The sequence below is a fragment of the Copadichromis virginalis genome, linkage group LG12 (assembly GCF_057382275.1).
Source record: "Copadichromis virginalis isolate Kocher_CV1m ecotype Utaka linkage group LG12, C_Virginalis_male_GT1.1, whole genome shotgun sequence".
In the NCBI taxonomy this organism is placed as follows: domain Eukaryota; kingdom Metazoa; phylum Chordata; class Actinopteri; order Cichliformes; family Cichlidae; genus Copadichromis; species Copadichromis virginalis.
Window position 1 is genome coordinate 30,483,294 of NC_140629.1, and position 72,089 is coordinate 30,555,382.

At 39.6% G+C, this 72,089-nt stretch overlaps 5 protein-coding genes across 12 annotated transcripts in view; 2 read left to right on the forward strand and 3 right to left on the reverse strand.

Moving 5' to 3' along the window:
• snx18a (sorting nexin 18a) overlaps positions 1-6,365 on the forward strand; it is a 12,971-nt gene extending 6,606 nt beyond the window's left edge. The window contains exon 2 of the mRNA XM_085475992.1: positions 4,622-6,365. Within this exon, the coding sequence (XP_085332118.1) occupies positions 4,622-4,875 (254 nt within the window). The 3' untranslated portion in view covers positions 4,876-6,365. The remainder of the gene's footprint in view (positions 1-4,621) is intronic.
• Positions 6,366-27,044: 20,679 nt separating this feature from the next.
• Positions 27,045-54,082, reverse strand: cspg4ba (chondroitin sulfate proteoglycan 4ba). The gene is made up of 10 exons (XM_085475990.1): positions 53,822-54,082; positions 50,110-50,273; positions 42,839-46,408; positions 42,087-42,560; positions 41,421-41,597; positions 35,636-35,834; positions 34,296-34,427; positions 31,649-31,821; positions 31,049-31,232; positions 27,045-30,586 (listed from the first exon to the last, which is right to left on the reverse strand). The coding sequence occupies exons 1-10, from the start codon at positions 53,910-53,912 to the stop codon at positions 28,542-28,544; spliced, it is 7,209 nt and encodes a 2,402-aa protein (XP_085332116.1). The 5' UTR covers positions 53,913-54,082; the 3' UTR covers positions 27,045-28,541.
• Positions 54,083-55,237: 1,155 nt separating this feature from the next.
• Positions 55,238-61,022, reverse strand: LOC146697316 (uncharacterized). Of its 6 annotated transcripts, XM_085475994.1 has the most exons (10): positions 60,909-61,022; positions 59,170-59,478; positions 58,521-58,546; positions 58,268-58,417; positions 58,018-58,138; positions 57,682-57,885; positions 57,365-57,448; positions 56,561-56,702; positions 55,907-56,069; positions 55,238-55,782 (listed from the first exon to the last, which is right to left on the reverse strand). In XM_085475994.1, coding segments are annotated over exons 3-10 (1,101 nt in total). In that variant the 5' UTR covers positions 58,523-58,546; positions 59,170-59,478; positions 60,909-61,022; the 3' UTR covers positions 55,238-55,547. The 6 variants fall into 6 exon arrangements, with proteins under 6 accessions (XP_085332120.1, XP_085332121.1, XP_085332124.1 ...); XM_085475995.1 differs by lacking the exon at positions 59,170-59,478; XM_085475998.1 differs by lacking the exons at positions 58,521-58,546; positions 59,170-59,478 and adding an exon at positions 60,482-60,533.
• Positions 61,023-63,804: 2,782 nt separating this feature from the next.
• Positions 63,805-69,259, forward strand: LOC146697317 (uncharacterized). The gene has a single exon (XM_085476006.1). The coding sequence runs from the start codon at positions 67,590-67,592 to the stop codon at positions 69,150-69,152; it is 1,563 nt and encodes a 520-aa protein (XP_085332132.1). The 5' UTR covers positions 63,805-67,589; the 3' UTR covers positions 69,153-69,259.
• A 2,103-nt stretch (positions 69,260-71,362) lies between these two features.
• Positions 71,363-72,089, reverse strand: part of LOC146697318 (uncharacterized) — a 6,754-nt gene continuing 6,027 nt past the window's right edge. For all 3 annotated transcript variants that reach the window (XM_085476008.1, XM_085476007.1, XM_085476009.1), the window contains one exon: positions 71,363-72,089. This exon is cut by the window's right edge and continues 441 nt beyond it. The gene's annotated coding sequence lies outside the window, so the exon portion shown is untranslated.

Genomic DNA, 72,089 nt, shown 5'->3' on the forward strand with positions numbered 1-72,089 from the left:
AATGAAGAAGAGTGTGCGTGCAGGGTGGAGTGGGTGGAGACGAGTATTAGGGGTGATGCGTGACAGAAGGGTTGCAGCAAGAGGGAAATGGTAGTGAGAGCTACTGTGGTGTATAGTTTGGAGGTGGTAGCACTGATAAACAGGACAGGAGGCCGAGCTGGAGGTGGCCAAGTTTTCATTGGGCGTGATCAGAATAGACAGGATTAGATATGAGTATATCAGAGAGACAGCTCAGGTCGAGTGCGTTGAAGAAAAAGTTAAAGAGGAAAGGTTGAGATTCAACTATAAGAAGCAAATAAGCTTCATAAAAATGTTGATGCGTTGAAAGAAATTCTCAGGTTTTTAATGATTGACTCATTTTACCCGGTGTAACTTATAGCACTTAAATAAGTAGCCAGTGTGTGAGTGCTGGCAATAAAAAGACAGATTAAGAGCAATAATAATGAGTCACATGAAGACTGCTCAAGACTCCTTGAGACATGCATGGCTTTCCATTAATCTGATGGCATTTCAGCATGCCAGCCTCATGTCTGATTGAGAACCTGCTGACTTTTCTGTCTGAGTCGTGCAGCAATCACACTAAGACCTGATTTTTATTTCTGCGGGGAAGCTTTGTAAAGCCTACGATGTAACCTAAGGAAGTGGCCCACGTCGCCGCCAGCATTTATGCTTGTGCTGATACATTAAATGCAGATTGCCTAATGGTCATGTCCCAGTGTTTTATATGGGATGCCAGTCAGAGAAGGAAATGAAATTCCAGGTTTTTTTCCCCCTCCTACATCCGGCTGCATCCACCCAACCTGACCTGACATTTCTAAGTAGGTGGCAGAGTTTACAGGGTAGGGTTTCAGAGGGGTTTTGCACTGAAGCATAGATCCCCATTAAGTTGGACCTGCTTAACATTTTCATATCATTTTTAACACAGTATTAGCCTGAACTGCATACAGTCACATTTATAGACTTGTTGCATGATTGGGTCAAAGTTTATCAAGCCCAAATTTTCCCAGCGTACCAACGTTATTGTAAGACCTATGAAGTTTGCAATGTTGCATCTTCCACACCTGAAAAAAAGCTTCTCTCTGTGATCAGCAGCTCTGTTTGTGCAACAGGTCTGCAAAACTTACTTGCAGCTGTGAAAATCATGTAGCTTTCCATATTACACTCTATTGACACCATATCTCTGTGATCAAACTCTTGTCTTTTTCAAAGTCTCCATGGTAACAGTTATTCTGTCTTAATCCATTAGTGGGCTTTAAAACAAAGGAAGCCGGAGACCTTTAAGGTGCAGGTAAACACCATGTTTCCGCTATCATGCCGTCCATCAGTCAAATGTTCAGTTTACTTATTTAAAATGTTTCAAAATTGAGATCACGACCTGGAATTTTGACCTATAGATTGCAAACATTTTTTTCAGTGGTGGAAACAAGCATCCATACTTTCAACATCTGTGGTTAACTTGATCTGTTTTTTTTTTTTTTCTCATACCCTTTCACCTCTCTTTCTGTCATATTCAGTCCGCTGTACATCACACTAATGTCAAAGATCTGGGTTAAACTTCAGCTGAAGGAACTATAGCCAGAAGGCAAACTGAGCAGATTTTGGTGGGGGGAAGGGCAACGCGTTGTCTTTTTTGAGGGAGGATTTTCAGCATTTTTTTTCTCAGTGTGATCAAGTTTGGTCTTTGGTCTTACAACTCGAGTCTAAGAAAAGAAACTTAATGGAAACACAAAAGGTAGTGACTTAGGTCAGTGTGCCCTTTGTGGTGTCACATTTCAGGAAACAAGTAGGCTGCCTCTGAGTTCTTGCTGAGTGCTGGTGACTCAGCTCATATAATGACAAAAAAAATTCCCATGACACAACAACACAGGACGTTTTGCATGCCTTAAGGCCACAAATCACACCTCCAGACTCTGCTCTGAAGCCAGGATTATAATTGGCCATGCTGTTCACGCTATTTCACCGCTCTTGCTACATCTCTTCAGTGTCAACACTCAGTAACTTCCACATATAGTACGTCTTACACTGGTTTCCCACGTTTTAAAGCATGGGGCAAACCAGTGTTTCAGCAAGGACCAGTGAAACACATGTTTAGAGCACATTATTACTTCAAACTATTCAGGGCTAAGTTACTTTGTGAATAATTTTCTTAAGTGTTTGGTCCATCAAATGCCCGAACAAAAATTCCAAACACAGCATCATATTTTGTCCACTCAACAATCCATAGAAAACACAGGGAACGAGCAAGTCTTCACAATCAGAGACCTGAACCACATTCAGGGATTTTTGACAGCATACTTCAGCTGTAAAGCTGATTTCATGCTGTTTAAAAGTCTAACTGAAACATTGGGGCCAAATTCTAAGAACCAGGAATCAAAAAATGATGTACGCACACATAACTTTCATGTCCGCATCCTCACCAGTGGGTCCATGGTCTGTGGCTTTCCTGTTTGCTACCAGCTGTGATATGTGACCATATTTAAGTAGGGAGTTCAGAGAGAACATCATTTCCCACCACTTTCTCGCGCCGTGCAGCTTAACATCAATTTCTCACGACATTCATTCCTTTCAGCTGGTCAGCAGTTTGATAAGTCATCAGCCACGAGCTCCTGTTGTTGTGACTCTGCTTTCCGCTCTCATTGAACCATCTGTCTGGAAAGCCGGAGGCTAATTTCTTATGTTTTGTCTCTTTTGACTGAAGGCTTGTTTTGTGGCACTGAAAAGGTAGTACTTTCTTGTAAAGGAAGTGTCAGTTAAGCATGAAATGCAGAAATGCAGGGCTGTAAACCATCATTTCTGGTGCTCTAATGCCACAAGACCCCACCACAGCGATGATAGAAAGTAGCTCTTTGTGCATGTGCGACAAACTCGAGCAGGCATTTGTGCAACTTTCAGTATGAGTATGATTCTGTGGATTTGTTGCAGTGGGTTTTCGTTAGGAGTTTAGTAAAGGTGCAATCTTAGTTTTTCACGCTTTACACGAATGCACTGCAAACATCCAACAGTTGATGTCAAACAGTTATTAAAATGAGTGCACTCCTAAATAGCCCTGGTAGTTGAGAGAAACTGCCAGAAAAATCCCTTAAATGGTTCGAGGCTTTGAAATGACTTAATAGATATTTTTAGAGTTGTGCTCCTAAATATAGATACAGAGAGCCTGTCTTGCTCATAAGTGTTCCCACTATTTTTGGTCAGTTTGATAAGTTAAAGGTTAAGCTTGACCAAATAAGATAGGTCATGTTTTGTTTTGTTTTTTTAGGGGGGCTTGTGCTAAAAAAAAAAAGAGTTAGAAAAAAAAGAAACTTGTGGTTTTGTTTTGTCTGGTTGTGTCTGCATGGGTTTTTTTTTTTTTTTTTTAACTTGACTGGAAAACTTATATGTGCAGTGTATGCTAACAAAAATCTGGGACTTTCTGGAGTTTTGTGTAAATAAACAATTTGTACAGCGGTTGAACTCTTATTAGTTCAGAATGGTAGGAAAAATGAAGGTTAACACTGAAACTGAATTTCTTTTATTCCATCTATCTTCTCATTCGATTCAGATGGGGTGGACCCTGGATAGGTAACCCTCCTGTCACAGGGCTAACATAGACCACCATTATCACCAGTTAACTTAACAGACCTCCGTGCTGTGAAGTTTTAAATACATGCTCTCTCTACATTTTATTTCTAGCAACATATTTGCTCACTGAGCAGCATATTACATCAACTACCAATTATTGTTTTTCCATTGAAGAATAAATAACTGCCCAAATATAGCAACAGAGAGCCAGGCTACAGGTGTGGCCAATATCAGGTAGTGACAACAGCAACTTGGAACTTGGTGGAAAACCCATAGACGCTACCATGACATCACCCAGTGATTCATCCTTTCTATTGTGACTATTAAAAGGGACACTAACTATGGGTAGCAAACAACAGGATTGAAATAAAACGGGCCTACCAGAGAAACTGAATAACCAACTCCTTTGAGTGTTTTTTTTGGTTTTTTTTAAGTGTACACTCTGTAGGCACAGTCACCAAGCACAATCATCCCAACTCCACCTCTGGTCTGCACTTGTATTGTACATGAAGTCATTCATATGGTCCTGTCACGTGCTTTAACTGTGATTTTTCACTGAGGTAACAGTCATAGGGGAACCACTGGACTTCCTTCTTGGGTACTTCTAGGGATCGCGCTGCAGGAGTTCCCAGTCCTGTGGTTAAATGTGCCCAGATGTGGCACACAGTGACTCAAAACAGACACACCCCTAACCTTGAATACATTTATTTAAAAAATATTACCCCAAGTGCTGATGTCACAAAGGTGAACATTTGCTATAAATACTGAAACTACTTCCTTGTTCCAGGCTGTAAATATTCAAAGTGGGATATATAGTGGCCAGAAATTTGCATTTTGCAGTTCTGGTTTCCTCATGTTGAAGTCGGTGGGTTTTGAGGTGATTTAGACACTTTCATATTTTGTTCTACAACACAAGTAGGTCAGTTAATGCTCCACTTGTTAATTTTGTACTGCAGGTTTAGTGGTGTGGGTGCTTTTCGTGGACTAGAAAACAGAAAAATATGTATTAGTTTGATTAGAAAAGAAATTCAAAAATTCCTGCTCTTTTTAATCCCCCATACAGGAGCGCTGACAAAGGTGAAAGAGAGCCAAAAGCACGTGGAGGAGGGAAAAATGGATCGGGCACAGGCAGAAGGAATCAACGAGCGCTGCAACATCATCTCCTTCGCTACGCTGGCTGAGATCCAGCATTTCCATCAGATCCGTGTGCGAGACTTCAAGGCGCAGATGCAGCACTACCTACAGCAGCAGATCACCTTCTTCCAAAAGATCACGGGCAAGCTAGAAGAGGCTCTGCAGAAGTACGACAACGCGTAACGGATCGTTCGTCTCGATCCGTCGGTTTAGACCTCGCTGATTAATGGCCAAGCGCTCCCTTTGGCCAGCCTGCGGCATCTTGGCAAACAACAGCCAGTTCCTCACACACACACAAACACACACATACACACAAACACAGACACAATGCTGATGCTGCTTATCCAGCAGGGAGGGATTTTAAAGGAGATTATGGTCCAGTAACAGCAAAATTTCAACCAAATCCAGGTTTCATTGTATGTTGGGCCACATTTTCTTGGGCACTGGATGTCCTTGTTTTAGAGACGATGGGTACTTGGGAGTTGGGTTAATTCATTAAAAAAAACACTCAAATTCTTTTAGATTTCTTGAGAATCAATAAAAATGATGGTGCACCAGTTTGGTATGTGGGTGAATTAAATAACCTTGTATTCACTGCTGCCTAAACATCTGGTGCGAGATTTCCTACATTAAGTGTTTTTAGCCTTAAAACTGAGGTTTGAACTGTTGGAGTGGCTGCCGCGTCAGCAGCAGCGGTGCTGTCGTGGCCAACACACTGCCTTCTGGAAACACTCGAGCCCTTCCTGCTACACTTCTTCTTGGACAAACAGGACAAAATGTTTACAGTCTCCTCACTGTCACCACTGTGTCGCTGTGCCTTCTGATCATGTATCTCTGGTTATTTTTGTTAATAGCTACTTCAAAGCTTTATATACTGATTGTGTAGAAATATATTGTATTTGTTATTATAAAGCTACAAATTTTGCAGTCTTTGTTGGGAAATGATATCAGATGATTATTTGAGGACTTGTTTCTTAACACTTGCAGTGTGACGACATCAGGATCAAAGATTACCTGCTCTGATAATGATCATGCTTTACTTACCTACACAGCAAGCTGATTTTAGGGGAGGATGATGATGGACACTTACTGTAACCATGCCGGATGCCGGTGTTGTGCCAAAAAGTGATTGTCTGCCAAAAACTGATTTCCGGTATTTGCCAAAAACTGATTGCTCGTATTTAAACTGCTATAAGTAACTTGTTGGCATATAATATGTGAAACATATGTCAAATGCATCCCTCATGGATGACACAAAGTCATATTGAGCCACAAACAACATTCGTGTAACAAGGTAGAAGCCGCAATCAGTTTTTGGCAGCGAAAAAACAGATAATCTTTTAATTCTATATATAACCCCTTTGTAAACGCTGTTCACCGAAGTCTATTTACCAACATACGTAAAGATATTACACATAAAAAATACACGGAAACATTGGAAATCACTTTTTGGCAGGCAATCACTTTTTGGCACAACACCGGTTTTCAACCTTAGTTTTTGGGCGTAGTGTTCATAGGCAGGCTGTAAGGGGGTTCGGGGGTTCCTCACCTGTTTTAATAATGCAGTCCTTTTGATAGCACACTGATGTTTTTAACATTTACGATGCTGGCTGCATCGTAAGGAGATAAATGTAGAAGCAGAGAGGCAAAAATAAATTCCTTCTTCACAGAAATATTGTTTGGTTCTTTGCATTTCTCAAGTACTTGACAAAACTCAATCATTTAATCTTACTTGGTTAAAAGCCAGCAGATAATGGTGTATGTGCTGACAGTTAGCTGCCAGCGGTCCTTCGTCGACAGACAGGTCAGACAAGTGTCATGTATCCGGCTTAGCATTTCACAACAGCAAAATAACAAAGGGAGCGAACTGCACGGCTCTGTATGTTTCCTTGGCCGCGTCCCCGGAGGACCGCTGCTGTGTTTGTTTTATGCTAAGCTCATGCTCAGCTCACAGACAGATCTGCTGACAGCACAGGAGCCTGGGTGGCCATATGGGACATCTGGCCACTTTTAAAAGTGTCTGCAGCCGTGCCAGCAGCTGTGTCACTGTGCTCTACTGTAATTGCTCCCTGCGATAACATGTTCACGATGTAATATTTGTTCATCAATATGTTTAGCAGCCAGCGGGTGGCGACTCCTCTGGTTGCAAAAGGGCACGTGCTTTTATAGAAGTCTGTGGAAAAACAGCCCCCGCTTCCCTTTCTCTGTGTCAATTTTCTGATGAGCTGATGGGTTCAGCTGCTAGTTTCAGGTCACACTTGCAAAAACATGAAGTTTAAATTGCAAATTACGGTCTGTGCAAAGGGAACTACCTGCATGTTTGTTTAGCAACCTCATGTTTGATAGTTAAAATCTGGTGATCAAAATCCACTTTGGGGTTGCGGAAGGAGATCATCCGATGTAAAACTTTAGCAAATGAAACCCCTTGTGACACCGGAGCGGCCAAAAGTAGCTGCCTCATTAGAGTTTGAAAGGGGAATTATCCAGGGTGTGACTGCTGGCTAACAACTTTTCAGTTTCTGGTTTCGAGACCTCAAAATGATGGCGCTGAAAATGCTCAACAAATGCGTCACAATTTGACTTTAGTAACCAGTGGGCGACATCCATCTTTTATACTGTTCATGACATAAATGTCTAACTTCTGTCTACAAAGTCTTGAAACATTCTCTCAAAATCTACAGATATACTGGTGCTGTCAGCGTTAATCTCGTTAAAATGATGTTAACGCCATAACCGCATGAACGCGGCGTGGATATTTCTGCCAATTCAGTTCGATATCCCACCCCATTGCATCCATTCTGTACTGCTTATTCTTATCAGGGTCTTAGCTGGTTGTATCCCAGCTACAAGACATTATATAAAAGTTAGATTTATATTTTAAAAAAATGATGTTGATAGATGAAAAATCAGAGGATCGCTGAAGGTTTCATCCTCACATAGTAGAATATCTTATCCAGATTTACAAGAGTCCTTATCAAGATACTGGTCATACTGAAGTAGGAATTAAAACATGACTTCCTCTTCTGAGGTTTTTGTGGTGATGCTTCAAAACAATTGTTGAGACAATTCACTTCAAAGTGAGGGACAAAATGACATGTGGGAGCACTCGCCTTCTCTTTTCCTGTTTTCTTTAGTTTCTGTTGAAATCGCTTTCCTCTCCAGCACAAACTCAACATGATCCGTTCAGCCTTTGGAAAGCTCATCCTTCAGGCGTTCTGTCAGTCTGCCAATGCCTGAGGAAATGGGTGCTCCTGTTTTTACATTTGTGTTCTGGCTGGCCTGAAGCTTTGGGGTTTCTCAGTGTGTAAAACTCACAAATATTAGGCAAAAGAGGTTCGTTGAGTAAGCTTAAGCACTTCTACTCTTTTTACCTGTGATTGTGAAAAGTACAAACTGGCATGATTTCAAATCCTCCGTACACACATTTATCATCACACGATTGTATCGTGTATTTGCAAGAGTGTGTCTTTGTCTAATGTCATCGTAAAGTCTGCAAATGTGATCTGAAGAAAAGGGTTGGTGGCGCTGGTGGGCGGTGACGGTGTTTCACTCACCGCAGTCTAGCCACTGCAGGAAACAAACAGCTCTTAACTGACACTTGGATTGCTTGTGAGACAGAACAGTGTCAGCAGCTGGCCACATTCCACAGAGAAAAAACATCAAGTGTGCAAAACCAACAACAAGCAGAGCAGCGCCGGAAATACCGGCCGGGGGGGTTAAGGGGTTACAGCATAGCACGGTGCAAGCGTAAATGCTGGTGAGTAAAAAACACGGAGCAAGAGTCGCTGCATTTCAACACTAATGAAAAACATCATGTGTCCGAAATAAGTTAGCGCTGCTCCTCTGAGACTTGGCTGTCTTCCTTTTGGATTTGCAGTGGATCTCTGGAATTCTCAGAATGTAACCCCAAATATATTCGGCACCCTTTCCAGCTGCTCTCACACAAGGAAAAAAGAAATACTTAGATAGCATGCTTTCACCTTTTTCATCAGCGAACAGCTGTTTTCACCTTTTTAAATTTATTTTTACTAAAAAAAACCATATTACTCTGTCAGATTTTTAGTAATGCTGACAGGAGGAAGAGTATCAGTTAATTAAAAGGCATTTCTCCTGCATATGAGCCGGCACCGGCGCTGCATTTAACCACATTAATGTCATTAAAACTGAATCAGTGTCTCGAGGTCCTTGCTTGTGTAAATGATATCTTTCAATATTCAGGTCAGATTCTACTGATTCAATTGAGACAAAAAACACTGAAACACAACCCTCTTCAATGAATCCTCCATAACTGGAACTTACCCTAAAAACCTGTGCAACGTTTCACATCTGCTACTCTTAACTCGTACGAACTGAATGGATCACTTCCTTCTTGAGAGCTCTTGCACTCATATGACATAATTTCACCCTGAGTGCCATTGTGAGTTTGACCCTGGCTTCCTCTTATTACTCCAGCTCATTAAAGGCTTCCAAAAGTTACATTATAATACCAGGAAATGCCCTAAGGCAAACCGCAATGATTTCATCCCTTATATTTCCTCTTGTGATATTACAGAATTCAAAGAGGAACAACAAAACCAAACACAGGATTTCTGTTTAAGGAAATGGCTTGTTTCAAATGGCAGTACAATATTTTGAAGCTAAGGTGCGACTTTGAAATAACAGAACATGTTGTTCCTGCTTGCCTGTTGAAACTGCTTTTGTGGCTTCAGTTGTTTCAGTAACGTATGATCTCATCTGTGTAATCCAGGACTGTGCGCTTGTACTTGGCAAAAGGTTTCTGGTATAATTTCATCTTCTGCAAATGTGCACAGAGAACAGGACAACTTGTGAAGATTTTAACACTCCAACTAATGCTTATAGGATAGAAAATAGTTTTTTTCTCTTCATCAGGTGCAGCATATACAGAAAACATTTTAAAAGATTAGTTCAGTTTAACTTGGTTTAAAACTACAAGACCATAAACCCAACCCATCCTTGTGGGTGTCTCATTAACTGCCATGAATGTAGAGTTGTGTGAAAAATGTAGTATAACCTGTGAGTCAGTAGCTTGTAGAACCTGCTTTAGCAGCAATAATTTGAAGCTAATATTTTCTGTATGACTTTATCAGTCTTTCACATCACTGTGGGGTATTTTTGACCCACTCAGCTTTACACTCTTCCTTCAGTTCATTTAGGTTTGTGATCAATTGTTTATGCACAGCTCTCTTAAGGTCCCACCACAGCATTTCAGTCAGGTTGAGGTCTGGATTCTGACTGGGCCATTTCAACACGTTGGCTGAAATGGAAAAGAATCATCCTGCCGGGCATTCCTCGGAGTGTTTGGGAAAATTGTCCTGTTGGACGACCCAATTTCAGCCAAGATTTAGCTGTCGGACAGATGGCCTCACTTTTGACTCGGGAATATTTTGGTATACAGAGTTCATGATCTACTAAATGGCTGCAAAAAACAAGCCTAAATATCACACGTTCACCGCCGTGTTTGACAGTTGGTTTGAGGTGTTTGTGCTGATATGCTGTGTTTGGTTTTAACTAAACATAGCACTGTCCATTATGGTCAAGCATCTAGACTTTGTTTCAGTCTGTCCAAAGGACATTTTTCCAGAGGTCTTGTGCTTTGTCCAGATGCAACTTTGCAAACCCAACAGTTCTGCCACACTCTTTTTAGAGAGGGTTTCTTCTGATAGCCCTTCTAAGCAAGCCATATGCGTTCAGTCTTTTGCTTTGCATGCTTTTACTGTCAAGGTCCTGGGTCATGTGACCCAGTATTCTGAGTTTCTTGATGTTTTTGTTATTCTTTTCAGTCTAGTTTCATTTCAGTTTATCTAGTTACATTCTGTCATGCCTAGGTTACACTTTTAGTTCATGATTTATCAAGCTCCCCATTTGTCTCATCCCTGTGTGAAGCTTTCTGTGTCAGATTGTCATGTTAAGTCTTCGTGTGTCTATCTGTCATGTTTCATGTCCAAGTTTTCTTTGTTTGTCAAGTTCGAGTCATTTCTGGGTCTCGTTATGTTTCCCGTTTTATTTTGAAAGAGCCCTGTGTTTTTTATTTATTTTTTATTTAGTTTCACATCCCCTGTCCTGTCATTATGTTAATTGTTGTCAGCTGTTTTCCCCATGTGATTCCTCTTACCTTGTTCATTCTTATGTGTATTTAGTCTGTGTGTTTCCGCTCAGTCAGTGTCAGATCGTCTGTTATCCTCACCGCAGATTTCATAGGTTTGCCTCATTGTTTCACTGTGTTTCCTAGTTTACTCAGTGTTCATAGTTTTTTCACTGGTTGTCACAGCCCTTTGTTAACACAGTGTTTATAGCAGGGCTGCCCAATCCCAGTCCTCGAGAGCTACTATCCTGCAGCTTTTAGATGCATCCCTACTCCAACACAGCTGAATCAAATGGTTTAATTACCTCTTCAGCATGCCATCATGTTTGGCAAAGGCCTGATAACAAGCCATTCATTTGATTCGGGTGTGTGGGAACAAGGATGCATCTAAAAGCTGCAGGACGGTAGCTCTCGAGGACCGGGATTGGGCACCCCTGGTTTATAGTCTCCTTAGTTTCCCTAGTTTCATGTTTCTTGTGCCATCAGCCACAATAAAGGTTCGCTTTATTTTTAAACTTCGTTTTGTCTCCACCGTGTCTGCATCTGGGTCTACCTCGTTGTCACACCGGCGCACCCTGCCGTGACATTTAGTTGTTGACACAGTTGGATCCTAACTCTTCAAGTTTATCACTACAAACACCTCATCAATAAGCAGTTCTAGCCACTAGCTTATGTGATTTTCCCAAAACGCCAAACTACTTTTCTTAATAGCCAGAGTAGAATTTATGTCATGAAAATGATATAAAAGATATCAATTCTCCAAGTCTGCATAGAGAAAGAAATACACATAGATAAAAAAAGATCACTTCTGCACACTTCAGTGTTTCCTCAGGCTTGACTCTATCAGGTGTACTGCAGTCAATTCTACCTGCTTGAAAATGATGATCTCATTTCAGAAATTTCAGCTCTGTAAATTTTATTGCTTATAAAATCGCGCGTCTGCATCACCCTGCAGCTTCTTTGCCTGCGTAGCTGAACATCTTTCTTTCTTGTAGAGTTCATGCTTTTGGAATGCGATGTGTTTGCTTGTACTCAGCATATTCTAGCTGGAGGTGGGGGGGATTCGAGCTGGATCTGTTTTCAGTTACTGGTCTTTGATCTGACACAGGGGAGAGATCCTGTCCTGACACAGCCGGCAGATTCAGGTGCAAAGGCGATATCGAGCACCGAATCTCGGGGATAAACCGATTCTCTTTCTCCAGGGAAAAACAGACAACCACTCCTCCCAGCACAGGATTCATATCGCAGTCTCAGTGGAAGAATGTCTACATGAAAAAGTGTGAATGAAGATCAAAGAAGCATGTTTCATGTTCGCCTGGGAGTTCTTTTTTCGCTTTTAAACTGAACCCTAAGTGTACAGACTTCAACACCTCTGCTATTTCTCACAAAAATAAAATCAAAACCATCCACATTTGTTATTTTTATTCACTTACTGCATATTCAGTGGCAATGGAAAATTACAATTACATTCTTTGCTGTCAGTGTCTCGTGAGACGTGGTGACATCACTCGGCTGGAAAGGTTGTTAAGTAGGGTTGTTCCCACAGCTTTAAATATCTGAAGGTAGATGGCAGGATGACGTATAACTTGTTCCCTTTCAACAAACACTACATCTGAATACCGTCCTGTTTTGTTAGCTCATCGTGCAACGTGCCTGGAATATTTACACCCTGTCGTATTTTTGAAAGAAAACGAAAGCACCTAATTTTTATGAAAACAGTTTGAGAGTACAGGATGAGCTATTGGTGTGAATGATTAATGAGGTGTTAATTAAGTCTATCAAGCGCTTGTGTTACTCCCAGGAGTCTGATTGTTTAGCCCACAGGAATACTGCTCACATACTTGAACTCAGAGAACATTGGCGGAATAAACCAAAGGAATTTTCTGATTTTAATTAAAGTCTTTATCTTCTCAACTTCTTCCCAATCAAGCTGACAGTAGAAAACTTTTCTCTTCTTTGTTTATCTATTACGGTTAACTCTACAAGTAGATCTGTTTGTGCTTAGAGATTTTCGTGGTTTAATGTTATTTTGCTCAAATCCAATGCAAGCAGTTCTTATTTGTGCAGGAAGTGTGATTAGACAAACATGCCAACAGCTCCCATGAGATCATCCACTGACCTCAGCAACAAGCAGCACCCTGCCCACTGCTAGGGCGAGGCTAGTCCTCCTGGAAAAGGCTCAGATTTGCTACACCCTGCTTATAAAACATTATTGTAGGCTAAAAATCGCATTTGCTGTTTCTAAATCTTTCACTGTTCCTAATCTGATTTGGAATGAACACAGTATAGTTTCTGTAGGTGGCTATGGTCTGAAATAGCACTAGAAGCACAACAAAATATTTCATTTTTGGGTTTGTTTAGTACTGGTATCATGAAATGAACATCCTGCCAGAGGCACACCCACTGGAAAATGTCCAAATACTACGTGCTAAAAAGACTTAAAGAGACCAGCTTGTGGAATTAATTTCTGAGGTGCTCTTTTTCTCTTTCTTAGGACAGAAAAAAGTTAGAAACTCCTGATATTGTTTGAAGAAACATGTTAAGTCACTCATGTAACACACAGCAGGACATGATGCAGTTTAGATCTGTTCTTGCTACTTAAAATACTGTGTTTGGTTTAAGCAATGGAGGCGCCTGTATAGTGCACGGAGGAGGCAGGAAGAAACCGAGCACCTCTTTGTAAGCCATTGGACAAAAACCTGCACTATCTTCATATGTGGACATCACTCAGATTTGTACTAGAGAGCTTGCAGGGTCGGAACTGTTATCCAAAAACGTTTAGAGCTGCCTTTCATCAGTCAGCAGCTTAATACAGAATCGCATTTTAAATTTCACCCCCATTTTGGCGACCCCTCTGACCTGTCCTCTATTGCTACCATCAGCCCACACAAATACTTGGGGACCTGATGATGAACATTTCCTATTTTGCTTCCTCATAGTTTACCTCTTGCATGAAAGCTTGAGTAAAACCGACACGAAAGACAACGCGTTTTCTGATGGGCTTGTTTAAACCACATGTAGCGCCACAAAAACAGAAAAAGAATCATTTTCTTCTCTGCTGTGTGCAACATTTTCTTATTGCAGTCTCTAATGACTGTGACAACCTTCATGGACCACCAGCCGAGAGTTTAAGTTAAGCCCTGGATAAAAATATGTAGGGTTTTTTGTTTTTCCTTAGGGGTATACATGTGCGTGTATCCATACAAATGCAACATGGGAATTGTTTTATTTCTCAGCTGATACAAGGGAAGAGTGGAGGACATGCTGTATGTCCTGTACCTGGCAGAAGGTTCAGGAATGTGGGAGCACTCTGCATTCTTTAGCCCCGGTTTTGTTTTTATAGCCCTCACACAGGAAGCTCACTGCAGCAGGGCCTCATTCATGTTGTCTGAAAAACGCTGACTGCCATCCCACCCCCACCTCTCTGGCCGCTCTCCAAGACACACACACACACACACACACACACACACACACACACGCATGCATGCGCACACACACACCAGACAACACACAACATGCATTTTTGTAGTTGTGGGCCACAGTGGATTCTCCCCTCCCCCACCCCCATCAGAGAGTTTCATTTATAGCTCTAATTACAATAAACAAGCAAGAAGAACTGGGGAAGAGGCAGCTTAAACAACGATTTTCTCAGTGATAGCAGTTAATCAAATACTAGCTCACAAGTTTTAATATGCATTTTTAATATTTCTTGTCTGCTCTGAATTAGGCGGGGTTTTTTCGGTTATGTTTCCTGTAGCAAACATAGGTTTTCAAGTTGCATTTGCCAGTTTTTACACAAGCTGGATTATAAAAACTAAAAACAAATTACATTTCCCTGCATACTTTTTGATAACGTCACAGGATTCAGGGCGGGGCGTGTCTGTCTTCACTGAGTTTGCACATTTCAAAAACTTCAAATGTAACTTTGAAGTAAAAACTGGAAAATCGTAGGTTATTTTTTTCCTTTCCACCCTCTTACTCTCACACAACAACCCCATCAGTTTGACCATCTTTGTCCACTGCTACCCACAGACCTCAGTTGACAGGAAACTGGCCTACCGAGTGACTACTGGTGGTCTGACTTAGCTTAAATTCAGCACGTACACTCCTCCCATTGTACGTGTTCACTGCTCAGAAATTAACTGATTGACAGTTGACCAAGATCAGCGCCTAAGCATACGTGTTAATGGGAGGAAAAAGTGAATGTGTGTGACCAGTGAATCAGTTTCAAGATGACTACAGATTTATCACATCCTCTCCATACTGTTCAAAAATGATTTAATGTCGAGAACATGCTCCTCGGGGTATTACAGAGAGAGAGAGCATTTGAGGCCAAACATCTGTTGCATGACATGTGATAATATCCCACTGTGGCTGAATCTACTGACAAGATTTGACAGGGAGTTGTCCTGTCAGTGGACAGTCGGACTCGTGGGAATTGTCCGCATGAGCGTGTGTTTGCATAGAGATACTGTTGTTGTTGTTGTTGGAATCCCAAAAAGTTTTAAAAGCTGATGATCCAAATCAGGTCATACTCGCAGGACCAAATCACTAAAATGTAGCCTTAAATTTGACACAGAAAAAAAATGTTATTTAGATCATATTAAAAACAAAATGTCCTGCAGCTTAATCATCAACAATTCAAGCAGTTTTTGGTTAAATCTAATAAGTTAAAATCGGTGCTGGCTTATTTGGCAAAGAATGCAGCCATTCAATGACAAGTAAAAAGGAACGAAAATACACACATGCCCCAAAGTGCTCTCATATGCTATTTATTAAGCATAAGTGTTGACAAATTTATAGAAGAGCAACGCATGTATGTCCAAGAAAAATCACTACACATGCAGAGCCATCCTTACAGACACTCAGAGAAAAAAGAAACTTTTAACAGGATTTTATGAGGTGCTATGAAAAAAAGCAGCACACCCCATGAGTCAGTAGACTGCAGAATCACCTTTAGCTGCAATAACTTGTATGGTAGTAATCATTTCCTGAATGATTTATCAGTTGCTGAAAATTTTCTGGATGACCTCTGCAGGTGTTTGTTAATAGACAGCTCTCTTAAGTTCCTGCCACCGCATTTCAATCAGATGAGGCACTCTGACAGGGTCATTGCAACACTTTGATTCTTTCTTTTTTAGCCATTCTGTTATGTTTGCTGTTCAGCTTGCTGGTGAGCTTGTTGCATGACCCAGTTTTAGCCAGGCTTTATCTGTTGGACCGATAGCCTCACATTTGACTTCAGAATACTTTGGTATGCAGAAGAGTTCATCGATGACTCAGTGACTGCATGGTGCCCAAGTCACAGCCCAAATCATCATCCCCCCACCACCATGCTTAACGGTTGGCTTGAGGTGTTTGTGCTGATATGATGTTTGGTTTTCATGAAAGGTGGCCAAACATATCCATTTTTGTCTCATGCGTCCAAAGGCCATTGTGCTGCCATGTTCTTTTAAGAGAGAAGTGGTTTTCTCCTGGCAGCTGTTTTCTAAACTTTAAAATTTAACATGCTAACTGAGGCCTGAATATGTTGGGGCATTACAAGCCCATTATCATCAATGGAGCTCCAGTGGAGAGGGTGCAGTCCTTCAAGTATCTTGGTGTCCACATCTCCTCAGACCTGACATGGGCTGCCCACATTCAGGTCCAGACCAAAAAGGCTAGGCAGCGCCTGTATCACCTACGACAACTGAGGAAGTTCAGGGTCTCTCCAAAGATCCTCAGGATTTTCTATACAGGCGCTGTGGAGAGCATCCTCACACAGAACATGACATCGTGGTTCGGGAACAGCTGTGTGAAGGACCAAAAAGCTCTCCAGAGAGTGATCCGTACAGCAGAACGCTGCTGCAGGATTGCTCTCCCCCCGCTTCAGGACACCTACACCAGGAGATGCCGGACTAGAGCAGCGCAGATACTGAAGGACCCGTCCCATCCTGGCAACAAACTGTTCCAACTTCTGCAATCTGGTAGAAGGTTCCGCATCTTCCGGGCAAGGACAGAGAGACTCAAGAGGAGCTTCTATCCCCAAGCCATCCGTGCCCTAAACACACACACCCGCCCTCTCACATCATCTATAATTGACTGAGACAGGACTCTCTTCCAGACACTAAACCAAGGCACAATGTACATTTCAATTCCTTTAATTTTAAATATGTTTATATTGTCTATCCTGTAAAATAGTCAGATGTCTATTCATATTAATGTACAGAATTCACCTGCTTGCTGCTACTACTGCACATTCACCCAGTGTATATACTATATATATATTAGGGGTGCAACGATACACAAAATTCACGGTTCGGTTCGGTTCGATACTTTGGTGTCACGGTTCGATATTTTTTCGATACAAAAAAATGTTCATGCCTTTTTAATTTGTCATTTATTAAAATTATAAATATATATTTTAACTCAAAAGTACAGTTTTTAAATTTAACCCTAACCCTTGTGCGCGTTTTTTATTTTGACAGCGAATGCGCACCTGCGGACCACTTATGTGCAGCCCTGGTTATTTAGCTCGTCATATTGCAGCCACAGAAATTCTTTTGTCCATGAAACCATGAAGCTGCACTTTCTTTTTGCCTTATAGTCTGATTTGTCATAACTTCTCCGTTTTGTGGTAAGCTTTTCTTTGGCTGTCACTTCTTCACCCTGACCTGTCTTATTTGGCTCAGAAGAAATTAAATATATATCCTCCTGCTTTTACACACGCACTCACATAAGCTCAGCGATTCTCTGCGCGATCAACCTCTCACATGTTTAAGCTTGCTGCGGGAGATTTCACTTGTCATGTTTGCATAGTGAGCTAATGATTAATAAGACGATGTCAGAGGAATTGGTGCACAAATTATCATCACTCACAGATCAGTGCTGTCGCTCTCTATACACAGTTCGCGCGATTGCAAAGTGAAAGCAAAAAAACAAGCGCAAATTCAAACGCGATTTCAATATGTCACATATTGACAGTGGCTCACCGATGCCAATGACATAATTACCCAGCTACATTTCTGAAAGAATGCAAAAGCATTGACATATATTTTTCTTCCTACAATAGCCCGACGGGCAGGGAAGAGATAGATTTTGGTAGCCCGACTGAAAAAAATCGCTAGCCCCAGGACGTCGGGCTAGCGATATTGCAAGCCCTGTATCTGATTGAGGAATCACTCATCTTTGGAAAAGAGAGTTTATTACAGAGAAATGTCTCTTTCCAAAATAAAAGCTATACTATCCGCTTCTTCCGGGCTATATTCTCAGCAGCATAAGGAGAATCCTGTGCTAACAGCTGTCTAAATGACTCGGCTAAAGTTAGTAGCATGCTTGTTGTTTTTGTCTTTGCACTAGGATGATGTCGGCGTAAATGTGCAGTCATATTCGTTGTGTTCCCACTAGTGATTTCAGGTTAATCTCGTTGAAATGACCTTAACGCCACAACACGGCAAATCTCCGTTAACGAGCTACCGCCGATCGCCCCGTGCATGGGGCTAGACGGCCAACACGTTAACGAGCTAACTGCGCTAACACACTAGCTCCCACCCATGTAATTGAGCATTGCACGGCACATCCAACATACTGTTTTACTTTAGTCCATGACTCGCTTACCTTCAGGGTCATACGTCACATGAAAACCAAAATAATTCCAAACGCCAGAACTGGAGAGCTTAACTTCTGTCTTGCTAGCTTGCCCTGCGCTCTTCCTTCTGACGATGCTGTCTGTGTTGAGCACTCAGTGGATCTGCGCTCGACAGTGCAGCCTAGGCGGAGTAGTCGAACGCAGATTCACTGAGCGCTCAACACAGACAGCATCGTCAGAAGGAAAGTTGATAAAATAAATTACAAATGTTGTATTGTTCGATACATATGCGTATATATATATATATATATATATATATATATATATATATATATATATATATATATATATATATATACACACACATATTTTTGCACATGTCGAGGAGCGTGTCAGGCTACATTTCACTGTGTGTTATACTTGTATAACTATGCATGTGACAAATAATAAAGAACCAAGAACCTAGAACCATTTACTCCTGGGAATATTGGCAAGTGTCTTGAATATTTTCCACAATTAAAGACTTCAAATTGTTCATTTCTATGCCAGCAAGACGGGTCTGCTAAGTGGTTCACACACACTTTATTTTTGACATCAATGTAAATTACACGATTACACAGTACAGTTTTCCTGGCCAGGGATTTCTTTTAAAGTGTGCATCTATTTGCTTTCAGTGCCACTTCAGATCACATCAGCCATGTGCAGAGAAGGGAGAAAAGCACCACTCAATGCCAAAACATAGGGGGGAAAAAGCCTGTCATGTCTGTGGATCAAGCAGCTAATCTCTTCCCCAGCAGAGGAGAAATGTATAAGCGCCCAGATTAAAAAAAGGGCGCCTGATACTCATCCCACATGGGTAAAGAACTCTGGGAAGGAAAAAATTAGATCACTTGCAGCGAGGCCTTTTTGTTTTACCCCATCATTTGCACAGCAGTGCTTTCTCCTAAAAGAAAACCATCTTGGCTTTCGGCACCAGCATGATAGATTCTGAAAGCTTTTGCAGTATTTTACATGCCTTGATTAGCTTTTACGAATACACTAAATGACACTTTGTGGCTTTTTCAAGGCAGCGACATTGTTACTCTAGAGAGAATATTCAGTCTTTTTCAAAACTGCAACACAGTCTTTGTAAAATCCAACTGTAAAGGGAAGAGACTCAATTAACCATCTGGGTTTGTCTATGTGGAACCTTATTAAGCCAAATGAGCCAAGACACCATTGTCTCTCTTAGTCTTGTCTTACAGGGTGCTATTGTTCTTTAACCTTCAGCCCCATAATTTCCAACCCTTAAATTACAATGATTACTCTGAGATCTAATATCAGAGGGCAAGAACCCATCATCTCAGAGTCTCAATCGCTCCATTTAGTTGCCCATAAGTACAAAGGGACAATATGTTATCGGCATTAGCTCACTTTTACTTCCCAGAGCTGCAATTTTAGTACTGCACTGAACTGTACTGTTGCAACTTTGGCACAGTTAAGAGAGACAGTGTCATGTTTATTCAAGATGCAAACTGATATTCCACTTTTTCTTTTAATTTGCCATAAGGTTCAATAAACAAAAACTATTTATAAAAACATCCATCCATTTTCTTCTGCCTACTTGGGACTGGGTTATGGGGGTAGCAACCTATGCAGAGAAGCTGAGACCTCCACCTCCCCAGCCAACTCCCCCAGCTTGTTCAGGAGAACACCAATGCGTTCCCAAGCCAGGAGAGAGATATAATCTCTCCGGTGTGTTTTGGGTTTGCCACGGGGCCTCCTCCTGGTGCTGGTGTGTTACGGAGGTCCTTGAAGTATTTCTTCCACCTCCCAACAATAGCCTCAGTCGAAGTCAGCAGTGCTCCACCAGCACTATACAGAGCACAGATTTCCTACCGTAACCTGTCAAACCGTTTGCCAGAATCTCTTCAAGGCAGTCTGAAACTCTTTTTCTGTGGCCTCTCCAAACTCCCACACCAAAATTTTTATTGCTTCAGCCGCTGCCTGAGGTGCGCGCTGCTTGGCCTGTCAGTACTTATTGGATGCGTCCAAAATCCCAGAGGCTAACCAAGCCCGATAGGACTCCTTCTTCAGCCTGATAGTTCTTTTCACCTCCGGTGTCGACCATCTGGTTTGGGGGTTACCACCATGACAGGTACCAACCACCTTGTGGCCGCAGCTCAGTGCAGCAGCTTCAGCAACGGAGGTGCTGAATATGGTCCATTCGGACTGAGTGTCTCCAATCTCCCTCGGAATGCTATTGAAGCTCGAATGTCGTGATTCATGGGGGTTTATGAATTACTCTTTGTCTGGTCCCTCACCCAGGATCAATTTGGCATGAGACCCTACCAGGGGGTAAAAGCCCCCTGATAACATATCCTCTGGCATCCCTGGGACACACAAACTCCTCCACCATGATGAGGTGGCAATTCAGGGAGGACAAAACAAGCAACAATGTAATTTTTTGGCAATTATTTCATGGTTCGGGCTTTATAGGGTTAAACTAGCTCAAACTTCTAATAGGTACATCAGTGTTAAAGTTAGTCAAAGGGAGATTAGAACTGATGACACGTGCATGACAAGCAGTCAATAGTGACATGGCATGTCACACTCATTCTTTTCTCAACCCCATGAGACTTGCTAGAGGCATGACTGGGGTAGCGACGTTACTCCACCATTTTGTTCCCCACTGAAACTTAACAATTAAATAAACTGGGGCAGATTCTTTGTCTCCAACTCACAGTTCCTCAGATAATCCCTTGACCTGATCGATGCATGAATGCTGGAACATACTTTTGTAGACCTTTGTTCCAGGGGAATTTTAGGAACACTGAACTGTGATTTAGTGCCAGTATTAACACTATCATTCTTAACACAACAACACTAGCAGCAAGGATAAAGAAACTCTAAAATACAACCGTACAGAGCCACTGGGAAACTGTAAAAGAAAGCTCCTTGTCCATTATTTTCTCTGACAGTTTACTAGTTTACATATATATGATATCCCTGAGATAAAAGTGGTAAATAGAAAAAACAAAAAACATTTACATGTTTTCATGAAAAATCCTAATTATTCTTTGAGATTATAAAGTGATACATTTGCAAATAAAAACTAATTGTGAGTTTAAAGTCACATGTGTTTTTTCTGTCATGGAACCACCTGGCTTTCATTTGCAAAACTGGATCAATCTCATCACACCACAGAATCCTCTCATAAACTGGGACACACACGTTTGAAAGGATATGCAACAGTAACTGATACACAAAAACCTTTCGCCCAATCAAAATCTGTATGTTGTTCTCTTCTGAATAGCCCCAATTTATTCTGATAACATGTCATCTAAAATACCAAATTACTCCTAATTACAAAGTATAATTTGATTGGATCATCCACTGTACATAATTCAAACAGGCAGCAACAACTCTGGGGCAATGAGGTTATATTTTAAATGATCTCGAGAACTACTCCCCTAAGAAGTGGCAGGTCTAAAAAGCAACAGATGAACAGCATTTGAAAGTCATGCACTTAAGAAATAGGAAAAATAGGAAAAAGTAAAGTAAGTAAAGAACTGACACAGGACCTAAAAGATGAAAAGGAAAGGGAAGCAGGGAGGAAAGGCTGATGCATGCCAAATTACACAACAACTGGACTGAAAATCACTGGCAACAGGTCTGATAAGAGTGATGAATCCAAATTTAAAATTCTTGGTTCAGCATGTATGGAAGACATCAAGAGAAAAGTAGAACAGTGAGTGTCTATGGCCATCTATGAAACACGGTGGAGGCTTGGTCATGGTTTGGGTTTACACTACAGTTAGGCGTGTTGGGGATCTTTTCAAAATGTATGGATTTATGAATGCAGAAAAGTACGATCCGATTTTGATTCACCACAGAGTACTATCTGGAATGTGTCTTATTGGCAATAGCTTGGGCAGCAAGAGCATACCTGGACAAAAAACAGAAAATTGAGGACTATCAATCAAGGATTGGCCTCCCCAGAGCCTGTACCTCAACATTGCTGAAGCTGTGTGCAATCATTTTGAACAGAAAAAAAGCTGGGGAAAAAAAAAAAAATCAAAGAAAAGCTTTTAAAGTCCTTCAAGACTTTAAAAGTTTTCCATGAAGCCCAGAGAACTACTACTTAAAGAAACTACAGGAAAGCTGCCTAAGAGAAGAATTAAGGTATTCAGATAAAATATCGACATTTAAGCTCAGTAGCACTTTTTAACTTTCATAATAGATTTGGTTGCATTTTGGAAAGTTTTAATAAAATGCTGAAAATATTTTCCATTTTACTATGAAAATAAAAAGAAAATGAGGGCAGCTCAAGACTTTTGGACACTACTGTAATTTAATAATTGTAATATTTTTTAAAAGTGAGATTAATGGTTAAACACTGACTTTATATCCAACCAACTTCACATGTGTCTCAGTATCCTCTCTTTTTTAACACCCTGCTCGGCTCTGCCAAACAAAAGATTGTAAATCATTTGTGTAAATCACAAAACAAACCATGCAAATTATTCCAGACAATATAGGCAGTGGTTTGTTAACAGCTACTTCAGTCCTTCCTATCGTCTGCATTCCTAAACCAAACAGGCAATCTAATCATATATAACACTTGCGGGTGGTCTCACTATGAATATGTGTGTTTATATGATTTATCTTTGGTTTTTGTGATGATGAAAGAATTCAAACAAAGTGGTTTTGGCACAAAAAATGTTGGCTTGACAGTTTGGGACTGAGGTTGGAGGTTTGGATTAAAATACGGGGAAGTACAGGAAAGGACAATGACATGCCTGTGTGTTTGTTTATGTTTGTGTGTGTGTCCGCTGTTTACCCCCGTCTCTACTGAAAAACCATTACGCTAGTATTTTTCAAACTTCCTCAACAACTCCTAGTACTGTGGTCCCAGTTTAATAAGTATCGTGAATGGTGCTTTTATTGTGAAAGCTGCACAGCTAGGGGATTATCCTAATATCGAAATTCAGTTATATAGAAAACCTTTCACATATCAACTTGTTTTGAGCAGCCTACTCTCCCACGACATGATGGGACCTTTGGAAGTTTACCCAAAATTCAAGTTTTCTCTATTGAATTATCAAAACACAAAATAAATGAATAAATAAAAATAAATAGAAAATACAAGGTGCCTGTGCCCGTTTCTGTTACTTTATATTACAGACTATAACCCATGATACTGTTGCTCAGAGCTGGTCCTGGGAAAATGTGAGATTTGTTACATTGTGACACTTGAAACTGGTTCAGTCATTTTTATCAGTATGGTGGACCTACTAAAAAAGTACGGGGCGCTTCTGATGACTCCTAATTGTTGGCACAGTGTGTGGTGAGTTAATAATAATCCTTTAAACATCTTTTAAGCCATTCTGCTTTTTCAATCCAGAGCTGTCCACCCCAGACAGGTCACTCGTCCATTACAGGGTTAACACTGAGTGGCAACCTCACACTCTCTGATTATGTCAGTTTAGATTCACCAATTACCCAAGAGGCTGGAGAGAATCCAAACACTCCCAGGGAGACCATGTAAACTCGACAGTGACAGGCCTCAGCTGACCGAGTGTTTGGACGGCTGCTTTAACCAACACGTCCCTCTGCAAGCAGAATCTAACCCTGCTTTACACCACGAGTGGGGGTGTTACAGTCCCAGCAGGTCCACTGTGGGTTGTTGTGCATCTCTGTGTAGTGTTGCTCTCTCACTTCCTCTTCTGAGTTAGGTACCACCACTCTTCCTGTGGAGCAATGATTTGCACACAGCTGACTCTACTTGGCAAAACACCCTAGGAGTGCAAAGTCTAGGAGTGAGAGGAAGTATCTAGTTCCCCTGTGTCATTATCCTGGCAGCGTTTGGGTAGTGTGTGCCGTTGTTTACTTCTCTGGGTAAAGGAGTGGGTTTGCTTTACCTTTTTAATTTCCACTTAAACCCTTCCTGCCTAGAACACAAGTTTTTCTGTTGTCCTAGTCATTTCTTTCAAATAATATTTGTAATATGTAATATGCAATGTTTGCTCTTTGTCTTCTTTTCCCCTGGAACACTCTTATTGTCACACCTTCTTGGAATTTCTGAAAAATGTTATAAACTATGCATGGAAACAAACGGTCCAAATGAGAGTCCAAGGCAAGGATTCCCAGCATTAATGTACCAATCTGGAGAGGAAAAGGGGATATTTTTGAGTTCTCCTACTATTGCCCCATCCAGATGTTTAATTAATTTAAATAACAAGAATGTGTTCAGGACAGGATTTCACTTGAGCTAATCTGGTAAAGCATTCCGAGAAGCTTATGTATACAGAATCCAACTCCTCAACAGGAGCGCCATCAACACGGTACAAACCATGTTTGACTCTTATTGTTCTTCACGACACGTGTTGGTGTCCTGAAAAAGTTTGGCTTTTGTGCTCCTGCGGTCTAAACTCTGCATGGACCGGATCACAACTGATATTCAAAGACCACATCTAAGGACGCAATTGTTGTCACATCAATAAAAGAACTGGCTAAATGAAAACAGATTAGGGCTGGGCAGCAAGAAGAAAGGATAAATGTCAATGGAATAATAACACAATAAATGGTCAGTTGAAATAGAAGACTTTAAGAATGTAATAAAACTCAGGTACCTTGGATTAGTGAAATGTAAAACTATTTCACGGTTAAAGCTTACTCTATATGGAAACAAATGCTAGCCTGCAAATCATGCCAATCCTTCGCTCTGACATTATTTGACTAGGTCACAGTATGCTACGGCTCCTAGCTGAAAGCAGTAAGTGGTGAAGGCAGCATTTCTAAATAATACAAGAATACATCTTAGCCAAGAAAGACCATCTTACCTAATCCAAAGATAACATCCAAGGGAGCCAAAATTATTCCTGAAGATCTCCTGGTCAAAAGCGTGTGACACCTTGCTTGTGTCAAAAACAGAGTATAAAATATGGATTTGCCTCCCACTGATTTTGGACTTTTGGGTCACATTATTAGTTTTACAGCTGACTTTAGCTATACTTGGTTACCAAGCTGCATTCATAAGTTATAAATGTGCAACATACAGACACAAACACTGGGTAGTTAGTGGTAACTGAAGGACTAATAAAACAGTAAAAGATCAGTCATCAAAACTGAAGCACAAACTTCTGGGATGGTCAGCAATACAAAGCAAGCCGTAATACAAGACAGATAATACATTAAAGACAGACTGAAGAGCTCCAGTTTAATAACTAAGTGGGGCATGAGGCCTAGCAGACAGTGGCTCCAGCTGCCAGTCAGAACACCTGACAATCAAAGCTATCATACCCCCTTTAATTATCCAGGTATATGAGTTATTATTAAAATAATAATAACAATCATCATCATCAGCCCAAGGACAGTTGCTACGAGGATCTAAACATGCTTTTTAATGTTGTAAAGTTGGACATTTCAATACGAGCCTGTGGGGACTGCTTCCCTTCTGCAGTCCCGACAAACTGCACTTCTTGCAGCTTCCATCTTGTATTCATTTTGCAGTTGCAAAGGCAGCTCCTCTTTGTCGAAAAGCAGACAAACACCAAGAAAAGATAAAGTGAATTCTTTGTTTTTACAGTGCCTTTGGTCCCGTTTTTTTCCTCCATCGTGTCAAATTTTTTTCTAAATTGCAAAAGCTGTGGAATGCAAAAAAATAAAAATACATTTAAAGTTTCATTTACCTTTTTTAAAGTATTCACTTTGCAGTATAGAACATCGTGCAGCTATGTATCTGTTGGTGAAACGATGCAAGACGTTTTCAATTTACAGCAGAACTTATTTATGCTTAGGCGTACATTCTCTATTTTTCTAAGGACCCTACACACGGCCATGGCAACAATAAACTCAGGTCTTCCTGTGCTTTGTTGCACTTTCACTTTCTGAATGTCATTATTGTGGTTAGCAACAGTATCCCCGTGAAGGGCAGTTGACATCACTGTGTTAATTTTCCAGCTCGCATGTGATGCAGCTGCTCACTGCTTTCTGTAAATGAGCGCCATTAGCTCATTTACAGTCAACAAGACACCCCCAGCTGCCCAGCACTGATTGTGTACGAGTCTTGAGCTGAATGTGTTTCTTGCATACTTCATGAACTCACTGTCATCTTTAATTAACACCTGTAACGTCCCCTGTGTTTGTGTGCTTCGGGTCAAGAAAACAAGTAATTGCTTTCTTCACATGATACCATCAGCCATGTGGACTGACTCACAGCAGGGAAGCTTCAGCTAGAAAAAAAAGACTCACTTGGTTTTGCAAATCACACTACATGGCAACCAGGTTTGCAGCCACTCAGATTCACTGGCATTTGCTGTGAACATATTAGGTATTTGAACAGACATTCTTATGGAGGGGACAAACACATCTTAGTGCAGATAACATCGCATGAACATTCATTAAAGTAATTGCAGGAAACTGTGAGAATTCATGATCACAACACATCTTTATCTAATGGTGTAATTCGTCTTTTTTGTAGCAAGCATAGTGCCACAAAGTGGAGGGTAACAAGCAGCAAGATAGTTTAAATTACAGTGATAGCGGAAACTGCCAAAAACCCATTTAGGAAGGAAAGAAATAAGTGATAATTTGGTTGCTAAACATTTTTTTATGAGGAGAAGTAAACTAATAATTGACCAGAACGACTGCACACGCATATTACACTGCTACTGCAGAAACTAAAATAAAAATAAGCTGTTTACAAACATTAGGTTTATTTAAAATATGGTATAAATAAATATGACACTTCTGTTACATGGCAAGTTACACAACTGAGTCGAGACTAGCATAAAATAAAAGGACAATTCTCTTCAGTATAAAATAATTTCATGCCAATGGTAATTTTATCTGACCGCAGTCTCATCCCCCAGAGCAGTACCATTCATTTACAGCAGTTACATTACAGTGTACACCAGACGTATTCAATAATTTGACCACATAAGTTAGAACTGGTTTATCAGTGATAAATAATAATTATATATCGTTCAAGGACTCATTTCAGTCACAGAAAATCTGCTCTTTTTCTAGGAAAGCCCTGTCAGCAGCTGTAGTACAGTGACGTTTTGTACACAAAAATCACTCCTCAATAAAAAGCAAACATGCTACACCTCAGGTGAGTTGTAGATCAATGAGCCTATTAATAAATTATAGAATAATCCTTGTGTTTTATATTTAATAACTGAGGTAAAGATGTGAAGAGTAAGAGTAGAGTTGTATAATTTAAAAGATTTCTACCTTGATTTTTTTGTATGCACTTCTTTAAATATAAAAATACTGGAAAGAGTAAAATAAAATTACATCATTTAACCAAATGTGTTATCAATGACTTGATCGGGTCTATGAAGAGAGTGGTACAAAGCCATGCTGGGAAACATTTCGGGCAGATTTTCCTTTATGTTATGTCCCATAATTTTAAATGGACCTCAGTTATCAACAACACATGTAACCCTCAATAAAGGTGAATGACAAACTTCCTGAGTTTACAACATTTCTAAACTATAATATCTACACAAAATCTGCACAATCAGTTGAAATGCCAGTGTCAGTCTTAGTAATTCACAGTTATTAGAATCATCTTCCACTCTGCTGTTCATAACTCTTAATGGGAGAAACTGCAACATGCATGAGGACATTGTTGGTTACATATACATGAGGCACAAACATTGTTTATAATTCTCTACAATTACCACTTTGTAAATGCTCTAGTGAACAGATTCTGTCCCACTAACTGAATGTGCAGCAGTGGTTGTGGTGATGGACAATGAGTTAATGAGCTGTCCTGCTTCTGATAAATATATCGCAAAGGACGTTTCACATCCAGCAGACACAGAATATTGTTATCACCTTGTTGGGACAGCATTTAAGGGCATGTTTTAACTCTTGTTTAGCTCTTTACAAAAACTCTTGAAATTTTCCTTGCTAAATTATTCTCCTTCTGCCAACCCAAGATGGTTGCTGACTGGTCTCTAGGCCCGTGTGACTGGGACTGTAGCTATTGGATTCAAGGTAACAGCCAGCAACCATTCGACAACCAGCTAGGGAACAAATATTTTTCCTTTGCAGCCTGTGTGACTAGGGCCTTATTCATTTCATCATATTGCGTCATACATCCAAAATGGTGAACAAGTTATTGTCACACCGTCAGTGGTCATGTAACTCTAAAACCTGAATAGTGACAACTTCTGCTATAAAAGATCATACCCAGTATTGATTCTTCTGCAAAGTGGGAGTAGCGGTTCTAATCATTTGACATGATGTAACAGGGGAGCCATTACTCCATGAACTTACAACCATGTTTGAATCTATTGCGTTATAAGTTGTGCCCTGGTTTGGTGTCAATAACCGATCAAGCACTGGGCTGCCTGGGCAGTTATGGTTTAGAGGAGTGACAGTCACAGTGGGAACTGCTGGGCTCCTTTGGGTTTGGCCTTGGTAAGATGAACTGTTTGGAAGACCGGTGGATGTTTGCTCCTGTGCTGTAGCAGTGCTCTGCTTTCTTTGCCTGTGGTGTCGAAGAAAGACAACCAGCACCACAAAGATGATTACAAGCAGCAGCAGCAGAGCAAGCAGTGGTAAGATAATCAGGAGTGGATTAGACGTTTTTTGAGGGTAGGACTCGACACGAACTGGTGTGTTTTTGAAGAGAAACTCCTCTGTTTGAGATGGTTTGCCCAGAGTTGTACCAAAAACGCTAGTTCTGTTGGAGTTTCCCCAGCGGTTGCGACCTCTGAACTTTTGCTGGTTTATGCTTGGTTGTTGGGTGGAGAGGAAAACTGTAGACAGGACTGGAAAAGCAGTCTTGATTGATGCCTGAGGCACAGATGATGTAGCTGAAACAGGACTCTTTGTGGGTGGAAAAAATGCTGGATCATATGGCACAACTGTAAAATGTAATTCCCCTTTAGCAGGTTGGACGCTATCAGCTTTCAGAACAAATACTACTGAATCGTTTAGCTCTTCAACTCCAGTCATGTTAGCATTCAGCTCTAGGGCTACCTTCGCCTGCATGATCTCTTGAAAGGTGAAGGACTCCACTGGGATAGCTTTTATGGTCATTTTTAATTTTGGTCGAACCACTTTCCCATACCTAGGATGGGATAATACTTCAAAGACGGGGTCACTGTCACTTATATTAGCCAGTTCAGATGCATTGAGAAAGTTTACATTGAATTTGACCGTAATCCCATTGGGAATCCTTAAACCTTTACCAGTCTGGAGTAAAGGTTTCACAGTTATGTTAAGCACTTGGTCAGTCAGATTTGCCTCTGAAGTGAAAGCAGTGAACTCAAAGCTGTCTTCGACAGAAGAAAGGGAGATCATATGGTAGGACAACCTTCCTGTCTGGAGATCTTCCTGGTCAAACAGCGTAACCTCTCGGTTGTCTCTCAAAAGTTTGCCAAATCTCAGAGGCCTTGTAATCTGGTAGTAAACTGTGACATTTTTCCCATTGGTCTCAGCAGCAACGTTGTCCTCGGTCAGAGATACTAAAGTCCTACCTTGCTGGAGTTCTAATCCAGTATTTTTGACAAGAGTGATGGTAATTTCTGACACTTCTAGGTTAAAGAGTTTGTATATTGGTTTATGATAGCCATCTGTAACACTGAAGTAGAACGCTCCAGAGACAGAACTTCCATCATGGACGAAACAGACACTTCTGTTATTGATTTGAGCTTGGGTAAAGGCCACTATTGACTCATTCAAACTTCCTTTGAGAGCCAAGTAACCATTGCTTGGCTTGCTTATCACGGAGAACTTAATATCATCAGGAGGATTGTCCAAGTCTTCAATTTTGAGATTTTCTGGCCCAAGGGCTATTGTATCTCCTTGTACCACCTTCAGACTTGGAGCTTTGGTTTTTAGCAAAGGTGGCTGGTCATTCACAGGGATGACTGTAATATTAAAATGCTCCACAACAACATCACTGTCATCTTCAGGGCGTTGCGCAGTTTTTCCCTTAGGATTAAGCCAAGCGCTGAATATAAAAGAATCCTGAGTTGTCTCCGAGTTGTCGTGTTTATAGGTGATACCATATTTTTTAATAATGAATTGTGAGAAATTAGGTTTCTCCTTGGTTAGGTTTCTCTCACCAACCACGATGACACCATGTTGAGGCAGAGATGTTACCTGAAACCACACCTCATAGGAGCTACGCTGAGGTGTAGGCAGCTTGGACATCAGGTTAGTGGCATCGAGCTTGGACTCGTCAATGATGACACTCTCCCCTTCTGTCACCTCAGCACCTGTCACCAAGCAAACTTCAATTAGTCAGTCCCAACAATGTGCTAATGTTAGTGCCATCATCTACAGTTTTAAGAGTTTGAGAGGTGGGTCCTAGGAGAAAGCACACCTGCCACTTGACTAATTGTTTTAAAAAAGGAGGGCTTGGTAGCTAATATTCTCTTGCTTCTCCCCAGCAGGCAAGCATGTGGCTTGTCTGGGTGTTTTTCTGGTTTACTTTTCTTTCTTTTAAACACTTAGGCACTGACTTTTTCTCCTCCCACTTTCATTTAATTAAACAAATGTTGGTTCTCTTAAACTCTGTTATCTGTGCCGTCTCCCAATTTCATCTGAATTTTACACCGGTTCAGAACACACATATTGTAAGGATGCTCACATGATGAAGTTAATTTTTTTTTTTTTACCTCAAAGCAGCAGCGTGTCTGACCAGAGCTGCTAACACAGCTGTAGAGTCATATTCATACCTGTGTTTGCAAGCAGGATTGTGTTGTGTTCGGGTCCAGTATTCTCATATGAGATGTCAAATCTGAAGGTCAGACTGTCCACTGAAGCAGGTGGTGATGCTACAGAGAAGGTCATCGAGTCCATGGCTTCCCAGCCAACTGACTCAACAGGAGTTTGAATGTAAAAAACCTCTTTCCTGTCCACCTGTGGTACACACACACTCCAAAGAGTCAGGCAAGCCAAGTTACAAAAGAAATGTACATCTATGAAGTTACTGAAATCAGCCATCCTCAAAATGAACATAATCAACTGTGTAATCTGTGCAGCGGCCTCATTCTTAAAGATGTTTCTGCAGTCTGCATAATATTTATTCATTACTTTAAATCTGCTCTGCTCAGCGGTAAATATAGGACAACCATCACAACTGTGTCTGTGTCACATAATAATCCACCAGTAATAATTGATTACATAAAAGCATTACATGTTTTATTCATACAGAGGAAATCTGGCAGTGTTCCACATCAGCGGAGAAAGCCTATTGTTTAGTCTTTCTCTGTTTCATATTATATAGCACATAAGGGTGATAAGTATGGGCATGACCTCTGGCTCCTCACACTTACCATATCTTGTGTGAAAGTGGAGATGTCTGCTGTTGAATTATTAGGCTGCCTCATCACCAGACGCCCCAGTTTAGGATGCCGTGTCACACTGAATGTTATTACACGGTTTGAGGTGTTGCTCATGTCATTGGTCACTGCTTGTAAATACTCATTTGTGATTGGTCTCGAAGAGCCTGTACAGAAATGAGAAATTAAATAAGAATAGTAGCTTTACTGATAAAGTGGCCTGCTTCAGCATCCGTCAACAAAAAGATTGTTTTATTGAATTGAGTATCAAGTTAGCTGAAACCACGCAGTTAAAACCTTTTTTTCTACATTTTGTAAGTTTTCCCCTTTGAATGCGTTCCACATCTTTTTGACTCCAAATTATGCAAAACAAGGTCTGGAATAGACCGATGAGATTCCTTTGATGTGTCAAATTAAAGCAGCACTGCAGACATCAGAGACATTTTTACAGCACATCCAACTGCAGTGCGGGTGTTACATAAAATCCAAACAAGAATTTAAAAGTAGATCGGCTCCTTGCAGACGTAAATCTTCCGCTCGGGGAAAATGTAAAAAGAAGTGTCCACTGAGAGTAATAGGTGACTTCTAAGGAATTCTTTCTTCTTAAGATGGATTACATAGATTTCCACAGTCCTCCTGTCACTGTGAATATTGTTGGGATCCTAAAAGTCTGGTGATGAATGATGGAAATCAAAGATAGAGAGACAGAGGGGTGAAAGCACAGTGTAACCCATTCATCACTTTTTTTAAGCAGTGCTCCCACCATCCATATCTATCATGGGAAATTTCCTGCCTGGAAGAAGAGAGAGCAACAAGTTTCTTATCTTTTAACGACAAAAAACAAGCTTCTAATAATATCCAGTATTCCCACCATTAAGTAACTGTATCGGCCAATTAGATAATTAGCTTTGTGTACTAAAATAAAAGTGTAAATGTCTTTACTGACACTACGACTATCCGTAAGAATGCTTTCAGGTAAATGTGGTTTCTAAATTCAGCATTTGCAACCATTTAGCAAGAAGTGTTTGCACAGTTTCCCAGAAAGCACCAAGACATTTAAGGTGTCTGTGAGGAAAGAGGAAAAATAAATAAATCTATCTTCCCTCCACACTGTGAAAGTGTTTCATGTCACCCCTCACCCCATCAAAACCCTTCATTGTCAGTTAAAGCTCCCATCCCGCCCTTTCTATATCTCACTCTCTCTCTCTCCGGCTTGCCTGGCACGAAGCACAAACAGGGCTGTCTCAGGCAGACAGTGGCACAGCTTTTCAAGTACCCACTCACCCTGTGGCTGGGAAGCTCAGCAGAGCGTGCCAGTTGGCTGTATTCTATCCTCACCATATCCGTTCCTTCTAATTCACACTGAAAATCTCCACCACTGACAGACTACTGAAAATCTCAGAAAACTAAACATGTTTGCAGACACAGTTAACACCCAGCTGGCCTATTTTTATCTCCAAAATATTAACAGTAAAAAATATCAAAACATTAGGACATGGCAAAAGCTGATTCACTGGTCTGGTATTCGGGGATAAAAGTGCTTGCTGCAGCTGTTGTAGATGTGCTGAATTATTTAACTAAAGGAATTCAGTGGTGTTTGGTAGCGGTCAGGCTGAGCATACAAGCAAATTTTGATGCAAAATACAGTTAAGTAGAGACTGATGGTGTCAGAAACAGTTAATGTTTCATAGAAAAAAAAATTCCCCACCCCCAAAAAAATCCTAAAATAAAAAGAGGAAACCAATACTGTGCTCATGGTTCTTACTAGTACCACAGAAAACTTGTATGAGTTGATGACTGAGGCGAATAAAAATATGCCGTTTCAGTTCTTTTCAGGAAGCAGCTGTACACTTGATCATGACACAAATACTTTTAAAAAACCTCATATTATTAGAAGGGAAAATAAAACAATGGGAAGCATAGTTAGTAGTTTAGACTCAAGTCTTTTTGTTTCTTGCTGTCAACAAATCATGTGAAAAAAAAGCTATTTGGTTTTAACCACGGCCAGATGAAGCTCATTACTTCTGTCAAGGAGGTGATACAGCTGGTTTTGGTTTGTTTGTTAGGAGGATGACCCAGAAACTTATGGATGGATTTGATCTAAACCTAGATCCAGATCCAAGGATTTCTGGAAGAATTCCTTACTGATGCAAGGAGGGTAAAATTCAACATTTAGCATAACATTTAATAGAATTTAATATTTTTGTAAAACACATCAAAGTTACATAAGACAACAGCTCAGTTCAAGAAAATATCAAAATAACCTCAATCCAGATTTGCTTCTGGATCAAGGGCGTTGCTTCGTGTAAAGAGTGAAGGGACTTTTCTTGCTTGGTGGAAGTATGCAGTGAGACCACATACTGGTTCACTGTTCCACTGAGCTCCATTATTCTCAAAAATAACACAGCACTGATGTACAAATCTGGGTCTGCTTTTCTTTTAGAATTGCACTGTTCGTAAGTTTTAGGACATCTTAAAGTCAGATATTTCATACCCTTTGTCTGAGAGCTGAGCACCAAGGAAGAGGGAAGAGGACAAATATTAAAAAATAAACAAATAGTTGTTTTTTTTTAACAGTATTAAAAATATATAGCCAGTTTTAGACTTTAATAATCACAAGCTTCTCAAAGAACAGGTTTACCTGGAAAGACCTTTAGTGGTTGACTCTTCTCCAAACTGAGAGCTAGGGCTTTAGCAGTAATACTGAAGATTTGTCTGGGAGTGAAGTTCACACCATCATTGGCCTGGAAGTTGAATCCTCCTGACATAGCACCTGGAAACATCATTAAACAAAACACTAATATTAACAGATCAAAGGATAAGTGGCATTTCCTTTACTCAAGAAAAAACAGCCTTGATTTAGTTTTGTATGTACAAGTTTTTACTTTATTCTTGGCACAGACATATAAAAGAGCTCAAGAAAATGTAACAATTCCAAACGTCTAAGTAACCTCTGAGTATAGAACATAAATATTATAATGTACGTGTGGGTACACGCATGTAAAAAGAACACTTTCTTTTAGTCTTGCACGCTGTTATGACAAGCTTTCATGGTGGCACAAAACAAAGAAAAAGGTAGATAAAAATCAAAACAGTAAGCAGAACCCTGATCTGAGTCACCATTAAATGTTGACAAAAGTTATTCACTACGTCACAGCAGTTCCAGACTATCAAGTATTATCACCTCCAATCTGACTTTCAGCCCACTTGGCCGGTCTCATTTATGCAATCAAGCCAATGGATAAGAAAGAAGGTTGCACACCGTTCCTACAGATTACTCTAATTCACAGAGAAACTGGAGAGAACATCAAACTGTAGCAATTGCTAACAGCACCTTCTAGTGGGTACAAAAAGGAATGGCAAAAATAAAAGATTTAAAAATATTTGGAATTATTTCATTTAAACCATGCAAGAGAATGAAAAGAATATAATATATCACAGTATATCTGCTGAATACCCTATAGCAACAGAAACTACTCCAGTGTCCATCACAGAACATTAGCTTTTGTTTGGAAATTTCCAGTTTAGAGTATCGACTCTGGGTTGAGTTACTTCTAGAACATGAAGGACCTGAAACTGTACTTGTTTAGACCTTGAGCTTGTATTGCCTATGAGCTAAATATTGTGTTCACTCATTCTTAGTGTATGACCTTTATATTTGTGTGTGAGTTTGTGTTTAAAAACACAATTTTAATACAAAATGTTCCTTTTAACTGATGAAATAGAACCTGATTAAAGACTATACAAATTAATTTGGGCAGCAGACTATAAAAAATTACATACTGAATAATATTATGATGGTAATCTGGCTGAATAATTATTAATTACATTCCTGTTTGGTAGTTAGCATTTATCAAAATTATTTTAATATGAAATTGGCTGGACAAAGTTTGCTATTTCTAGTTAAATATTTAAATAATTCAAATTAAAATATTAAATTCAGTAGTCCTCTCTCTGATATAGCATGGAAAATACATTTACCTTTGTGAACAAACACCAGCTGCCCCTGGTCTATGTGGGCCTGGGTGAAGTTGAGCACTGCCTTCATCGGGGCGCTCTTCAGGGCCAGGTGTCCATTGCTGGGTGGAGTCACCATGAAGTGGAGCTCCTCTGGTGGTGTGTCTTGGTCCTGCACACTCAGATCATCCAAAGTGATTTCTGTCACTGAGGACACCCACACCTGGACAGGGGGCAGACAAGGACAGAGCAGAGACCATCTGACCTCAAGGAATCTACAAGATTTTGTTTGACAGGGCTCATAATGCAGAGGCTCACAGTGCATGACAGCTAAACCCAAGTTTGACATTTATTGTGGTATTTGGAATAAAAAGCTGCCACATCTGATCATGAAACTGGGGCACAAAACTTGCTAAAATAAAGCTTATTTACATTTGTAAATGCCAATCTTTTCCCATTTAATCTAGGCAGTGTAGAAGAAGTATGCAGTACAAAGTCTGTAAGGTAGAGCAAAATTATGTGCCATTTTATGAATTAAAAGTATCTGCACCACAGCTAAGCTACACCTACTTTCTGCAAAAATATAATAGCATACAAATGAAATAAAAGCCAGGCACATAAAAGACCACAGAATTAGCTCATGTGTTCCTGTCATTCATTAGCTAATGCAACTGACAAAGATGCTTTGAGTGCGAATCCAGCTATAAGGCTATTTCACAGGCTTTCTTCTTCTTTCTTTTGTCTTGCTTCTGTGCAACATAACATCCACAGAAGGACTGCTACAAAAAATGTTCTAACTCAGGCAAATATAGGTGGTAATACAATAAAAACCTCAGGAAAACTGTCACTCAAACCAAGGACATTTCAAGACTAAATATAGCCATGTAAACTTTATACACAGTTAGGTGTTCTGCAGAGTGTTGGTTTGGTACAGTGAAGTATTGCTTCCATGTAAATTCAAAAGCTCAAGGCTAACACGAAGAAACAGAGGATCTCATTCACACACAGAACACGAAACTACTGAACCGTGCAGACACTTGACAACAAAAGATGAGCTTCTACAGTCCAGTCCAGAAGAACGATTGCATAACAAGCAATTGTTGTTAGGACAGGTTGTCATTCCACAGTAATTAATGCAATGTTGTGATCAGAATGATGTGAATGTATGGCCTGTAAAATGCGATGAACTGCACAAACCATTTTGAGCTGTCAAAGAACACGTGTCACATATGATATTAACAACACCTCTGCTTTTATAACATGTCAGGTCACCAGCAGCAGCAATAACAGATCCCTGAAACTGAAGCAGCTCAAAGGAATACAGCCATCATTAATTCTATTAACATCTGTGCTTTTTATATTGGCACAAACCTGTCTTCTGTGATGAGAAGATCAATGCCAGCAATATTAAAGATGATAATTGTGTTGTGTGTACTTCCTAGGACAAAAATAAATTTTATTTTTATTTAGTCTTGTGTCAAATGCTACAAAAAGAAAATCATAAAACGATGATTTTATGAAATTAAATGTTATCTTGTTATTCCCTAAACATTCACGACTGTAAAAGTCCGTATAGATTACCTATAAGTAAAAGGTTTAAACATTCCGCTGATACAAACTAGGGTTGGGTGTTTTTTTTATTATTTTCCCACTGGCCACCCTCAGTCTAATAACCAGCAGTGGCTGATACATCTGGGTAGGTGTGTTCAGGGTGCACAGCCTGTATCTTTTGGTAATGGTGGAAAAACTAGTCCCTTGTAAGTAAGCTTGCTTATCCAAAGTTTCAGGATAGCTTGCAAGCTCAGAAATTTGTCAGAGGTTGGTGCTTTGTTCTATACCAGCAGTCCTCAACCCCCGGGCCACAGACCAGTACCGGGCTGCGAGAGTTGAGGCTCGGGTGTTTATCGTTAACTTGGTTTCCCTGGGTCTTTTCCCGTGTTGTAGTTGTGTGTCTTATTTTGAAAGAAATATTTATGCGTTACCATACCGACCAGAGAACATTAAGGGGTAGAGAGGAGGATGCTACTCTGAAATGTTGTTGGCGCATTTCAGGAGGATGCCGCTAATAAAGTTACACAATTACACAGTGAATTCGCATTTATTATTATATTTACAAAATAACACAGTTTTTGTCTTGGCTGTATCATTTTATTTTGTTGTATTTATCTGCGACGACTTAAAGGCCAATCCGTGAAAACATTGTCTGACATTAAACTGGTCTGTGGCGCAAAAAAGATTGGGGACTGCAGTTCTATAATATCTAGCATCAACCCTAAAATGCCAGATCTCCATAGCAGTGTTTGTGTCCAACCATCTACTTTAGCTCAACACACTGGGGTGCCATGGAGCTATTGGGCAATTGTGTTGAACTTGTTTGTTTACAGAGCTGAATCTTTAATGACAGAGCACAAAAATAGGCCAAACAAAATGTCAAAAATCATCCAATACAACAGTTTCAAAAAGAAAACAGATTATAGCTAAACTGTATATTAACAACAGAATCAGTAAATAGCAGTGCTGACAAACTCACTGCCCACTTTGTTGGGACACCTCCTCAACTTCTCCCTAACATAAATATTTAATCAACTTATCATACGGCAACAACTCTGCATTTAGGTTTATACATGGTCAAGAAAACCTGATTTAAGCGACTCTAAATGTGTATTTCAAAAACTGTTGAACACTGGGATTTTCTCAGAGAATGGTCATTAAGAAAGAAAATATTCAGTGAGCAACAGTTCTCTGGGTGGAAAGCCCATGTTGATGTCAGAAGATTGGAGTGATGAGTCTTGATTTCTGCAGCAACGTTTAGATAACAGGGCCAGAATTTGGTGTCATTAAAGAATGAATCCATTCTGACTTGTACCAACAAGTATGGTAGGTGATGATGCTGTAATGGTAATGGGGATATTTTCTTAGCACACTTTGGACTCGTTAGGTACAAATGAGCATCATTTAAACACCACATGTCCATCTCTTAATAGCTACAGTGTACCCATTTTCTCATGACTGCTTCCAGCAGGATAACGCACCATGACACAAAGCTCCTATCGCATCAAATGTGAAAATTACTACTAGTACTAGAAAACTGTCAGCGAGTATCTACATAACTCTATACGGACCAAGATTCATACTTTTAGCTTTTGGTATGAATGCTGAGAACCAAACAACCAAAGCTGAGCCAGAAAGTAAAAACATTAATTTTAGGGGCAGTGGATAGTAGTGGATTCATTATTTACCACGTAATTATTAATCAGTAAACAACTTACCGTGAAGACATCACTTCACCTTGCACTACTGTCTGTTCAGCTGAGATGCTAAAAATGCTACACGTGATGCACACTCTTCCAAACTTGAGTTTCTATAAATTGTTTTTTTCAAATCACACAAACTACATGATCACAGCATTTCTAAATGAGTTAAAAAAAAAAAAAAAGAAAGAAAGAAAAAAAAGTTAGGTTTCTACTTAATCAACAGATATAACATTCTAAAAAGAGAACAAGTAAACACTTCCTGTTAAAAAATATTTTTTGTATGTTTTACAGAATTAAGTTTCATCATGTGCTTTTTTGTGTTGAAGGTGTGATCACTGTTGTTTTCACACACTTACCGAGCAGACTCTTGTTTATTGGCAGGTTTGTGCTTGGTGAAAGGTGGGCAAAGTGAACAATTATCACAGTTTGCAGAAGAGAGAATTTTGAACAAGAGTGAAACAAAAAAAGAAAGAAAAACAAAAAGAAAAAAAAATGCATTCCTTACTTTAAAAATATAGAACTAAATATGTCAAGTTGGATCTGAACTTAAATAAAACACTAAACACTGGTGAATGGACCTGAAAAGCTCAAATGATAATTAGCAATGAGCTGGCCTTATACTTTAAATTGTTACATTATTTAAATGGATCATAATGTATACCAATCAAATAGAAGCCTCTGGAATGGGACAACACACACTCCACATCAGCCCTGCAGCAGAACATCTTAAGTGAGTGTGCGTTCTTCTGGTGTGAAATGACTCCACCTCCAATAATCCCCTATTTAACAGGAAGTCACAGCAGGACTGATGAACAGCACACATGAGATATGATAGACCTCATGCTGCTGCTTATCAGGCTACAGCTTTAGTAATAGAGATGACAGATTAGACAAATTTATTTGAGTCATTAGTGCAAAACCTAAACTGCTTGATGCTTCTTTTTAACATGTTTTTAATAAGATGTCTTCTTTTATTTAATCATGTGTCTGTCTTAGCCTTTATTCTCTTGGCAAGTTCAAAAGGTGGAACGCTGCACTATGAGAAAGAGTCCTCACAACTCAGTGCAGCATCGCCATGAACAATACTGGTTTCAGTTACACAAGATATTTTCAAGAAACAATTGTTGGTCTTTATTTCTGTAAATAAAGAGTTGAAATGTGGCAAAAGGAGTAGGGGCTATGACCTGTAGCAAACAGCCAGCAGCTAATGTCACATCGGGTACACATTTACCATGTGATATGTGCCCTAACCACTCAGCCACCATCTCTCTCTCTCTGGAAATACTGGAGTATTTCCAAGGGCAGGTAACGTGTACTGATAATTCCAGCTTGCAAAAAGAAATATAGCAAGTCTTTTTAAAAAACTGAAACAGAGAATGTAATATTTGCATAAAAAGTGTTTTTTCTAAAATAATTCAAATGCATATACACACATGATTGCAAGAAAAAAGTTCACTCTCTTAAAATCATGTGCAGGGCATTTTTAAGACCAATGATTAGAGGTAAGACAGGGCCACCTTGTGGCCACTGATGAATCAGCTCCCTAGACTTAAAAGCCTTGACCTCCAACTTAACACATATTTAAAAAAGAAAAAAGAAAAGAAAAAATGGCTCATTTGATTTAAATTTAACAGAGCACACATGCAGATCAGTTTGTCAGTCAACATCACCAAAATGTAAAACTTGCCAGCTACTCTTTAGCACAGTAAATGTTAGAAGTTGCTCCTCTCTGTGTCTGCAGGATCCCAGAGGAATTTGAGGCATTTGGGGCACAGACTACAAAGACCTATACTTCAAACTCTCCTTACAGCTGGATCTCCTCCAACTCCAGCCAGAGTTGTATTTGTATTACAGAGTAGCACAAGACAGCACTGCTCAGCAAATATACACAAAAGACAACTTGTTTAATTTATAAGTATAGATATGTATAACATATCTGAGTAGGGATTGCTTTTCACATACAGTATACTAAACATATATTAAATAACCAGAACATTTTCCTTTGGTAAGAAAAGGACAAAAATAAAGGTGAAGTAGAGCAAAAGTGGACCAAAATGAGGCAGCGTGGTCACAATGTTTACCATTTTTAAACACTCAACACTTGAATATTGTTGAACAGATTTTATTTATGGAAATTTATTTTCACCATTGGATCTACTGTCTCTGTAATGCTCGGAAATAATCCTTGACTTAATTAAAAGTTTTTATAATAAGCCTAAGAAATCATTTCCAGCCACTCCAGATCCCCCAAAAATAGCAGCTCATTGTTCAAGTCATTGTGATATATCTCAATACTGGTTAGAGTTGTTTGAAAATTTAACTTCTGAACATCATACCAGACTTTCCTGCAAGTTCTTTTTATGCTTGATTTAAGTTGCTATTCTATGCTGCAAACCCCTATGGACCCTCTTCCACATAGCAAACATAGTTTCCCCCATCCACCCTGCCAGCCAGCCATGGCAACTTGTAACACTGCCCACATGACAGTACGCTCTAGTGCCAGACCTCCTAGTAAAAAAAAAAGTGTCTGAAGTTTAAATATAGAGCAGACTCACCCTGAGGACCCTGTTGGTTATAATAACAGGAGGCTCGTCGTTGGCGGGTATAACCTGGATGTGCACCATCTGAGCTGCACTCTGCTTCCTCAAGCTCGTATCATTGGCCACCAAAGTGAAATTGTCAGCTAAGGTTTCACTGCTGTCGTGGACGTAGTAAATGAACTCATGCTCCACCTGAATAATGATCACAGAAAGGATAGACTGTCATAGCAAAGGGTCTTCCAAAACACAGCAGTGCATAAAACTACCTTATGATGCTTAGGTCACAATCTCTTCTCTTGCATATAATTTCCACATGATAATAATGTGAAACCTCTCAGAAAATACTTAAGGGCATAATGACAAGATTAAAAAAAAAAAACTAGGAAAATGATGATATTCCTATTGGGATAGGGTGGGAAAGATTTTTCTTTAAAGCATTTAATGAGAACCAAATCGAAGGTTACGAAGGTTACTTAAAATAATTAGTCCAGTCAATTAATGAGTAATTGATGGATGCATCCTCTAAATTCTAAACACTTGATGCAAACAAAAAAAACCAAACAAAAAAAATAAAATAAATGTCACTGCGACACTAAATCAAAGCAGTTTTATACCCACCCAACTGCCAGTCTAATGCTATTTTCTGTGGTAACTGTAAGAGAGTTTGTCAGAATATCTCACCTGCCTCCTGGTGAAAGTGGTTATGGCCACACCAGGATGTCGTGAGTGCTCGATGTGACCATGCTGCGGGGGCTGAGTCAAATTATAAAAGAAGTTGATTCCCGAAAAGTGTCGATTGGTGACTCTGAGCACATCCTGCGTCAGTGCTTTGGCCGCACCTTCGTTCAGTGTGATATTGGAGACTTGAAGTGGGATGAGCAGGGGGATGATGTCTACAAACATTTTAATGTTAGTGACATCAGTGACCCCGTTGGTGGCATCAAGGATGAAGGTGTCGTTGACTTTGTTTGGCTCCACCTGCACATACTGAATGTTCCCGCTGTTGATGTCATTTTGGGTAAATGTGTTGACAGGGGACTGTTTGGTTCCGATGTAGCGCTCTTCCGCTTCAACAAAACGCCTGAGAAAGCCATAAGATGGGGCTACCTTTACGGTGAACACAATCTCAGATGGCAGGTTGTCCTCGTGGGTGACCTGCAAGAATCAGAAAACATTTGGTCCTTAAATTTGAAATGTCTCTTGTGTCACTGAGGTTTAGTTGTCGTGTGATTCTCAACAAAAACTGGCAAAATAGTAAAACATAAAAACAAAAACTGGTCAAAGATTTGTTTTAAGCCTTTCAGCAGCATACAAGCAGTTGATGTAATATTTCCTTCAATTCAGATTACGGTACTTATTTCACTCATTTATCAAAAAAAAACTTTAATTGAATGCTTCAAAGAAATTAAAGTTCTTTAAATGAAAATACTCACCTCTAGTTTAGTTTCATCAATCTTTGCTGGTTTTCCCTCTTCCACCAATAAAGTATCATGATGCTGTACAATGGGAGGTCTCTGATGACTTTCCAGGTAAACCTTCACATTGACCCTGCTTGTGAGCTGAAGACTTTTAGCTTTCACCGTTATGTTGAAATAGTCTGTCAGATATTTGCTGTCATTGTGCCGATAGCGGATCAGCCCTGCTTTTAAGTCAGCTTGTGTGAATGTCACAACGGTTGTTTCATTGCGGTAAAGACTTCCATGCTTTGGACCATCGTCTAACTTGAAGATAACCTCCTTGTCATCTCGGATGTCCAGATTTGACATTACACTATAATTGCTGGTGGAAAAGACCACTGAATGACCTTTCTGGACCAGCAGGCCGGTGTTATTGTCGACTTTCAAGAAAGGGTCATGTGCACTGATGTGTAAAAGGCCTGACACAAAATGTTTTCCATCGGAGACAAAAAGTACAAATCTGCCAGAGCTCACACCTTTGTGAATGAACAGCACCCGCTTTTCTTCCAAATCCTTCTGTCGAAACTGGAACAGCCGATAAGTGGTGTCATTTACCAGCACGAGGTCTCCCATTGGGATACCACGTCGAGTGTAAACCAATTGACCGTCATCAAAGTCAGAGTCGGCATCTTGATATTGCAGATCTTCTGTAGTGAGTAACTTCTGTCCATCCCTTACTACGTGGAAAACTTTATCAATTACACGTACTGGTTTTTGGTCATTTAGCAGCTGAATGGATATGTTAAAAACACTTTCCTTGGAGCCAGGTTCATCTTCTGCAATAAAAGGTTTGAATCCTTGGGTGGTGGAGGCTATGAAAGTGAATTCATCTTGAGTCGTTTCACTGTCATCATGGACATATATTATACGTTCCTCTAAAATATCTTTATTACTAAAGGTTAAGATGTTGTCATAGCTAGCATTGGAATTTGACTGACTTATACGGACTAGCTTTCCATGTTTTGGGCTGTTTATAACTGTATAAAACATATCCTTCGTGCTCAGAGTCTCTGCAAAGAGCTCATCTTTGGTGATAAGCTTACTTTCTCCCTCCTGAAGTGAGAGTCCTGCATTTCTAATAAACACGCTGTTAACATCAGCCTTAATAGAAAACTGAAAATCATAGTTCTGTGACTGAGCATGTTTAGAAACCAGATGAAATTTGAATCTGTCAGTTGTATCTTGGTAAGGTCTGTCAACTAGCTCGTAATGCACTTTTAGATCTGTTACATCTCTTTGGCTAAAGGTGGAGTTCTTCTTTAAGACTATGGTGTTGAGAAGTAATTTCCCTTTCTTTGGTGTAGTGAGAACCCGAAAATATAGGTCATCCTCTGAGAGAGTCACACCTTCAGTTGTGGCAAAAAGACACTCTGAGTTTAGTGTCACTTTCCTCACTTTATCCAAATCTATCATAGTGTTTCTCACCAGGTGGTACTTTACCCACTTCACAGTGATTGGGAACAAGATTTCAGTGGTTTCCCTTGCAGCCACATTAACTTTACACTTGAAGTAATCAGTGGGATTAGATGTCTGGATGTCTTGGAAAGTACTAACATATCTCAAGCGCTCCTTTTCTAAAAGCCTTTGTGAAAATGAATCAGTATGCCTCCATTCACCACTTGAGTGAAGTCTCTGGAGTTCTCCATACTGAGGTGGTTCAATGACATCGTATCGAATGTCTACAACCTGGTTCACAGCATTTGTTTGCAGAGCCAGCTGCTTTGAGCCAATAATAGCAGTTTCTCCTTGAATGATATCAAGGCCTGTGTTGTTAGCAATCTTATACTCGAGTGCTACAGCCATAATTCGTAAAACTACAGTGTTGCTGACCTTTTCCCCATCACTAACTCTCAGAACTATCCTTGAATTTCGAACCCCTGTGTGAACATAGTATACCCTCAGTTCGTCTAAGTCTATATATGAAAATGAGGTCACTGCCTTGCCTGGGTTGCTTTCAACTTCCAAGTATCCTGCATCAGCATTCAAGTTCCCAAGTACAGAAAAGAAAAGGTCTGTGTAATTGCTGTCAATGTCTGTTGCCATCAAAACATCAGTGGTGAGGCGTTTCTTTGAGTTCTCCAGCAGAACAAAGAGATTTCCTTGAGGTAGACTCAACTCAGGTGCATCATTAGTGGATGTCACTGAAATATTGTAGCGGTACAGTTTGGTGCCCTTTAAATAATCAGGAACTTGCTTTCGACTACTAGAAAAAATTGAAAACATGAAGAAATCATCCGGTTCCTCTGAGCCTCCGTGGATGTACATTACTCGCTCATGCCAAAGGTCCAACATGCTGAAAGTATTCTCCTCTTGGTCCTGATCGACATCAAGCCTTATCTGACCTCGAAGTGGTTGCTCCTCTATCCGAAACATAATTTGAGACTGTCGAATGCCAAGTTTTCTAAAGTCCAAGAGAACCTTGATGTGTTTGGCTTCAAGAGATGCTCGACCACCCTCTTGGACTATAAGGTTCTTAAGCTGCACAAAATTGAAACCATACCTTCTGTCCAAGCCCCATGCAAGTGTGGACATATCAATCGATGGTGTTGGTGTTATCAAGTGAAAAAGAGATCCTGGAGTATTTGTTGGATTCAAAGCAGTTGGTGGATCTGATTCTTTCTCTGGCTCACAACCAACTGATATATCTTTGGTGACTACAGCATTAGAGAGACCCATCTTAACTCTGTTAACTGCAATGTTCTTTAGACATCCTTTGAAGGAACCTCCCCTGGCACGCTTTCCAGATATAGAGACAAGCCCCATCTTTTTGACTTCAGATCTTGTGCCATCATCGATGCCTCCAACAAAAAGATAACCTTTAAGCTGGAGCGCTTTTGGGTGAGGGATAATGCCAGATTTCACCATCTCTCCATCAATAGTTAGTTCAAGGCTTTTGGAACTGAAATATAACTTGATGGAATGCCATTTTCTGTCATTGATGAGCGTGAGTGAACGAAGCTCAGTTTTGGTTTCACCTGTTCCAACAACAGCCACAAGCAAACCGTCCTGAATCTCCAGAGCCACAAACTTCTCCTCTCTGGCTGCATTGTACAGGATAATTCCCTCTTTAGCTGAAGTGTGCATAACACACTCAAATGCAGCCTCCTGCTCAGTAATCCAGGTTGGAAGAGAAATGTAAGCCCTCGAGCTGAAGAAACTGATAGGGTCCTCTTCAGTGGCAAAGAACTGGGGACTGCAGCCTAAAGACACTTCATGAACATTCTTGTATCCGGTATATGGTCTCAGTGATGACAGCAAGTCACGTTCATTGAAAAGTACATCATCCATGCAGCCTCGGAAGCAAACTGGGTCTCTGGGCAGGTAAGGTCTATCCAAGCCCCCTGAGCCTCCAACATAGAGACCATCTGTGTTGAGACTGTAATGGGGACCTGGCACCTTTACACTGCTGTGAGAGTTTGAGTCAACAGTAAGAGTGATGTTGAGCTGCACATGATGGACTTCCACATGGTGCCAGGCCAGATCGTTGAGATGGGTTCCCCGGTCTGATTCTAACATCTGCTCCCCCGATCCAAGATCCAATTTCAGCTGGGAGAAAGAACAAAAACAACTGGATTACAAAATATGACATTTTACGAAATATTATGCAAATGCACAGAGCAACTTAAGGAGGAAATTAAGTAAATTTAGGCTTATTATTACATAACAATAAAAAAGTATTTGCTCCCACCCTGATTTCTTTTTTAAATATTTGCTATACTTTAATGTTCCTGATCAAACAGTATTTTCTATTAGATAAATAGAATGCAGTTTTTAAATGAAAATCTTGATAATTTAAGGGGAAAAAATATTCAAACTTACATGGGCCTATGTTAAAAAATAATTGCATAATATAGCAGGACAATGATTGGAAGCATATTACCTCAGAAATAGCTAAAGAAAACAAAACTAAATTAAAAAAAAAAACCCTCTTCAATGTGGCTGAATTAACACAATTCGGCAAAGAAGAGTGGGCAAAAATTCCCCCAGAATGATGTGACTCATTGCCAGTTACTGCAAATGCTTGATTGTACTTTTTGCTGGCAAGGGTGGCACAACCAGTTATTAGGTTTAGGGGGCGATTACTTTATCACATATGGCTTGGATAGCTTTTTAAATAAAACCATTAATTAAAGACAGCATTATGCATTTACTCTTAGGCTATCTTTATCTAATATTAGATGACATCAAACATCTAAGTGTGACAAATATGCAAAAAAAAAAAGTTGGATGGGTATAAAATACTTTTTCTAACTTTTCACTTTTTCCAATACCCTTTAAAAAAAATATATCCCACATTAAATATGACTCATTGCTAGGAATGCTAGTAGTAGTATGCAGGTCCAGCATGTGGCTCCAGACCGATTACCTCAGGAAATACTGAATGCACTGCCATGAAAATTTGGTTTATGGTCCCCGAAGGTTGACACTACGGACTTCAGCGACTGTGAAGACCTATCAACTTTTCTCTAAGGACTTTATTTTATGTTTGTTTAGTTTAACACAGTTTGACATCACTGTGACACAAACACTTACAGCATATAAAGTCTTAACTTTAATGACCCAACAACAGATTGACAGAACAGAACCAACATTGTTGGTTCTTAAAACAAGGATCTTGATATATTTAGTGATATCCAGAATACTTTGGTAAATTGAACACCATCAGTAGTTTAACATAAATTAAACAGACATTCATGGATGAACTTTGATAACTTTAGTGACTCCTTAATTTTTTATCCAGTAATGCAAAACCACTTTTGTGCTCAAGTACATGTTATTTGGTATGATCATACAGAAAATATAATTTTAATACAATCTAAAATTGTTTATACAGTGGTACACATGTAAAATAATAATTCTTGAAATATTTTCATTGTACAAGCAAAAGTAGAGAACCCCGAAGGAGAAGCAAGATTTAAATTGCTTATTTTCCATGATGTCACCTGTGATTATAACAGTGAGCTTTGTCTGTCGTTTAAAGCAGGAAGAGCACTATTATCTTTTTGCCTTCAGCTATGTCCTCAGAGAATCACATCACCTTCTCAAACTAATGCACCATTTAGATGATGTGCTTGTCAAGGCTTGCTGTTCAGTCGCCACTATTCATGGACTGGTTTCCGGGAAGCGACGCTCATGCCTGACTCACACGAAATGAGACCCCAAGCCAGAGGAAAACTTTTGTGACGGAAGAAATAAAACAAAACAAAACCCTAAAATGGTAACCAGTGCCAGTTTATGAACACGGAGTTCACTCCTCGTGCTTACTAAGGTACAACTCTGCAACACAGTTGTCAGTGTGATTCATTCCCAGCAGCGAAAGTCTAACACAAATAGATGCTTAGTCACAGGGATTTCTCTAGTCTGAAGCAGAAAAGCTCTAATGCATATCTGATGACTTCCTATGTTTCCTATGAATGTGTCTACTTACAAAAAAGTCTTCTGGCAGTATATCTGTGCATTCTGTGTGCTGATTTAGCCTGGCAGGGCTGCTTACAAGATGCTTTAGAACAGGGGTGTCAAACTCAAATACACAGTGGGCCAAAATTCAAAATGAAACAAAGTCGCAGGCTAACATTAATATTTATTGAAAAAAAATTCTTCCTCCAGATATAAGAATGAATCTTTTCTTATGGACTCAAACAAGTTTAGCTGAAAAACTGAATATGGAACAAGCAAAGTTTAATACTAAACAATATATATATTAGCTGTATAATACCAGTAGGCCAGCTCTAATAGTAATTTGGTATGGCTTCGCGGGCCAAATGTAATTAGACTGCGGGCCAAATTTGGCCCGCGGGCCAGAGTTTGACACCTATGCTTTAGAAGCTATCTTCAATGGACATTTTGATTTACCTTTAAATTCTCCATGCAAAGCTTCTGTTACAGGACTTTAATGCTTGTGGCACAAGCTTATCTTTAATTACTAAATTCCTGTGTAAACCTACTGTACACCTACATTTTGATAAATACAAAATAAATCTCAAAAGGTGGCAGTGAATGCTATATTTAACCACATACAGCTTCCTTTTAATATAAAACTGTTGCTGAAACATGATATTTCATTGTTTTCCACTCCATTAATTAAGGCTCATTCTAGTATGAAATTCAGAACCCAGATAAACAGGAACCAATAAACTTTGTGAAATAATCATTATTACAATAACAGATCAGTGAAAAAAAATCTGTATGATACATGTTTGAATACATTTGACTTTCATTCACAGTTTACACAAATTTATTTATAAAAGCGTTTGATTTTGAACAGACTGAGCTTTGTAGGCTGAGTTTAAGAGGACAGCTCATGATTGAACAGAACAAAAGCTACTGGAGTGTAGATATATAAGTTTAAGATTAGACTGATGACAATATTTGAACAACAATGTTTAGGTCATTTAACTGTGCATACCTTCTATATTACATTACATTAGTTATTATACTGTAGAACATCAGGTAAAGAACAATACACTACTTAGAGATGGGATGACTAACTCATTCAATAGTTGCAATGACAAACAATTTTGTGATATTTCATGTTTTATTCTTGGACTCTACTATAGGTCTGCATGATTGATGGTTTAAAATAATCCATATTTATTACATATTGGGCTTTGGTGCCTTTGGTCCTTTGTTACATGGAAGCAGTTGGAAGTAGATTTTTGGGGGTATATCATGAAGAGCTATAAGAAGAGGGAATAAAACTGTCTGAAATGGGGAATTTAAAGGAGTCTGAAGTCTGAACTTTTGGCTCACAGAGATTACTTGCACATATATTGGCCTCATTACTTTGGCCATGTTTAATATGAGCATCCACAATTGTAACAGACGTGTGTTTCACTGTCATCCAGCCTCTCAATCATGTGGTTTGAGTGACTAATCTGTCCATGATCTCAAAAATCTTTCATCATCTCGTTGTGTTCACTGTGACAAGAAGTGACTGGTATGGCATTAAGACTCAGCTCACACCACACAGGCTTGTCAGCTTGTGTCAACGTGTTCAGAGACTGACACTGTCAACAGAGACAGAGCCACAGCTAATGGTGACGAATGTTTGTTTGTCCAAAATGCACATACATGTAGTCAGACACAAAAAGTAAAAACTGGATGTTGTGCATATAGCATACTGTGTGTGTGTGTGTGTGTGTGTGTGTGTGTGTGTGTGTGTGTGTGTGTGTGTGTGTGTGCGTGAACGTGTGAAATTATATGCCTGAACACATATGCTCATGTCCTGGAGCCATGGATGTACCCACCTGCAGGCGACCTGTGTGGAGCTCTAGTAAAAAGTAGTGGGTCTGTCCAGCGGCGAGAAACAGCAGGCCATTTGTGCTCGAGGTTCTGAAGCGAATGCGGAGCACGTTACGGTCGGACGACTGTCTCGCCTTGAGCTGTACAAAGCCGTCACCATAGAAGGAAGCTGCGAGAGGAAAAGGGATTGGAAAAAAAAACCTAGAGACTTAGAGGAAGAGTACATGTCCTCAATTTTGGTGTCTTTTTTCAGGCTAACTCACAATTATTTAAACTGAGACGAGTACAAGAGAGAACTGGGACAGGAAGTAGAGTAGCAGTGACTACAACAAACAGAGCAAGTCAAGTCAAGCATTGTGGTCTCAATATAGTCGACATGTGACATTTAGATATAAAAGCCAGCATAATTATCATCAAAGCTGTTCTTTACAAGTGAGCAGACTGTGTATAAGTGGGAAGGGCACACACAGAGCTTTACACCACACGCTGCGCACAAATTATACCTCACCTGATTTCAAAGACTTGTCAGATTCTCTGGATCTACTGAGTTTAGCCTTCGCGGTGGGCTAGTTACACTTAAAAGGCTCCATGCATTCAATTACAACAAGAATACAATTATTGTAGCTTTAAAGCTTTACCTATAGAATAATAACCACCTTTAAGACGAAACTAAACTCAAGCCTGCAGAACTGCAGGTTTATCTCTCGTTAGTAGCTGTAGGAGAAAGTTGTTCATGGTTTCTCTTAAATGTATAGCAGTTACATATGTTGACTTTAATGCCATAACAGCAGTGTACCAACTGAGGCAGTGGATGTGGAGGAGGCTTGCGGGAAGTCCGTCATGTTCGGGCATGCCCTGCCCTGACAGGAACCTTCAACCTGAACATGAAAGGCTCTGACGTCCCCACATTGTCTGTGGCCCCATGTTCCAGAAACAGCGTGGCGGACGGACCCAGCTGTTTCTTCTACATCACCTCCCTGCCATTTCACACCACCCTGTAATCTGGGCTAACATGCTCTGAAGCGTTTTTGTCTGAGCCTCCATGCCCGGGCACCACCAGTTCAGTTTTTAATGAGCTCCAGAGTCCCCAGCATATTGAATGGTTAACAAACTGAAGAAATGTGCCCATTCTACATTTGATTTCCCCCCCCCCCCTCCCCCCTGCTGCTAATGAGCTAAAAGTGCTCAGTGGGGGAAGCTAGATAAAGTTAATGTCTGCTCATGCATTACTCCGCCTCCTAAAAGGGTTAATGCACTAATGTGCAGTTTGCTTAAACTGATCCACTCTGTGTGGACCGTGCAATATTTTCTTTTTAAGCAATTCGATCAGTTAAGCATGTTAATAAGCCCTTGAGGCACATTAAGATACAATAATCAATGAGAATGAATTTAAAATATAAACAAGTAGAGAAAGGAAAACAAAATAAAACTTAGTTTGTATAACTGAGATGGAGCTTTAACACATCTAGGCCATACGTGCTGTTGCTTCATTTAGAAATTCTATACATAGATATATTTAAAATCATACACATTCTTATTTTGTTAACCTAAATTTATACAATTTTGGCTTGCTTCACATGTTAACAGCCAACTCTTATTTACTCCCCGCAAACAAAAGTCCAGACTTTAAGTGTCAACTAATGCTATTTTGTCAACCATGAGCTAAATCATCTGGTTAATATAATGTCTAGTAATTAAAAAAACACTTTTTCGTTTAACCAAAACAAACAACCACGATATACTTACTTATTATTTAATAGCTCAAAAGAAACTAAAATGATTGTCCCTATTGTGAAGCCAGAACTACGGTGGCCCCTAGAGACAAAGCACGTACAAGTTCCAAATAGCACGTACAAACTCCAAAACACTTACAAATTCCAAAGCACGCAGAAATTCCAAAGCATGTACAAACTCCAAAACACGTACAAAACTCCAAAACACATGCAAACTCCAAAACACATACAAAATCCAAAACACCTACAAATTCCAAAGCACGAACAAATTCCAAAGCTGAAATGAAATTAACTGACCAGTAACCAACCTAAGTTTGAAACCCTGTTTAGATGGAACTGTTAAATGTAGCTGGAAGTAAACAAAAACTGATATCCACAAAGGCATCCAGCCTTACTTATCTCTATTTATTTGTCCCGTGCCATTCATCTTCATGGTTCTGTGTACATAACAAGGAATAAGCACTTCCCAAAACTGTTCAAGAGGAATGCACGAACATTTTTCTCTTAAATTCACAAGGATGGACATGCATGCTCAATTGTATTTTAGCGTCATCAAGATGACGTTTAAGTCATATGACCGAAAGTCATGTTTGGTTAAAACAAAAGGGTCAGAACCTCCCCATCGCTGCATCTCCCAGTTTGCTTGTGAGGAAGTGGATTCTGGATCAGATGAAGAATGATGCCCCCCCCCCCAAAAAAAAGTAAACAAGCATTCTGACATGACCAAAAGTTTGAATTTTTGAGGGAATGTTAATTAAAGAGCACTGCAGACTAACCAGAAAACAATTCCCATGTTTTGAATGTTGCTCTATAATCTAGATTTCAGCAGGGTTAGTTTCTGTGCATTAAGGACATTTTCTAAGAGATTTCACAAACTGCTTTTTCAACAACAAAGCCAGAGAACACCTAACAGTTAATTTTAGGGGCGACAGCAGTGCTTGTCACTGCCTGTGTGCTCAGTTTATACAACAAATCAGAAATGCAACTTGACTGAAGTGCCTGTTTGGGTTTTTTGTGGACTCTCTGTTGCCCTTGCTTGTTTCATAATGCAAAGACAGTAGAGATGAAAAAAAAAAAAAGAAAACATCCAGAAATCCACTGAAGTAAGGCAAATATCTATACAGTAGTCATGTGCAAAGAAGGATATAGTAAGTGAGAGTCACTCTGAAATAATTCCTGAGGCCAAAGCCTGGATGAACTCTGAATTTAGATGACACATGTCTGGGATCAAATTATTCAAATGGGCTAAGGAATGCTCACATGAATGCAAATAATGTACAGCTAAACTGAAAATCACATCTCCCTCCCTTTAGGTCTCCTAAGGCAGCAACAACTGTCCATTTCTTTGAATTTAATTGAGTGTGCTACTGTCACAGTCTGATAGTTCTTTCACTGCAGTGAGCATCACAGTCCTATTTCTGCTGCTGTCTCTGATCATATCAGACTACTGTGGGCGTCCATACAGAAACAGATTATAAGAATGGGTGGGGGTTACTTAAATGAGAGGTATACTGATGTTTTCAGCTGAGTTCATATAAAAGTAATCACAGGGTTGTGCTGTTTAAAGACTAAACGAGCTGCTATTGTTGCTGGGAGTAATCGTGACACTGCAGCCAAAAGACCCTGCAGCCTACCCTCTATCACATCGTGTTTAATCCTGTTAAACTCAGGTCAACATTTTAGGACCTGTGATGCAGAGTAACGCAATATTATGTACCGAAATCCGTCAACAAACTATTGTTAAGTGATAATAAGCATTAGTGCTGTAGTTTATCACCGCCAACAAATATGGTGAACTGCACGCACAAGTACGAGGTATTTATAAACTGTTAATCACAGCCAGAGACTACAAACTAAAAACAGCGAAACAACTCTTCAAATTTAACAAGGGATAGATTAAAACACCCTGCCACTGAACGCATCATTAAATAAATGTATCGCTGTCGTTTTCATTTGATAAAGTCAGAGAAGTTGCAGTTGTTACCTCCTGACGCCAAATGGACAAGAAGCGACCACCAAAGCAGACCACAGAGCCACAACTTCTTCTTCTGGGTGTTTTTCCCAACAGAGTCCATCTTCCTCGTCTCGGTAGAAACGCTAATGTTTAGCCGGCAGTGGAGTCACATATTTACAGACTGGTTTTCACTTCTTCGCGCTTCGCTAACGCGACATAAAGCGACTAGAAGCTGGTCGTCCGACCAGTCAGAGAATGTGTGCACTGCCCGGACAGTCAGCAGGAGATCCCGAACTGAAGCTCCAACTGACCCTCGCCAAACTCCGCCTCGTGCGCGTGCGTGCACGGGGAATTTCAAAATAAAAGCCAGGAGCGAGGGTAAACGCTGCAGGGTTATTCAAGCAAACGGCGGCAAGTGGAAACAAAGATTGAAAATGTAAACAGACATTTGGTGAGCACACAGTGAAGCTGAATTAGAGTCATTCGCCGTTATTAAAATGCAGTCACGTTTAACCCAATATCTGGGAATCTATTTTAACCAAAGCCTAATTTAAACTAATTATTGGGGAAAATGCTGCTGATAAGAGAACTAAAGAATTAAATGACCATTGCCAAAAGGGGGAAAGCATTTGCAAAGCGCTTGGAATCAGTTTGTTTGTTTGTTTTAAACATTTGTGCCCAAGCCACCTTAAAGGGCTAAAAGTTTCAAGGCACAACTGTTTTAATATCTAAAGAAAATTGGCTTAATATGGCCAAGTGTTTTCTGTTGACAGTTTTCAGGTGTTTTACTTGTGCTTGTGTGCGTGTTTACAGACAGGAGGAGGTGATCAGTTTTACCTCCTGGTTATATGTCAGGGAATCTGGTGTACTAATATAGTGTGTTTAAATGCCAGTTATTACTTTTTTCCCCATGTATAATAATATTTGGTTGACAGAAGAATCCCAGAGAACACCTGGACTTCCCTTATGGCACAGTATTTGGGAACAGCTACTCTAAATCATTTCTTTGTTTGACTAGCTCACAAGACTCAGCTTAACATAACACTAGGCAGACACACTTAAACATCATAAACTATTGAGGGAAATTATGGCTATTTGGTATTCCAAGCATGAGTCCATAGAAAAAAAAAACTTTGAATGTTGTAAAATGTGCAGTTTAGCACACATCATCTCTGTGTTTTCTTTCCCGGTTTTTACTCAGTGAGATTCAAATGTTTGTAAGGCTGTTAAGCATGAATGTAACAAGTGCTTGTTACTGTCCTTACATGTAAATACACACATAATATACATCTAGCATTCAATCTTTGTAAATAAGATTTAGAACTTTTACATTTTAAGGCAATCAAGTTTGGGTTTTTTAGTCTGCATTGAAGATCTTAAAACATTTATGATGTTTTTGGTTGCAAGTGAAGCAATAATAATAAGTAATGACATGTTAACACAAGATAACATTTGAATGTAATATTTAATTCAATAATAGGTATTTTGTAACTGGATTTGAATATTGTGTGTAGCTTCCTAATAAACCCTACTGTTCTATAATTGATTTCACTTTGTGATTACTTATTTGACAGCACTATAAAGAGCATCTCTCCAAAATAATTAAAGTACTGTTAAAAATATCATATTAGTTTTATAAAATCAGAGCTTCAGAGAATCAAGTCAAACTCATAATTAAATGGTTGATTTTAATTTACAGTACAGTACAATTCAGCACATACTGGAGCTGTGTGAATACTTTTCTAATCATATGCAGTCAGCAGGTACCCAGAAATTTTCTAAACTCTTCTTTGATGTATCTGTAGATTGGACGGTAGAGGCGTCTGTTTAACACCATGAGATCAACAGCAGTCTCAGTGTGGGCGACTCCATGAAGAACATTCAATGACATCTTAACAGAGCGCAAAGTGAGAAGCTCAGAGAATCTTATGGTAGATTCAGCAGGAACCATAATGTCATTGGTCCCATGGAGCAAAGCGAATGGAGGCAATCTGTCAGAATAAAAAGGACTGTAGTAAATAAATGTCTGTAGTGTGTTTGTGTTTCCAATAAAGAATTGATGTATTAGATTTCAGAACTGGTGTTAAACCCATTTTTTTATCCTTTTCCACTTACCTGTTGACTTTGTCCTGGCTGAGCTTCTTTAGTAAGTGTGTTGGTGAGTAGTATGGAAGGTTTTCCACACCATTCATCACTTTGTGCATGGGGGACACTCGTTCAACTCCTCGTTTCTGTTCATGCTCATAATGGTCCACGATGTTGTAGACGCCGCTCAGACCTGTCCGGTGGATATAAAACAATTAGTCTACCTTATTAAGAATAACAGGAAAGAAAAAGGTCATTTTTTGATTAAGTTGTTAATTTTCATATTTTTTAAAAGTGAAAATATGAAGTACTTATAATAAAATAGTAATATGAGTAAATGTGTCTGTAGCTTAGGAGACAGAACAGGTCATCTGCTAATCAGATAGTTGGTGGTTTGATCCCTGGTTGGCTCAGTCTGCACAAATATCTCTGATGCGTTCATCACAGTGTGAATATTAGATAAAAAAGCACTTAGACATAGAAAAATAATGTTTGTGGGAGTGCTTGAATGAGGCAAGTTACACAAAGTCTTTGAGTGCTCAGGTAGACTATAATACAATCTGGTAATATACAAAGAGTGAGACAAACATCACAATATTGAAATGTGTATATATTGAATCACTGTAGGGGAAGACCATTATGGAAAACAAATACTAATATTAAATGATGAACTTCATTTCTTACCAATAATTCCTCTTATCGAGAGCAAGACTTCCTGCTGCTTGCCTGGCTCTATGGAAAGCTCCTCTCTTGTATCAACAAGAAACAGTGTGGTGAGTGTACACAAATGTGCACCTGCTGAATGCCCAATTAATACAATGTTGTCCTATAAAAAAAAAATACAACACAGAACAGCATGCTGTACGTGATTATACATTTTTACCTACTGAAGATTAAGTTAATGCACAGATACACAATGATTTTATTTTTAAAAAGGCTCTGACGAAGATAAAGTACAAGCATGATTAGTCTGTATACAGGGGCTCAAAACTTAGCACTGCTTTAATTCTAGACCGACACAGCTGAGCAGCAGTGTTTTAGAGTTTTCCCTGGGCAGTGAGGAAGTTGGTAAATATCAGAATATCAGGAGTCCTTGCATGCCTAGCTCTGTGCCTAGCACAGAGGTAACTGGTTCATTATTAATTTTTATAAAGAATCCTTAACCTCCTAAGACCCGAACTCTTCCACGACATGCATTTTTAATTTTTCTTTGATATTTGGGCATATTGGGGCCCAATGAATGTAAAAACAAAGAATTACCAGATTTTTTTTTTTTACCTTATTTTTGTTTTTAAGAAAAATAAGAGCCGCATATGAGGATATTCATTTAAAATCTTGATAGAACAGTAGCAGTATAATGTCCTCGTGAGTGGATATCAGGCGCTTGTAGAGCAAAATTAAGTATTTTGGTCTAAATAACCCAAAATGTGATGTCCACATATGTGGACGCCAGGTCCTAGGAGGTTAAATAATACTAAGCTGTCTTACTTTGTCAAAGTTGAATTTCTCTCCATTCTGGTGGGCCCAAATCAAGCAGTCAGTGATATCTTGGACCATCCCTAAAACATTCCCCTGACAATCACAGTCAACCAAGAGTCAGTTTAGAAACAACTTTATTATTTAAAATGAAAGTTGATCTTTGTCCTGTAAATTTACATTTTTGGTTTACCTAATTTAAATTCAATATGTATTTTATCAACTAACACACATATGCGATAAAATATTATCATTCATAAGTTGTGATTCAAGGATGTTATGACTCATAACATCCTTGTGATTACTGTGTGTTGTTTAAAATCTCTCACCTTTGGATATGTGCAGTAATCAGGACAAATTACAGTTGCTTTCAGTTCTTCAGCCATCCGACTCCCCAGTAAACAGTAAGTGGACCTTTCTCCTGTGCCCCATGCACCTCCGTAGACAAATACTACCACCGGTGATGGCAGCTTCCTTACATTTGGAGGGTGGTATAAGTCCAGCTTGTTGCCTCTGCGGCCAAACGTGATGCCCTGTCAAGCGTCCACACAAACAAACTGATTATTCACACGTTCTTCAGCACTAACTCAACTGATAACGTCATTGATTGTAAATAATAATCAAGAAAACAGGTAGATTTTCTCAGTGAGTTATCCTTAACCTACCTTTTCATAATACTTTAGATTCCTCTCATCGTTATACCATGACTTCAGCTGAAAGTAAACTTTCCAATACTGCAGGTATTTGAGAAGATCCAGTGTAGTGAGGGTCAGACGATATATTCGCCTGATGAAGAGGCCAAAAGCGTAAATGAAAATTACAAACATACTGCTCAATGAGTGGGCCAATAAAACAAAAACATCAAACAAAACAAAAGACAATAAAGGAACATGTGTAAATTATTTTAAAAGTTACCTTGGATTAAGAGCTTCTATGTACTTCTTATACCCAGGCTTGTCAGGCCAACCATAAATCCACTGACAGGCTAAACAGATGGAGTAGAGCAGGCCCACCAACATGACACCCACAGTCACAGACAGTGACATGTAATATTTTATATCAGACCTTTAAAAGCAACATATATTATGTTAAGATTCATTAAAAGTACACTTAGTTTGTGATCTTCAAGAGGATATACTTAACTTTTGCATTATACTTAGGATCTTACATTCTTTATGGCTTTATCTTTCCTACCTGCAAACATAAAAAATATAAATTATAAGTAACAAAACACAAGTAATAGAAAACAGTATAAATTGTTTTCAGAGAAATGATGGCACAAAGTTACGATTGCAGTTTTCAGAAGTGTGTCATATTAAAGCTCATTTTGTAAAGACTTTTAGTTGTAACTACTTAATTTAATAATGTTTTACTTAAGCCGTAATTATTAACAATATTAGGTCTTTTTCTGTTAACCCAGGCTTTCTGCTTTAGTCTCATTTCACATGCACATAAAAACGAGTTATTTGATGCTTCATTCACCCTCCTTCTGTGCACAAAGGATCAAACTAAGCATCAGAGGCAAAAAGGCTTGAGTGCATGATGAGTGGAGTGGACATTCAAAGAAAAATCCACATAAATGACAGGACCAAAATTTTGACACCAGAAAACTGCATCGTGATGTGATGATGATGATGACATTTTTCACTACATCTTTCACAGGGTTTTAATTAATGTTGTGGCTCATGAAGTGAGCCACAACATTAAAACTGGGCATCAGAATGAAGAAGAAAAGTGATTTAAGTGACTTTGAATGCGGCTTGGTTATTGGTGCCAGAAGGACTGGTCTGAGAAGTTCAAAAACTCCGGGGACTCACTGGGATTTACTGGGATTTTTCCACACAACAATCTCTCGGGTTTCTCTGGAGTTTGCAGAGAATATTTTTCCATCTGTTCGTCCATCCATCCTCTTCTGCTTAGTCAGGGTCAAGTTGTGGGGACAGTAGCCTAAGCAGAGAGCACAAACTTCCCCCTCCCCAGCCACCTTCTTCAGCTTATCCGGAGAAACGCTGAGTTGTTCCCAGGCCAGCCGAGAGATGTGTCTCAACCATGTTCTGGGTATACTATACACCCTTGGAATGCTTCAAGGCAGACTGAAAGTCTTGAGTTTCTCTGGGTGAAAATGTCTACTTGATGTCAGAGGTCAAAGAAGAATGGACAGACTGCTTTGAGTTGATAGGAAGACAACAGTAATTCAAATAGCCACTCATTATAGCCAAGGTATGCAGAAGAGCACAGCAGGTTGAAACTTGAAGCAGATGAGCTACAGCAGCAGCAGACCACATAAGTTAAGAACAGGAAACTGAAGCTACATTTCACATAGGCCCACCGAAATACCCCAAAACAAAATCTGATGCTAAAAGAAGGTTTATTCAGTTACTAAATAGGTCAGTTTGTTGAGTTATGATATTTTTTGAGTAGAAGTCTGTTTAGTTTACCTCTTTTATAGGCCTACATAGTTCTTAAAATAGCTTATTTCTATTATTGTGTATTTTTGAAATAACCTCTTATCTTTTCTGGGATATAATAAAAAAAAACATAATTTAAAGATTATATCTGTGCTTGGACGTTCTTGGCTGCTTGGTCCATTTGAAGGCAAATTTGAAGGCACTTATTAAAGTTGGCTGATGTGTATATTTGTATTTAATGGCTTAGGACTTTCAGAACATTAGTACATGGCTTTTTACATAATTCACAAACACAAAACCATTTACTTATGAATAGCTTTCATAAAGAATTGGAATAGCTTAGTGATGGTTGTCCTTAAAATTGTACCACAGCACTCTCTAGTGGGGTTTTATAGGACGTACCAGCATTCAGAAAGGCGCTTTCACTCGAGAATAATTTTAAAAATCATATGAGCACTTAATAACTCTTGATAATAAACTGATAAACGCGATCTGTATATCAAATAGTTCTGGTATGGAATTTAATATAAGTTTTCTGTCACGTATTTTCGCAGTTCTCCTACCGTTGGACGTTTTGTTGCCAAAGTACGTTTGTCTTCTCTGTCACGACCTCGTTGGGCGAATGAGTAGAGGTGGAGGACAAATGCAAACAAAAACTAAATATATATATATATCTCTATATATATATAAAAAAAGAAGAAGAGCAGTGAAGAGAACCCACCTGCACTTAATAATGTCACTGCGGATGACTGAAGCACATGTCAACGTTCATACTGTGTTGTTTCATGCAGGTCAAGTAAACGAGAACCACAGAAGAAAAACAAACAACTTCAATGCAAAAGTTGAAATTCCATTTCTTGTCCCAGCTTACCCGAAGTGTAAATCAATTCACGACAATTCAAAAGGCTCGCAACACGGCAACAGATTTTAGAAAGGGTAATGTAAGCGAACCTTAAACGCACTTCGACCCATTAGACCTGACATGAGTTTGATTTATGGCGCTTATCTGTGGTCTTCATGCAAGACAACTCGATAGTACAGCACCATAATGTTCGTAGTTCCCCTGTAGGTTTAACAGCCCAATCATATCATATCAGCAGATTATGGAAATGGGAAAAGTGTTACAATTCATATTTACATTTACAGACCTGCCCCACGTTTGTGCCCCGTTTTCACGCAGGGTGTTCCACGTTAACTGGTTTTTGGTGGTTAGATTTATTTACAGATTCCACTCCCCGTGCTCCAGATGTTGCATCCGCAGATTCGTCATTTTCACTGAGCGGTCAGCTCTGTCTGTCTGCCAGTGCGTCATTCAGTTTGACAAGATTAAAGACTTAGGCATTAAATAAAAATAAAAAAGGTCCCAATCTCCTGCCCAAACGGATCAATATTATCTTCAGACAACAATTAAATTATTTTAATATAAAAAAACAAAAGGCATTATAGTTTTTGCATGTTCCTACCATTATTTTAATCTTATTTTGACTTTTTGTTTCTTTACTTAGTTTTAGTCTTTATTACTTATTATTTTATTTCTAACAAATACCAGAGGCAAGATAAATGAGCATAGATATTACAGTTTAAGCAGAATTTTAGAAAGCAGTTGGCTCACAGGCGTTTAGACACCCAAAGCCTCACTTGAAATATCAATAAAACCCTAATCTTGCAGTTTGTGAAAACAAATTTTTCCAAATGAACAAATATCAAAACTGAGGATACGCCATCTTTATTTTAATTTACTTTATTTTAGTTAGTTTCTTAAGTTCTCAAAATGATTTCAGTTATATTTTTTCCGAAGGTCTATTTTTTAATTTTTACTTTAGGTCACTAAAATGTTGTTGTTTTTTCACATCACACATCATAACATTGAAATGTATTCATTTCCAGTGCTGTTTGGGGTGTGAGAACAGCCACTTTTAAATGGTTGGTTCCTCCCTAAAAGGCTGTTGGAAATTCATTAAGGGTGTTTCATTTCAAATTTTAATGTATTTTCTTCCATCTGCAGCTCCAACCATTCCAAACTGCTGGAGCTGGCTTTGGTTTGGTAATGTTTGGCTAATTTATCCAGTTTTTTATTCATTCATCAACTTTCATTCTTCATTTCTGTGTGAATCAATGCTGATTCACGTAAACGACTGGCAAATGTTTACTATGAAGAGTATATGTATACTTTATAAATAAAATAAAATTGAAATTAAATTGAATGAATATATTTGACAATTAGAAAAAAAAAATCTGTGGTCTTTCTTCAAAACTGATACAGCTTTTAATGATCCTAAATGTGTCCTTTGTTTGTTGGACAAAATACTAAATCCCAAAATAAAGTAGTGAGAGCAGAAGTATAATTATCTTGCAGGTGCCATTTAATAACCATACAATAACTCATAATAAAGATCAGAGGTATTTGTGGTAACTTTCCTACATTAATCGGCCACTGTCCATAAGTAATTTATCAGTACATAAAATATGAGCACTGGCAGTGTATGGCCACTAGAGGGGGGTAGAATTATGTCACTTGCAACAAAAAATTTTCAGTCAAATCTGTTCAGAGACTGAAGCTAGAAGACGATAGTGAGTTAAGATGGAAAGATAAAAGGAAGTATCATCATTAGTGGTTTAAAGCTTTAAGGACTACACAAATCAGGGATATTCTAGCCAAAGTACCGGGCAAAACACTGAACCCTGCCTTACTCTCTGATCCGTTAGAGAGGAAGTAATTAGACGTGGGGGGGGAGTACTTGTATAAAAGTGCTTTGTCAGAAATGTTCGGTGCTAATGTAATATGTTTGTAGTAAATTATCCCTACAAATGCAACTATTTATTACACCTCTGTGTTGTATTAATGTCCATCTAGCATCAGAGACATTCTCTATAAATTAAGGGGTTTTGCTGGCCCTGACCATGGAAAACCTTCGCTTCAGCACTGCCAATTCAAGGAAAGCAGAGCTACTGTCCAACCTGAGGGTTATTGTTATAGTTGGCCACACAGAGCGGAGCCTCAAGCCTTGAGTTGGTGTGTGGTTCTTCCTCCGTCTGCCACAATGTGGGGAGTCCCAGGTGCTTTTTGTAAAGCTGCAGTGGAAATGAAGCCACTTAGTGAATGAGAGCCATTCAGCTGCACTGAGCGCACAGTCAGCCCATTCTGAATGTTGTGGTTAACTATTCACAGCATTTGTCACTTACAGTTTAACACTATCATCAATTGAATTATGTCATGTAGAGTGATATAAACATATTAACACCTGACATTCATTCCTGATTCTGTGTGGGTGTGTTACAGGAAGCTCGTCGACTGGTAGCGTAGCTCGTCGACTGGTAGCTCTGGGAGCTCGTCGACTGGTAGCTTTGGAGCTCTGGGTAGCTCCCCCAGCTGGGTCTAGACTGGGTCTAGGGAGTAAGTAGCTCTGGGAGCTCCCCTTATTATAAGGGTTCCGGTCGCGCGCGTCGAAGCTGTGAATGTGAATGTGTGTGTGTGTGTATTGTTTTAATTAATGGAGCAAGCTGAATTTTCACGGTCCAATAAGAGACTGAGCTGCTCCTACTGTGTTTTTCTTTTACTGCTATTCACTGACGTGCTGGTGAGTTGAGAGAACGGTCGAGTTCCGTCTCGTAAAGTTCACACCGCTTTTGGAAATAGTCCGAAAGTAGAAGGGCGTGTGAGCAACCACTCTCGTCTCTAATACCAGCGAAGGTGATAGCAGCTGTATTGTGTATATATTACTTAAACAAAAATAAGTAAATACATAAATAAGATGGGTAATCAAGCAAGTGAAATTAAAACTCACTCCTGCTGACGAGCAGTGGTGAGAAAAGAAAAGTCCAGACGCCGGACAAAACAATGTCTGTAAACTGAGAGATTTAAGAAAACAAAATATAAACAGTCAGAAGAACAGAACTCAACTGCCAGTTTAGTAAAACCAGAAGACGAGACACTGTGCAGTTCCCACAACCCTTTTAGAAAGCCATCACTCATTCCTGCAGCCGCATCTGCAGCACCACCCATATCAGGAAGTACTTAATAATCCCTTATTAAGTGAAAACTAGAGATCACGGTAGTCTGAAGTAGTTTAAAAGGGTTGAAAACAGACCCCACTGAGTAGATATAAATATAAAAAGTACGAAATAAAGATGAACAAAGGGAAAGTTACAGTAGAAATTATCTTTAGAGTATTTGAAATTAATAATAGCAAGGATAACAACCTGTAAAGTGATATTAACAATGAAACACAGTTGGCATGATGACCATGCCCAGCATGTATAAAATGAATATAAAGCAAATAATTCACACGAAAATATTTTACTAAAATACATAAGGTATATTAAGGCTGTGTCATTGTTCAGCCAAGGACAGTGTGTGAAAAGGTAACTGTCTCCACCTTGGGAAAAGGATGATTCTGCAGGTCATCTGAAGCCCTTGATGGATACAAAATGAAATATAAATAATATATTATAATAGAACTGCCTGGTCCGCCATGCAACAGAGAGAACAAATGTGACCGCAGATTGGATGAATTCAAAATTATCTGTTTGCTGAATAAGATGATCCTAACTAACAAATTGGCTCAGTAGTAGTATAATGGTACACACTGATAAAATATTATAATATGCTATTGCTGTTATATAAGACAAAGAGGATAATATGAACAATGACATAATATTAATATGAAGAGGCACCTTAATCGGTTATGATGTGAGGTGAATAATTGTTAAGCAGTAGTCTGCATCAAGCTTAAGGTTTGCTGAAACTCAGTGTAATGACATGTGAGATGAAGACAATACGGAGAATAACTAAACTAATGAAGTGCATAGAGGCACTTGACCAGCTTGAAACTTATCATCCTAGAATGACACATTGCTGAGATATAGAGCACACCTATAATAACAACCAATAAGCAAAACCCTGTAGACAACAGCTAAAACTACAGGATTGAGAAGCTGAATTAAATATGTAGACACTGCTAAGCTGATGAGCATGTTCCACATTTTCTTTTCTTTTTATTTATTTGTTTCTTTTAGAGCAGAAGCTGCTGTAACACACCCAAAGAAAGACTCTAGGTCTGACCAACCGTCTCAGTCGTGGGCAAAAAGATGTCAGTCAATAAAATTCTAAAAGATAATTTATTGACAAAAAATATATCAAGAGATAAAAGATAAAACAGTCCAGTGTCCCACTTAAGAATTGTATAAAAACACACAGTCCCAAGGCCAGAGCCAGCTATGCCACACAGCCAAGTTGCACTCCACATGTTGCCTTTAACAGGGTTAGAAGTTGTCCTTGGAGACCCACCACCCTGCAAGCATATAGTCAGTGGTCACTCAAGCCTCTGCAACTCTGCTGCCTTTAGGCTGTGGCATATAATAGGCCCTGGACTGCACAGAGAGACAAAACGACACACTTAATATAAAATTCATAGGGCAAAACCCGTCCATCCCAAACATATCTGATTTCATCACATTACATACCTGCACAGAGAGACAAAACAACACAGCAGTGGTTGTAGTGTGGGCTATAAGAAGACCGGTGTATCAGTGCAATCAAGTACACCTGCCTCTAATTAGTCCAACCCCATTCCAGCCATTGGCTCACCAAAAATGTGACACACACAAAACCACTCCCAACCCAGTGCAACTTCACACAATAATATGGAGCTGAATTAACACAGGCACATTAGTCTACCATGTTACAAGCTGCATGCTATTACAAGCCAACATATGCAGACTTCTGCCTTGTTCGGGTGGCAGCATTTTTCTTTTTTCTTTTGTGTCCTGACACGTTTATGTTTTTTGTTTTTGTTTGATTATTTTGTTGGTTTTGGAAACGAATTTAAACGAACTTGTGACCATACTTGAGAATCACAGTGACACATAGTGATTAGGCATATGATTGAAAAATGCCTAGGTTTAGAGCTGTGAGCTATGAGCTGTGAGCAATGCAAAGTTAAATATATATATTTGTATAAATGGGAAACAACCCTAACTTGAAAGTTTGAAATGTGTGAGATCCATGCATTGTTTGAAGAACTAGAAATTATCTAAAACTGCCTTAAGTGAAAATGTAGAGTTGCATCTATTCTCCCAAACAAAAAAAACAAAAAACAAAAAAAGGGAGAAGCATTCTGTAACTTAAAAATAAGGCTGACTGTTGACAACAGACTAAAACACTAATTCGCAGGTGGCTATCAGGAACAGAGAGGCGAGCAAAGTCACAAACACCAAGGCCGCAGACAGCCACGCAGAAACAGCAGATAACATAGAGACAACGCCTGCTAGAACCGTGGAGAGGAAGGTCACTTCACACGAGATTGTTGCGCATGTGAAATACACAAAGATAAACAAATAACCATTTATATAGACAGCCAGTATGTTTTCTCTGCTGTGCATCATTTTGCAAAAAATCTGGAAAACCAGAGGAATGATTACACCAATTGGCAAACCAGCATGCCAACCTCTTACAACGCCTACTGACTCTTTCATTACTACAGGCAACAATTTTGCTGACAGAGCAGCAAAATAGGCGGCACAACAGGCAAACATGACATTGATGGCAGTAAACACACATCAGATTCCACTGGATGTGTTGAAAAATGAACAAAAAGCAGCAAGCACAGCAGAGCAGGCAAAATGGCTAAAACACGGTGCAGTTCTGACAAACGACTTAATGATGTGTTATGGCAAGCCAGTGTTGCCAAAATTCCTCCACAAAATGGCGGCATTAGTGACTCATGGCTGTACGCATTTGTCAACGGGGGGACTGACCAGTATTGTCAACTCTCATTTCTACACTGTAAATTCTACACAATACTCTCATTTCTACACTGTAAATTCTACACTGTAAATTTTGAAACCTCAGCAAAACAATTTGTCAGAACATGCATGACGTGTCAAAAATATAATGCTCAGGGTAACCTGCGACCACAAAGAGGCCGTTTTCCAACTCCGCCTCATCCTTTTCACACAATTCATATGGATTTTATTGAACTAAGCGAATGTCAAGGGTCAAAATACGCCCTAGTGGTTATAGACGTGTTCTCAAAGTGGCCGGAAATCTATCCAGTGAAAAAGGCAGATGCAATTTCAGTAGCAAAGTGCCTGTGCAATCACTTCATACCCACATATGGCATCCCAGCTTTGATACGGTCAGACAACGGCACTCATTTTGTAAATGATGTCATCACTAAGGTCTCTGAAGCACTCGGTTTCAGCATAAAACACCACTGTGCTTATCACCCTCAGAGCGCAGGCCTTGTAGAGAGAACTAACGGCACTATAAAACAAAGGCTCAGGAAATGCATGGCAGAAACAGGAAGGCCGTGGCCTGAATGTTTGGGTTTAGTGAAAATGTGGATGCGCTTAACACAAGGCTCCCATAAACTAACTCCATTTGAAATCATTCATGGCAGGCCGTTTCCACTGCCTATTACCAGTCAACCAATAGACAAAGCAATCAGAGAAAACACATTAGCAGAATGGATGTCTAAGCTGTTAGAAAACAAAGAGATCATTGTACATAATCAACAACCTGATGATGTTTCTCCAGTGTCTTGCAGACTAAAGCCCGGTGACTGGGTTCTGATCAAGGTGCTCCAAAGGAAAAACTGGAGCACACCCAGGTGGGAGGGGCCATACCAAGTCCTCCTCACTACACCGACCGCTTGCAAAATTGCGGAACGACCATCCTGGGTCCATCAGAGTCACTGCAGGCGAGTCAGTGAAGCCATCTAAACACAGCTGACGGCAGGCTTGCCCGCTTGTTGTGATCTCGCCCGGTGGAGGGGTCAGCTTTCCTGGCCGGGGGGTCTACTCGCGACAGGAGGGTGTGTCCCGTCGTCATGAGGTGGTGGCTCTTATCAACTGCAGCGGCCCTGACCATGGCCGGGCTCCTCACCTTCGCTTCCGTGAGGGACAACAAGTCACGCTATGTGGAGAAAAGGCAGACACTGTATGACAAAGGAAAGTACACCAAGTTTCCCCATGGCTACGCCACTAACTTCTGGTGGCAGTTTATGAACACTACAGCTCACTTGAATAACAAAACTGACTGCTATGCATGTACCCATATGCCCCTATCCTCGCAGACGTCTGGCCTGTGGCCGTACAGCATACCTGAAGATCGCAGTTGGTGCCTGTTGGGCCTGGCAACACATCCAGGCTACGATACTCTTTGGTCCAAAGCCAACTACAGCATCCCAGCGAAAGCAACCTGGAGGTCATCATCACTCACAAATGTGAACTGTTCCGGACAGACATACCTACTGACCTGGCCCCAAGTCTCAGACCCGCTGCCTGATGTAATTCTACTGAACAAACTGAACGCATCACAACTGCCAGTATGTGTGATGAACAATGGCTCGCGGGCAGTGGGGGAGCTGCCTACTCACCTATGTAAGCACATATACACTTTCTGCCGACCAAGGAACGAGAGGAAGTGTATGGCCTGTTCAATCAACGCCACCTGTCCCAGTAACACGACGCTGATGGGCCTAAACTGTCGCTCCGACTACAGCTACCGAATGCCACTACAAACAAAGACTCAGTACCAGACAGGATGTGCACGGACGGCACCCAGCAGCAGAGGAACCAGAGTTTTGGCTGACTGGTACTTCCTATGTGGCAACAAGGCTTATCTGTCACTCCCTGAAGGTTGGGGAGGTCTGTGCGCCCTGGTGGAATTATCAGATCACGTTTTCTTCATGCAAAGTGTTGCACATCACCCAAGCAGCCGGCAGAGACGTGAAGTGGACATCGCCTCCCCCAATTCTTTCGGCATTACCGTGGACACTGGAGTGCCGGGAGAGTTTCGCATCTGGGGAGGAGGAGTGAAATTCTTACAGAGCTTGATCCCCGGCATTGGAGTTGCCGAGGTGCGGGATCACGTGGAGATCAACCGATATGCTCTGCTACGACACATCAACTTGACTAAGACCCTGGGAACTGCCTTAGCAGGAGAACAGCAGGCCATCAGAACGATGGTGCTGCAGAACAGACTGACACTAGACCTGCTAACAGCATCACAAGGAGGAGTTTGCAAGCTGATCGGGGAAACATGTTGCACTTTTATCCCTGATGGATACGAAACTGGAGGAGACATTTATGAAGCTTTGCAGAATTTGACCGCTCTGCAAAAATATGTCACTGAACACACACCTGGAGCAGCTACAGCACAAGGCTGGCTTGACTGGCTGTTCAGCGGTTCATGGCTGGCTGCTGTAGCAAAGCCATTTTTTCTTCTAGGTCTCATCATGATAGCACTGCTCATATTAGTGTTGTGTGTGTTGCCATGCCTAAGAGTAATGATTTCAAAGATGATAACAACTACAATGACTGCTTATATTGCCGTGCCTGAAGAAGAACAACATCCCGTTGCAATTCTGTTAGAGGAGAACTTGTACTAGCTGCTAATAAATGACGTGGTGATTAAAAATGACTTGTCAAGTGATCATGCACTGATTAAAACATTAGTAGGTTATGCAAGTTTTCATGCTTTTATTTATTTATTTTTTTTTTTGAAGTCTTCAGTTTTAAACATAAAGTTTTCATTTTAAATATGAAGTTTTCATTATTTTACATATAAAGTTTTCAATTTAAGGTTTGCATCATTTTAAATATAAGGTTTTCATCCTTGTATTTTTTGAAGTTTTCATTTTACATATTAGGTTTTCATCATTTTTAAATACAAAGTTTTCATTTTAGTTTTCATCCTTTTATTTTTTGTAGTTTTAGTTTTATTATTTTTTCTTGTTTATTCCACTTGTTATTTCATTTACTATGATTTTCATTTACTATGTTTTTCTTTTTATTATTTTCTTTTGTTTTATTCTTTAGACCAAATGACTGCCATTTCTGCTATGATGACGTTTTGAAGATTTTGGAAATTAAAAATTGCCTAACATACTTAATAAATAATTTTCATAGACAATTGTTGTATACATTTAAAATAAGTTAAACAGGGGGGAATGTTACAGGAAAAATGATTCTATGTTTCTTTACCTTCTTTTAAATGTACAAAGATGCCTTTTGTCTGCCCTTTGCCTATGGTTAGATTAGTTTAGAATGATCTTTTTAGACTTTCCCAGCAAAGACATCTTGTTTCTGGGACATATTGTTTTAGATTGTTTTATCTCTCACAGCCTTCTCCCAGCTCTCTGCTGACGAGACTAGCGCCACATATGGAGTTGTTTATTTTATTTGTTTTGTATTTTCTTATCCTGTTCTCACTGTCTTTCCTATAAAAATTACCAAGCCACTGTGCATGGTGTGAGTTGTTCTTAGCAGCTCACCCGTGTACACGTTTGATAAAGAAAGTAACTTTGTCTCATTGTGTCTTTATTTCTCCTGGGTCTTTTACAGAGTTTTCCCCCAACAGGGTGTAAGCTGAATACATTAGCTTTTGTTTTGTCATTAAGTCCATTAAAATTATTGGTCTTTTATTATTAGTAGAATGACATACCAGGTAGCCAAATACAGGAACCCGGGGGGATCTATTTGAACTAAAATAGGATTTACAATTATTATTCTGGAAAATGCTCATGATAGTAGAACTATATATAGTCCATTACCACAACTGATTTAGAATTCAGGCCCCTCTTCTATGGAACCACCTTCCAGTTTGGATTCAGGAGACAGACACTCTAGAGACTCTACTTTTAAGATTAGGCTTAAAACGTTCCTTTTTGCTAAAGCATATAGTTAGAGCTGGATCAGGTGACCCTGAATCCTCCCTTAGTTATGCTGCAATAGGTGTAGATTGGTGGGGGATTTCCACGCTGCATCAAGTAGTTCCTTTTCAGTCACCTTTCTCACTCAACATTAATAGACCCCTCTGCATTAAGTCACACTTGTTGTTAATTTCTGGCTCTTGTCCACAGCATGTCGCAGCAGATGGCCCCTCCTCGCTGAGCCTGGTTCTGCTGGAGGTTTCTTCCTGTTGAAAGGGAGTTTTTCCTTCCCACTGTCGCCAAAGTGCTTGCTCATAGGGGGTCATTTGATTGTTGGGTTTTTCTCTGTATCTATTATTGTAGGGTCTACCTTACCTTACAATGCACCTTGAGGCAAGAAATTTGATATGTTAGTTTTATTCATATCTACCAGGAATATACTATGTAACCTGGAAAGTTTTTTTTTTTTCAGATTACACTTCAGATGAAGCCATCTTTGTGAGCTACGCTCTACTAGCCCAAAACTTACCTCCATTCACACAATCTGAAAACAGTCTTGCTGCCTCTGGTGGTTCAGATCCAGCAATTATTATTATTATTATTTTGAAGAAGGCAAAGTCTTTCTCAAAAGGTGCTTTTTGTTTTTTAATTGCCCTTTTAGCTTGCTTGGCACAGTACTGGCATTACTTAACTCCCTCCAACAAGGGATTAATCAAGCCAGCTCCTGAGGTCATCTGATATTCCCAAACCAGCTGAAACTATAGGACATTGATATTTGGCAGGAGTTTCTCACAACAGCTTTTATTTCTTTAGGTGTTTTTTCGTGTAGTTTTTTTGCAAACACAAGAACGTGATCAGTTTATCTCGTCAAAGGCCAGACAGTGAATATGATGTGTAGAGATTTCATACCTCAGGTGAATCAAGTCCCACACCTCCACCCCACCCACCCACCAATCTGAGCTATGGTCTGATTCATGATCTGAGTGGCCTCATCCCTCAGGTCACTCACACACAGACTCCATACACCAACCAACTCCTTCCCCTTGTTTTGTACATATTCCTCTTGTTGGTTATTTATTCCCCTTGTCTTACTATTTTGATTTCCTGCACAGTTGATACAGACCAAAGTTTTATTCTATTCTACTTGCAGTAAAAACATTTGACACACATTTTTTGTAAATAATGCTCAAAATTCAAACATTTTAAAGCAATTAAGTTTTACAGAACATGGTTACTATTGTTCTGCAGTGAAAATCTGATGGTATTTATGTACTGTTTCAAAGTTATACTGGCTCAAAAATTGCTAATCATTCAAGACTTCCCAAAATATTTTGCTCTCTGTAAATACATGTATATCAAAAAGAGTGACGGGTTAGATTTTAACACTATCACAAGATGTAACAACATTGAATTTTGGAATATTAGGCATAATAATTTCAAGTAGGTGTAAAAATGATGACTGTACTTCATTTGTCAATAAAACTTGGGTTATTAATGTGCTGTTACAATATATTATACACGTACTTTTAGAGTATCAAATAAAACACTTGAAAATTCTCAAATTTGATAATTAAACAACAGCTACAGATTTGTTAACTGTATTCAACTTTTAATACTGTGTATCAGTGCAATTCTTACTAGCGCACATTTCTCCACAACTTATTTTACTTTGTG

Coding starts and splice junctions, on each gene's coding strand:
- cspg4ba (XM_085475990.1), bottom strand. CDS start 53,912: ATGGACTCTGTTGGGAAAAACACCCAGAAGAAGAAGTTGTGGCTCTGT. Junction 46,409..50,109: donor TCCACACAGGTCGCCTGCAG/GTGGGTACATCC, acceptor TCTTTCTCCCAG/CTGAAATTGGATCTTGGATC. Junction 30,587..31,048: donor AATCCTGCTTGCAAACACAG/GTATGAATATGA, acceptor GCTTGGTGACAG/GTGCTGAGGTGACAGAAGGG.
- LOC146697316 (XM_085475995.1), bottom strand. Junction 57,449..57,681: donor ATTACTGCACATATCCAAAG/GTGAGAGATTTT, acceptor TGTGATTGTCAG/GGGAATGTTTTAGGGATGGT. Junction 56,703..57,364: donor AGAAATTCAACTTTGACAAA/GTAAGACAGCTT, acceptor TTTTTTTTATAG/GACAACATTGTATTAATTGG.
- LOC146697317 (XM_085476006.1), top strand. CDS start 67,590: ATGAGGTGGTGGCTCTTATCAACTGCAGCGGCCCTGACCATGGCCGGG.